The 69,212-nt window shown below is 52.5% G+C and overlaps 3 protein-coding genes and 1 non-coding gene across 6 annotated transcripts; 2 read left to right on the forward strand and 2 right to left on the reverse strand.

The window, feature by feature from the left end:
• Nucleotides 1-4,883: 4,883 nt before the first annotated feature.
• On the reverse strand, nt 4,884-12,516 carry RPL3 (ribosomal protein L3). Its single transcript, XM_050915543.1, is given in 9 exon segments — nt 4,884-5,000; nt 5,742-5,861; nt 6,329-6,424; nt 6,925-7,026; nt 7,320-7,480; nt 8,509-8,695; nt 10,471-10,606; nt 11,501-11,669; nt 12,288-12,516. Coding segments are annotated over 9 exon segments (1,230 nt in total). The 5' UTR covers nt 12,502-12,516; the 3' UTR covers nt 4,884-4,955.
• LOC127029823 (small nucleolar RNA U83B) lies at nt 8,299-8,391 on the reverse strand. The gene has a single exon (XR_007768254.1). It is a non-coding gene; the product is annotated as a small nucleolar RNA U83B (small nucleolar RNA).
• Nucleotides 12,517-18,707: 6,191 nt separating the features above from the next.
• SYNGR1 (synaptogyrin 1) lies at nt 18,708-36,019 on the forward strand. Of its 2 annotated transcripts, none has more exons than XM_050915100.1 (4): nt 18,708-18,849; nt 30,371-30,608; nt 32,681-32,826; nt 35,265-36,019. In XM_050915100.1, the coding sequence occupies exons 1-4, from the start codon at nt 18,751-18,753 to the stop codon at nt 35,481-35,483; spliced, it is 702 nt and encodes a 233-aa protein (XP_050771057.1). In that variant the 5' UTR covers nt 18,708-18,750; the 3' UTR covers nt 35,484-36,019. The 2 variants fall into 2 exon arrangements, with proteins under 2 accessions (XP_050771057.1, XP_050771066.1); XM_050915109.1 differs by lacking the exon at nt 35,265-36,019 and adding an exon at nt 34,009-34,216.
• An 8,928-nt stretch (nt 36,020-44,947) lies between these two features.
• On the forward strand, nt 44,948-53,953 carry TAB1 (TGF-beta activated kinase 1 (MAP3K7) binding protein 1). 2 transcript variants are annotated; one of them, XM_050915081.1, is made up of 11 exons: nt 44,948-44,997; nt 45,879-46,015; nt 46,208-46,361; nt 46,994-47,080; nt 47,647-47,785; nt 48,257-48,370; nt 50,715-50,826; nt 50,935-51,079; nt 51,468-51,690; nt 51,988-52,144; nt 53,194-53,953. In XM_050915081.1, exons 1-11 carry the CDS (start codon nt 44,965-44,967, stop codon nt 53,399-53,401), a joined length of 1,509 nt encoding a protein of 502 aa, XP_050771038.1. In that variant the 5' UTR covers nt 44,948-44,964; the 3' UTR covers nt 53,402-53,953. The 2 variants fall into 2 exon arrangements, with proteins under 2 accessions (XP_050771038.1, XP_050771046.1); XM_050915089.1 differs by having other exon boundaries at nt 51,468-51,682; nt 51,974-52,144.
• The last annotated feature ends 15,259 nt before the right edge of the window (nt 53,954-69,212 follow it).

The following is a 69,212-nucleotide window of genomic DNA, read 5'->3' on the forward strand; positions in this document are numbered from 1 at the left end:
AGGGCCGGGCACCAAGGAAGAGGAGGGAGGTATGGGACAGAGAAATAAACTCCTTTTTGGGCATCTTCCTATCATCCCCTTGCCAGGAGCAGGCATACTCCTGCTTTCTCGCCCCGGCTGCATTGACATCCATGGGCACAGCCTGCATGCCCTGCACGGGAGCCATCAGATGTGGCATGTGTCCTCACCGAGGTCCCTTGGAAGTGGGAGAGGGGATGAAGCCAAGGCGGGGAAGGTGCCACAGTCCTGGTCCCCCTGCACCCCTCACCCATGAGCTTCGAAAATGGAGGAGGGTGGGAAAAATGAGGAAATCCCCCATTTCAGGGCAGAAGAAACAGCAGCAGCAACCCCCCAGGTCTTCAAGCGAAGGAAGAGGCTGCAGCCCCGGGCAGGGCGGAGTGGGGCGGCAGATGCAGGGATTTCATCTGCGAGGAGCGAGGAAATGTCCCAGAGCTGTTTGATCTTATTGTATGGAGGGAAGCGGGAGTGGGCGTCCAGCCTTGCTGGAACCAAACAAAGATTATAAATACCTCCCGCCATCAACAGCTCCTCGCCGACCCAGCCTGCCAGGGCCCCGGTTACTGGCTGATTCCCAAGGGGAAAAATGAACTTTGGTTTCCATCCAGCCCTCGACCGCAGTGGCGGATAGGAGCAGAGTGCACGGCAGACAGCTCCGGCCATAAAGCTGGGGGGCGATTCGTCTCTGCAGGAGGATGCGCGCAGGGGGAGCCTCTCCCACCAGCCATACACACAGCCGCGCACAGCGGGAATGGCCATTGTTGGCTTAATTCAGTCTCTACCACCACTGGTGTCAATAAAGGAGTTAAAAAATATAAGCCCTGTGACATGGCAGCTGGGTGTGAAGTGATGCCTGAGCCTGGTGACAGCCTCTGAGAGGTGTCCCCGTGTCCCTTAGGGCACCAGGCTGGATCTGGGCATACGTCTTTTCCCGCTTCAATCCTTGAGTTTGAATTCTGTGCCGCGCCTGCTACCAAGAGTGCTGCCTGGCATCGCGTTGCTTTGGGGCTGGCAGGGGGCTGAGCCCCGGTGCTGCCTCTTGAGTGGCACCTGGGGGCCCCGGGGACCCCGGCACAGCGGCTGTCCCCTCCGGGAAGGGAGGGCAGCCCCGCACTGTGTTTTGGGGAAGTTGGGAGGCAGTAGGAGATAAATTTAGTCTTCCCCGTTGTGCCCGGCGGCCGCCGCACAAACATGTGATTCCCCAGCGCCGCGCTGCAGGGGGGGATGAGAAGACTTCCCAAAACTCACGTGGGCTTCCGTAAGCCCTCTGCCTGGCTGGGGAGCAGCACTGCACCGGGACCGCTGACACCCAATGGCGGGGAGGCCGTGGTGGCCATGGGGATGGGGGAGCTTTGGCTTTGGCTTTGCCTTGGCATGGGGAGTGCCCACAGGGCTGTGGTCCCGGAGCAGGGCTGCCCACCACCCCCTCGCCCCACGCAGGGAGGGCCTGACCTCTGCGTGGACCCATATCCCCACCGCATCCTTTCTCCCTGGGGTCCTGCAGGCACTTCTAAGGGTTGATGAGAAGCCAGAGAGTTGTCAGGTACGAAAGCAGTCCTCAGGCCGGGGAGGCTGCAAATCAAACACACGCCGCGCTTGGAAAAGCCCAGCGGAGCTGCTCCGGCAGAAAAGCCGCCGCACAGCGTGTGAACCCGGCCACAGCTCCCCCGGGGCGCCTTCGTCAGCCCCTCTCCCCCATCAAGCATATTTGAAGCTCCCTGCCTGTCACTGGGATCAAAGGCAGGGGCTGGGGCGGGAGGCAGGGGTGTCAGCTGGGCTACTTGTGAAGCTGATTGCGGGAGCCAAGACCTCCGACTTGAACCTGCTTTTTTTTTCCCCCCACAGGCATCCTCACACGCTTCTAAAGTCTCTGCTCCAGCGTTGCAGCTGCATCTCGTTTCATCTCCGATGAGGGAAAGAGGGTGCGCCGAAGCCAGATGCACCCCGGGAAGGCTGGAAAAGCGGCGTCCCACACCCTGGGAGCGCCAGGTCCCAGCCCCTGCGCCACTGGCAGCTGGGGAGCACCGGGTGCTGGGGGTGAAACCCAGCCCCGCTTCCCAGCCGCGGCCGTCCCAGCACCAGCTGGGACGGGACACGTTCCCACGGTGCCCGGTGCTATTTCGGTGGGGTCAGGGCTGTGCCTGTCCTCCCGCGGCTCTCGGTTTGGTCTGAGCATCACCGGGGTGCGGGATCTTTTCTGAGCGGACAGGGATGCCGTTGGCCATTTTGGAGCGGGGAAGATGCACTCAAGCAGCGCCACCACAGCACTCGGGGAGCTGCGAGGGGCAAGATGACCACGCTGAAGAGAAAAAGCTCAATGTTAAGACAAGGTGGTTTAAAAAAAAAACATAAGCCAGCCTAAAACCTGCTTCTGGGCTTTCAGGAGCTGCTGGACTGATGTGTGACCTGCACTGATTGCTGCCTATTGCACTGGGGACTGTCCCCAAAACAGAGGATGGATGCTCTGCAGGAGTGGGAAGGCTGAGGGGATGAGGGCTGCCGGGCAGACCCAGGCGTTGGGAGCGGGAAGCTTTGCTGAAGCCAGCTCGGTGTCCCCCAGCTTCACCCCCCCACCTGCACGGCTTGGCGGGGACCTCCCAAGCCTGGATCCCAGGAGCTCCCCAGCAAAGTGCCCGGGCGGCATCGCGGGGCTTCAGGGAGCCCTCAGAGGGGCCGAGAGGGACCACATAGCCCGGGTGACCTGGCCTCAGCTAAGCAGGGCTTTTTCTCCAGGCCAGCCCCACCAGCAAGCCCTTGGGGACAATTGTCCCGCACACCATCTGCAGAGGGAGGAGCGCCACCTCCTGACGTTGGGTGTCCTCTTGCCCCCAGGATTTCAGGATGGAAAAGGATTAAAAACCACTTCTGTGTGGTTTTTTCCCCCCATCCAGTGGTGTTTTATCAGTCAGCAACCATAGCTTCAAGAATAAACAAACCCAAGCCTGGCACTGAGTCCCAAGCTGAAGCAGCTCCTCCTGCTAGACACGTGCCGAGCATCTTCAACAAGGACAGCGTTTCTTCAGGACTGCTTCCTTCTACCTAGGTGCTAATTTGACAAAAAATTCCCTCTGCTACCATTGCCACTTCAAAATACATTCACTAGCTCCCCACCCTCCAATGGAGCTCCCAACACAAGGTGTGGTTTGGTAAAATGAGGTGCTTTTACAGATTTTCATCAGGGCAGTGCATAGCTTGTCATGGATGCACATCCCCACCACATCCCAGTTTATCCTGATAATCCCAGTTCCCTTGGATGCATCTGACTGGTTTGATCGAAGCAGCAGTAGCAGACAGGGCTGGCTTCGAGCCACGCGCTTGCTAGCCAGCTCACACGCACATGCTTTCAAAAGGCCAGCTCACCGCCAAGTGAAAAGACCACCTAAGGCTTACTAACAGGCAGGAAAACCTTGCTCTTCAGAGCTGCTCGTAAAACTGCAGCCTCGAGAGGGACAGAGGTTGGAAATTCCACTTTCCTGCATCAGGGGAATACTAATTTAAGGCTCTTCTCTGCCTACCTGCTGATTGGAGACTTGGGGGAGGGGGGGGAAGGGAGAAAATTAGTGGGTGAGACCTCTCTTGTTACACTTGGCTGAAATCAGCCAGCAGGTTCATGTGTTAAATGAGGCTGACAGGGAGCCAGCCAGCTTGTGCAGTCATGGAGTCTGGTTTCTAGGGAAACAAGGTAAATGTTTTTCCTCCTTCTTGCCACCTTTTAACTCTTGGAAGGTTCTTACCCATCACCACAGGAAATACTCTCTACCTCCACCTTTCCCCATTCCAGTTAGAGCGAACAGCATCAAATTGGGTCTGTCTCAGAGCAGCGCTACACTTCAGCGTGTAGATCTGGAGTGTTACTGCCTCAATCACTGCCACGTCTCCAATTATGGTCAGCGAAGGATACGCCAGCGCAGTTATCTAAATTTACACGAGCCTTCAGTCAGGCTATGGCCCAAAGTGCGAGTGATCTCATTATTGCGGCTGGAGGGAGACAAGGGCTCGGGGCTGCCGCTGCCTTTCTTGGTATAACGCCTCAGCTCCCGTAACTGCAATGCTTCGGTCGGGACTGGTGCTATACACGGAGCCCGTCCCTGCACGCAGGCGCTACGTCTCCTCTGCCCTTCACCATCGGAACACCGGCCCAGCCATCTCCCCAGGAGCTGACGGGAGTATTTTGAGCCATGCAGTAACGCAACCCTTGCAGCTCTCCCTCCTCCTTGGGGGGTGGGATGCAGAAGAGTCCCCCTCCTCCCCTCCCAGGCAGGCCGGTTTCTGGTCACCAGGCAGAGCCTTTCAGCAGGGATGGGAAACGGATTCAGGAATACCGAGCTGCTGCGAGGCAGGAATTTGTCACCTTACCTGCCGCCTTCTGCTGCTCTCAAGAACAGCAACGAACTGCATTTGCAACCAGCATGCAGGTTACATCCCCTCTGTCATATGGAAACTGGAGGGTTTCCATGGCAACAGCCAGCATCAGCCACCTACCTAAATTTTAAAGTGATGTTTCAACTGTCTGAAACAGTTTCATTGATTTCAAAACCTGTTTGATTCAAAGGAGCTCTCTAGCCACCCAGCAGAGGATTAACATGTGGAATTATACCTCAGTAACTGCAAACACGTTTAGGGCTCCTGCTGCTTTAGTATTTCACACAATTAACCAACCAACCAGAGAAGCCTTGCTCTGCCCCCAAAATCTTTGCGCTCCGAAAACAGCAATGGCAGCTTCTTTCTCATTACAGTAACCCTGCTATGAGTTGGATGCTCATGAATTTGAGCTTTACTTGCTTCTTTGGTTTGGCTGGTCCCACACAGGGCCTGCAGTGAGAGTACTGCACTTGACACAGCTACATATAAACCAAAAGGCAAAGTTAATTTCTTTAAAATGTTTATTTTTTGGTCTGAGAGCACACAGGCCACAGGACACAAGACCGTTCCACACATTAAGCGGTCTCCTCTTTTGCAATACGATCTTTCTTGAGTGGTCCCTGAAAAAAAATAAAAAGAAACTATGTAAACAGCAGTCTGCACCAAAGACCACATCACATCCCAATTACGATGCTGTAATTTCTTCTCCTCTTGCTGCAAAGAAGTTAAGGCAAAGAAAGCCCTCGATGTTGCAGCCCGTTGGAAATCCCAAGCCCCATCCCCACAGCTACCGGTTTCGGGGGAAAGCTGAACTTGGCGCAGCCACGCTGCACCAAATCGATGACTTCATATGTAACAGAGAAGAAACATTGGTGCCACCTTGTGGGGAAGCTCCTGTGCAGCCCCCAAGCAGCTGAACCGCTCTCCAACCTGGCAAAGGCCTCGCACCCAGGACTCCCGACTTGGTTTCTCCAGCAAGTGACAAATCAAGAAGGGCACCCACCGCCCTCTGTGAGCAGCACCATCCGGAGCAGAAGAAACGCAGGGCAGAGCCACTCCCCACGGGTGTCAGATACTGCTCAGTGCTTGTTCCACACTTCATCACTGAGCAACCTGTGCCCAAACATGGCAACAGCCCTCAGGCAGCGAGCGCTGTCATGGGGGAAGCGAGACCCCAGCCCCACCCCCCCCGTGGTTATAACCAAGCTGGCAGGATGAATCCTCTTGACGGAAGCTACACTTCGTTTCACAGAAATTTTGGCCCTGTGGCAGCCCAAAGGTCAAGCTGCCAACTGCCATTAGCTGAAAGACAATAGAGAGAGATGCAACACAAAGCTGCCAGCTTCAGAAAGAGTCCTCACCATGAAAGCCTTCTTCTCCTCAGCTGTCTGGAAGCGGCCATGACCAAATTTGGAGGTTGTGTCAATGAACTTCAAGTCAATCTTCTCCAGGGCACGGCGCTTGGTCTGCACAAGCAGGGACTACAAGAGAGATGCCAAGTAAGTACGCAGCAGCACCCTTTCAGCCTGCCAGTATCCTTGCTACTTCTTACCACCTCCACAGCTAACACCTCCTAAGTCACTCTGACCTCACACTTCAGAGCTGCTACTATGTGCAAGGAGCACTTGCCAGTAAGCCAGCCCGTGCCTTCGGCCTTCAAGGCTGAAGACTGGTCAGCTCAAGTCTGCCTGCCAGCGTCCTTACGGTCCACGAGAATTCTCAACCATAAAGCGCGCCCTTCACTACAAACAGCCCTGCCCTGAATTCACTGGGGGAAGGACCTCATGCTACTCCCGATGGCATTAATATGAGGTGGGCTTCTGTGCATGGGGATTGTCTTTCTAGCTGGCTATGTGAATCCCCACAGCAGCAAGCAACACCTGTACCAGAGGCGGTGCAGCTAACTTAAGCTGTTCCAGCCCATTTGACAGCAGGTTGTACCACTCACCTTGCGCAGGGTTAGTACCCTCTTCTTGGTCCCAACAACACAGCCTTTCAACATGATGAAGTCATTGGTCACCTCACCGTAGTGGACGAAGCCTCCCTGAGCACGGAGAGAACAGTTAGCGCTCTGTGTAAAGCAGGACCAGTGATCATATCTGCCTACAGCTTGATGTTCTCACACCGCTTCTGGGTCTCAGCCATTCCCACGTGCACTGAAATCCCGTTTCCAGTATTACCTTTTGCTGGCCAAGTTTCTCGATACAGCAATTTACTCGCTGCTGTAAGGCTTTTGCTAAGAACAGCAGCAACAAGAAGAGGCCAACAAAACAGCAAAAGCTGCTCTCCCTGCTAAGGTATTCCTTATTTACAAGTATGATTTCTAGGTTTGTAACATCTCTATGCTATTGCCACATATCAAATGCAATTAGCAAGTTACACAAGTCAATACTGAGAATGACTAAGCAACACCACCTCCCACAGCAGCCGAGTTTTACCTCAAGAGCTCTTCATTCAATCATTCTGCAACTGATACCAGGCCCATTTGCCTCTTAAGATTGCAGCTCACAAGCAGACTCTCACCATAGAGCTGCAACAACTCACCAGAGGGTTAATGCTCTTGTCAGACAAGTCATAATCAGTTGATGCATTGTTTTTGATCAGCTTTCCATCCTTGATTTGGTAACCCTGGCCGATCTTGTAGATCTAAAAACATCAAGAATTTCTACTTAGCAAAAGGTAGGAGAAAGGGCCCGTCATCAGCCAAAATGCAAAGAATTCTACATAGGGTTGGAGAAAAATGTCTGTTGCACTTTGGAAACACGTGGCCATACAAGAATTTTATGGTTATCCAACATAACAGACTATGGTTACTGCCCCCGAGATGACATTCAAACAGAGTGAAACATCCAAAGCAAAACTCTCCACTCTATTCACTGTCATGCAGCAAGTGACCATAGCCAGCTCTCATTTCTTCCCAGCAGTTCAGAGACACAAACCTTCTTATTGATTTCAGTCCGATGGTGGTACCCCTTCTGACCAGCCCGCGCCACAGAGAAAGCCACACGAGCAGGGTGCCATGCACCAATGCAGGCCACTTTGCGCAGACCCCTGTGAGTCTTGCGGGGCAGCTTTTTGGTGTGCCAACGGCTGGTAACACCTGAAAGAAACCAAAGCAGTGTTGCCAACTATTATCAAGCTGAGATGTCACTAAATTGTTCAACTAGAGTTTAAGCCACCTTTCAAGCTGCTGTCCCCAGGCAACAAAAGGGAAGCCCAGACCCAGCATCCCAGGAATTAACTGCATTTCCCGGTTGTCCTGGTTTCGGCTGGGACAGAGTGAACTCTCTTCTTAGTAGCTGGTACAGTGCTGTGTTTTGGATTTAGTGTGAGAATAATGTTGATAACACTCTGATGTTTTAGTTGTTGCTAAGTAGTGCTTATCTTAAGCCAAGGACTTTTCAGTTTCCCATGCTCTGCCAGCAAGCAGGTGTGCAAGAAGCTGGGAGGGAGCACAGCCGGGGCAGCTGACCTGAACTAGCCAAAGGGGTATTCCATACCATGGAACGTCATGCCCAGTATATAAACAGGGGGGAGTTGGCCGGGAGGCATGGATCGTGGCTCGGGAATGAACTGGGCATTGGTCAGCGGGTGGTGAGCAATTGCATTGTGCATCACTGGTTTTTTTTTTTCTTTTCCCCCCTTCCTTTTTTTGTTATATTCCTTTTCATTACTATTATTATTATATTTCATTATCACTATTGTTAGTATTATATTTTACTTTAGTTACTAAACTGTTCTTATCTCAACCCACGAGTTTTACTTTTTTTTTTTTCCTTTCCTCCTCCTCACCCCACTGGGAGCAGGGAGGGGGAACTGGCTGCATGGTGCTTAGTTGCTGACTGGGGTTAAACCATGACACCGGTGAAGCACCCTGCCCCTGAACTGCCCATGCTCCCTCCCTGGCTGTCCCTGGGTCATGTTCTCAGAAGGAAGGCAGCATGGAATGACTCCTCACGGATGTCAGGCGCTGTGCCCAGCGCTCATTCCATGGTCTCATCATTGAACCGTGACAGCAGTATGGATTTACCTCCTCAGCTCTCAGCCCACACACTTGTGAAAACTCAAGGCTAGGATTTCATTAAAAACTGTATCCGATCACAAAGAGGAGAACTTCCATGCGATTACCTTTATATCCCTTGCCCTTGGTGACTCCAATGACATCTATCATCTCATCCTGGCCAAAGACAGTTGACACAGGCACCTGCTGCTCCAGCTTCTCCCGGGCCCAATCCACTTTCTCAGCGACAGTGCCACCATTCACCTGGATCTCCATCAGGTGAGACTTCTTCTGCCTCAGGGGAAGCAAACGCATCTAGGAAACAGAGAGGATGAAATTCAGCTCCTGCTCTTCCAAGATGGACCTTATATCCAAGATGTATACAACTTCAACATACTGAAGTAAAAGGCTCTACACTAAGGTAAAAGGCTGCATTGTGGCTTAAATGACAAGTCACAGTAGCTGGGTTATACGCCACCCACAGGAACACAGAATGCTCAAACCCCACAGCCACCAGCCAAACTCCATCCAGGAAGGACAGGAGGTAACAAGGGGCAACGGTTTTAAACTGAAAGAGGGTAGATTTAGATTGGACATAAGAAGTTTTCTATGGTGAGGGTGGTGAGACACTGGCATGGGTTGCCCAAGGAAGTTGTGGATGCTTTATCATTGGAAGTGTTCAAGGTCAGGTTGGACGGGGCTTTGAGCAACCTGATCTAGTGAAAGATGTCCCTGCCCATGGCAAGGGGGCTGGACTAGATCATCTTTAAAGGTCCCTTCCAACCGAAATCATTCTATCATTCTTAGATAAAGCCTGCCACACTGCAGGACACTTTGGGTGGGGTCACATTTACAGTTACCTCTACTATATTTAGCACAGAGGGACTGATACGAGTATCAACAGCAGCTGCAATACTACCTTTGCTGTCTAGTATGGAAACTTAATTCTAGTAAAATTAACAATGTCGTAACTAGGCATCTTATTGCACTTACAGCCAACTCAGATTTAACTGCATCTCCCAAGAAAGTCTGGCAGAGCACTGATGGCCAGGGAGACACCTCCACACCACTTAGCGGTACACCTCCTCCAGCTGAGCAACAGAAGCCACCAAAAGCCTCTGAGTGTTTGCAGTGCCTATAGAATGCAGCCTGAAATGATGCTGACCACACAAACCCGAGTTAAGTGTTCAGCCTGTTTTTCTTTGTAGTGGGAATTAAGAGAGACCAGGTCTACACGGTATCAGCAAAGGACTGATTCCAAGAAGTTCCTACTATGGTTCAGTCTCTTTTGGACACTGCTTCAGACAATTGCCAGCAGTTGCCGTCAAAGCTCCTCAAGCATCCTGTGAGCACATGCTTTGCACAGAATGAAGAGTGCTAGTATTTGTAATGTGCTTAACAGTCAGCATCAGGCTGCAGGGGAGAGCAGAAATCTCCCTACAGAGATGGATCAAATTTTATGCTTGCTCTCTTAGCTGTTTCCAGTGTACATCTGTCCTGGTTTCGGCTGGGGTAGAGTTAATTTTCTTCCTAGTAGCTAGTATAGTGCTGTGTTTTGGATTTAGTAGGAAAATGTTGGTAGCAACAACTAAAAACATCAGTGTGTTAAGTAGTGTTTATACTAAGTCAAGGACTTCTTAGCTTCTCATGCCCTGCCAGTGAGAAGGCTGGAGGGGCACAAGAAGTTGGGAGGGAACACAGCCAGGACAGCTGACCCAAACTGGCCAAAGGAATATTCCATACCAAATGATGTCATGCCCAGTATATAAACTGGGGGGAAAGCCGGCCAGGGACTGCTGCTCACGAAACGACTAGGCATCAGTTGGCAAGCAGTGAGCAACTGCATTGTGCATCACTTGTTTTGTAGATTCTAATTCTTTTATTATCATTTACATTATTATTACCGTTATTATTATTTTCTTCCTTTTCTGTCCTATTAAACTGTCTTTATCTCAACCCATGAGTTTTACTTCCCCCCCCCCCAATTCTCCCCCCATCCCACTGGGTGAGGGGAGTGAGTGAGCGGCTGTGTGGTGCTTAGTTGCCAGCTGGGGTTAAACCACAACAACATCTGAGTCCCACAGACTTACCTGAGTGTGAGCCATGACTCTAATAACCTGGCAGTATTTCTTCATGCTATTGAAATCTTTCTCCAACTGCTTTTTGCCCTCCTCATCTTGCCATTTCTTGCAATATTTGGTGAAGGCCTTCTTCTTGGACTTGTGCCTTCAGGAGCAGAGCAGAGACAAGGTTTGGCTAAGCCCTTCATCAGTCCCCCAGGGAAGCGGGGATGAGCGGAAGGAGCTGCCACCTCAGCTGGTTTCGGCTCATTGCCAGCTTCTAAGGACTCTTTTCCACTGGCAAGCGGAGCCTGGAGCTCATCAGACAGCGGCAAAGTTGCCAGAGCTGAGCGGAGCTGCCATGAATTCCAAAGCACATTAACATTCACAGTACAGAAGACAAAAGACTGTAGAGAGATGTCGAACAATAACAGAAAAAACAGATCTTTAAAGCAATTGTCAGATGATCTGCTTCAAAATACCTTAATTTCCCCCCCTTGTAAGGCCGAGCTATGCCTGACAGTAAGGTCGTTACTGTAACACCCTTGAGATCATTATTGCTCTACTCTGACGTCTTTTCAGCCTGCAAAGTTCATAAACAGGCTGTAAGCTCTAGACATGCTGGAGCCACACTCGGGCAAATGTGCATACTTTGAATCACAACAACAGTGCCTGGAACAGTAATCAGAAGTGACACTTCTCTTCCCCTTTCCTGAGAAAACAGGGCTACAGTCAGGACTCGACACTCAACAACAAGCGCCAGAGGCGATTTCCTTATGTCCGCCCGTCGAAGTATCATCACGTGTAGCCTGTTAAGGAGATCTCAGGCAAAAACCAACACTGTCACCCCCACGCCAAGAAGGGCGCTAACCAACATTATGCTGTCGCTCTCCCAGAGCCATTCCTACAGCCTATTCCATTATTAGGCCAGTTCATCAAGGCCAAACACTAATTGCTGAAAAGCCTCTTCAAAAAGCTGTAAGAGCATAATCTGCAATCCAGCAGAAAAAAATAAACCATGGCATGATTAAGGCAACAAGCAAAAGCCCTGCTCTCTTACCAGTTCTTGTAGAAGCGACGCTTACACTCATCGCTGATGTGCTCAGCAAAGATGGTCTTGAAGCTACGGAGACCACGAGGAGTCTGCACGTATCCCACGATGCCCACAATGACCATGGGAGGAGTCTCTACTATAGTGACTGCCTCGACCACCTCCTTCTTGTTCACCTCTAGATGAAGGCAGAAATACAGCACAACAATTAACACCAGCATCAGCTATTAAACATCATCTGTTCTTTCTCACTCACAAATCCTTCACATGAAAGGTTAAATGGCTCAAGTTCTTTTCACAAAGGCAAAGAGGATGCATGGTAAAGTGACCAACTCTAAGTTATAATTTAATGCCTTGCAAAAATTTGAGGCTGGCTCAGTAGGAAGCACAGCCAAGTCCAACAGGCAAAATGGATGGCAGCGAATAACAGAACCACATTCAGGACTGGACAATCAGCAAAAAACCACCAAAGGCAATTTCCTTATGTCCACCCATCAAGGAGAGGTCATCCTAAGTAGCCTGTTACAGTACAGCTAAGCCAAACCATCAGGTCACTGTGCATCTCAGAAACAAGACCATTAACAAGACAGACACTGCTAGACATGAAGTCTTGCTGCTGGGACATCACTCACACTGAAGTGGGAGGGGTTTGGGTGCTTTATACCCCACCCACTCAAGGACTTTGAACAGGGTGAAGTCAAGCTAGGACTAAAATCCAGAGCTACAACAAACAGGTCATCTTTTGTCATTCATAAAGAAAACTGCCTCCCCCATTAAGAGGAACATTAATACATACTGGATCCAGGTCTGTCGACTTCACGGACAATGTGGGTCATGCCAGCTTTGTACCCCAAGAAGGCAGTGAGATGGACAGGCTTGCTGGGGTCATCTTTGGGAAAGCTCTTCACCTTGCCCCTGTGCCTGCTACTGCGCTTGCGGGGCAGGAAGCCCAGAGACCCATGCCTCGGAGCTGAGAACTTGCGGTGAGACTAGAGAGAAAAAATAAACATTTAGTGCTTGCTATAGAGACTCACTTATACCCACTCAAGGGCCAAGGCCAATTCTCTTCTTGCCTTGAAACATGAATATACAAGACATTTTACATTCCAGGAATTATTCTCATTATCAGCTGTTTAACTTCTGAATTCCATTATAAGAATGTAATCCTCATGCCCCAACTATGTCCTTCCTAGATTTCCTCAACATCTCCTCCCTTTCAAGCTTAGTTTAAGACATCACCAAGTCCCACTCTAGTTAGGGAACCACACAAGCTGTAGTTACTACCAGCCCTGCAGCCTCCCTCTGCAACCTGAGCGCCAAGTAAGACTGGGTTCTATCCAAAGAATTATCAGTCCAAACAATTACCCATCCAATCTCATATCCAAATTTAAGAAAATATTGTACAGCTAAACATGGAGCTAACAACCCATAGCTAAGAAATGTCTTACTTTTAAAAAAATACTCGACACAAGTTAAGCAGACATAGTTTACCAGCCTCAAAAAGGGCTTTTTGTTAGCATTACGAATCTTGTGGCAAGGCCCAGCAGAACTAAATTTTGACACCTACGCAAGACTGAAGGCTGCCGGCACAATACCACTGTGTACGAGTGACATAATCAAACACGAAATTTGATCCCACAGATGAAAGGCAGTGAACTACATTATTAGACCGACTACTCCGCATGCTCGCACCCCCCACCACAGCCTCACTGCACTTGCGGGAGCGTACGAGGAAGCCTCACTCTGACCGCGCTCCCGGCCCTCAAACGCACTGTGACCTGACGGCCTGGTCAAGCAGACATCACTGCCGGGAGCCCTCTAAAGAACGCGCACCCCCCCACCCCCTCCTAAAAAAAACCCGACAGTGAAGACAGCAAACCCCGCCACGGGCAAAGCGCCCTCCTGACAGCCCCCACAGCCGCCCCGCCACCCGCGCCACCGAGATCCCGGGCGCCACCGAGATCCCGGGCGCCCCCGGGCACCAAGCAGGCCCGGTCGGCCTCCCCAAGGCAAAGCCTCGCCCGCCCACGGCGCCTGCCGCGGCCGAGCCCCGAAATAAGCCCCACGTCGCCTTCCGCAGGGCCCCGGCGCGGCGGGAGCGGAGCCGGGCAGCCGCCGGGGGCGGGATGGCGCCGATACCCGAGGGATGGCGCGGCCGGGCCCGGGCGGCGCCACCGCCCGCAGCACCCACCATCTTGTCCCCGCGCCGGGCCGGAAGGGCCGACAACGGCTGCGCGCGCGGTTTTTATAGGTGCCCCGCCCCCGGTGACGCGTTGCGCAGGTGCGTGCCGCGCGCCGGTCTCGCGAGAGGTCGGTGGGGCGGGGCGCTACGGGTGGGGAGCCGGGCCAGAAGAGTGCGCAGGCGGACATCCGCGGGGGCTGCGTTGATGCTGCTGGGCCATGGAGGGAAAAAAAATACGTACAAAATATCTGGCGGTGTTTCTTGAACATTTAAGTGCCTACACCTACAGTTCATAACAGATAATGTTACATTGTAGTTCAAAAAGGCAAAAGGGGAGGAACGTAATAAAATACATGCAACTCCTTACATAAATGTTTAGCTGTGGTTCTTTACCACATTATGCAAAACCATGACATGCCTGTGTCATCGTTCAGATGTATATAACGTCAGAAAGCGTGTCCCACTGCAGTCGTCCTCCTTGAATAGGCTAGATGTTTCCTTTCCATGAAAACAATGTGCTTGTTCCAAGCTGGGAGGGAGTACCTGCCTGGACAGAGCATCCCAATGTAGTGCTTAACTGGTTTTATTAAATAGCTCTGGAGTCACAGGAAGCTGTAATGGCCCCTGAGTCAAAAGGTTCTAGACAAACCATGACAGTTTGCAAAAGATGTTAAGCAATGTGAAGAAACGCAGTAACAAGAAAGGAAAAAAAATTTAAAAATTAATAAGATAAAATAGGTTTCACTGCTAACATTGGCACCTGTTACTTTTGCATATATCTCAAAATAGAAAAAGACATCAAATAACTCCTTTCATGCAGGGACACGTTCTTGGGCCGATCGTGTGTTCTTCAGGGGCTGCGTCCTGCTGTGTATTCCCACGGCGCTTGGCACAGCGCAGCTCCAAACTCAATCAGGGCCTCTGTGTGCTACTGCTGAATTAATAATAAACAATAAAACCAATGTAGATGCTAAAGTTGTGCTGTGAAAGAGCAACTGAAAAGAAGACTTTCTGTGGAACCTGTCTGGAGCTGTTGTTACTCACGCTATTATTTCTCTTGCTCCATTTACTGCTGTTCTGGCCCACGGATAGGCACTGCCAGGACCAGCCGTGTCCCTGGGAGATGTTGGCTAGCTCGGCCCACGTTGGCAACTCGCCAACACGGGAGCTGGCACTGGAGCATCCCTTCAGGGTAGGGGCGAAGCAGAGCTGAGGTGGAACCTGAGCAGGGAGGGAGCTGGGGGACAGGAGATAAATTACTCGCTCTCCCCCCATCGACGCCGGGAAATCGGATAGGACCCGGCTGAAGAAGCTCCCTCCGACTTCCCTGGATTGGGAACTGCAGGAGCACCCTCGCGGGATGACTGATGTGGCGCACGGCTCTGGCTGAAACATCCCCTGAAGCGGCTCTGGTCCTCAGCCAGAAATCCCGCACCTCCTGGCCGAGGAGGGGGAAGGAGGACCACCCTAAAGGATCTGGAGTGGACCCACGTCTGAGGGGCAGGAGAGGGTAACGGGGCCGGGCAGAGCTGCCCGCTTTGCCCAGCCGCCTGCCCGGTTGGGCTGGGCTGGCTAAAGACCAGGTGAGGAGGTATGAAGGAAGCGATGCTGCGAGACGTGGTCCCTCCAAGGACCACCACGGGTTAGTGCAGGGACAGATGCCCTCCCGGCCTCGCGAGCTGCATACCCGATTTTTCACATCGCTGGAGACACAGGACATGCACCCCGCGGCTGGGAGAGCCGAGGGCTTCATCCAGCCCGCGATCCAGCTGCCGAAGGCCGGTCCCTTTGGAGGAACGACTCCTGGCTGCTCACTCAAAATGTCGGGGTGTGACGTTGCCTCGGCGTCAGCCTGAGAGCCTCAGCTGAAGTAACACGGGCTGAACCCAGGCTTCAGATAACTGGCACGGCATCAGGCATCCAGGTGGCTGGTAAACCTAAGAGCCCAGCCAGCTCAGCTGATGGCCACGTCCTGCTACCTACAGGCCCTCTCTGGTGTGAGGATGCAGGATGCGAGCAAAGCGAGGAAGCCGATGAAGCTGCCGGGTGGTTGAGAAGGTACTAGATAGATCCACGAGGTTATCTGTGGAAAATAACCAAACTGCTGAATAATAAGATCCACCCCCACCACATCCAGAGGCTGAATAAATCGGGAATAAGTAGATAATTTTGTGTTATAAGGAATATAGGCCTTAATCCACCGCTGCCTGTGGTACAAAAGGGGATGCAAACCCAAGGCCATGCAGATGATGGTACCCAGAACTGGGTGGGCTGGAGCTTCCCACACACAGGGCACCCGGAGTTTGCCCTCAGGATCTCCTGGGCCTTACAGAGAAGGATGTGTTTGACAAACACAACACCATGGAGAGATTGGTGCCCCCGGGGATGGCTCCTGCCCTGCCTCCTCCCTCCCTGCCAGAGACCACGGCACCATGCAGAAGCCATCTGAATTTCCACCGCAAGGATGATGACCTGTAACATGCGATGTAAGAGCTGCACATTACGGTTATATCAAGTTATGGCAAACATTAATTTAACAGTTCAAGCAAACACCTACCTATAGAGCCAAATCCCGCCGCCGGCTGTGCAGGTGTAACACAGCTAAGCCATTCAGCGCAGGGATGCTGGTTATCCAGCTAGCGTGAAATAATTAAGGAGGGAATATCCACGTGTTAAACACACTTAATCAACTCCCAGAGACCTTCCACCTCCCCTCCCCAACTCTGGTCCCTGCAGGTTAAGTAAAACCCAAGCCTGGAGGCTTTGCTGGAGGGACTGTGCATGCAAACCTTTGTGAAAAAGCCCGTACAGACTGAGAGGTGCTTCGTTTGGAGGACGTTTCATTGCCTACCCTAACCTGGCAGACAGTGGGAATGGAACCAGTATGAACTGGAGGGCTGAGGGTGCAGCCGTGCTGGCACTGCAGCTCATCTTCCCAAAACAGAGCTGTCCCATCCCTGGAAACATTCAAGGTCAGGCTGGACAGGCCTCTGAGCAACTTGACCTAGTTGAAGATGTCCCTGCTCATTGCAGGGGGAGGGTTGGACTAGATGACCTTTAAATGTCCCTTCCAACCCAAACCATTCTGTGATTCTATGGCTGGATGTGATGGGGGAGTGTCCATCCCCGACCTCCAACCTGCCCCTCAGAAAGTGCCCCACAAAGGATGAGGGATGGCTGCTCACATTTTAGGGTGCTAGTCCTACCGGGCGACCAAGGGCGGGCTTTAAATGCTCTTTTATCTCCCCCATCCATTTGCCTCTAGCTCCTGCACTGAGGTCTTGAGTCGCGGAGCCAGTTTGTAGACTCTGCCACGAAAATGGATTCGGACTCGGGCAGAACGAAATGGTGCTGGAGGGGGGGTCAAGCACGTGCCCCATCCCACTGCTCTGCCCTTTGCTCCCTTGCTGCTAACCTGACTCTCTGCATAGGTGTGACCCAGAGGCGAGCGGGACGTAAGCCATCCAGCGGGTCATTCTGCTTCGTCAGCCTCCGTGCTGATGGTCGGGTGCAGCACCATCACTCTGCCCGGGTCCGGCGTGGAAGCAGCTGGTTTCGCTGTGTACCTGGCTTGTTTGGCCAGGTCCAAACCCTGTTCATCCAGAACACCGGAGCATTTTGGACACCTGTTTAGCAAAACCAAACCTCTCCCCTCTTCATTTATCTCCCCTCTTTCATTCACCTCCCCCAACTCATGGGGATTTAGCTTTCAAGGTGGGGACTTCTGTATTTCTGGGCCCTTCGAAGATGTCCTGGCGCTGTAAGACCTTTGAGTATCTCCGTAATGAAGAGCTAGAGATGTCCCGTGGCATGCCCGGTGGAAACGCGGTGCAGAGCATCTCTGCTCAGCTGAAGCATTTGAGCAGCTGGGCTTCGGTTGTGTTCAGGCTGAAGCGGACAAGCAGACTCAAAACCGTTTTGGCTCCCGCTGCCGAGCTTAGGGAACCACGTTACAACCCAAGGGCTTGCTTTTCATTTCAGTCCTGCTAATATAGATTATCGGGGACTCTGCAGAAGCCAGCGGACTGCCGGTACGCAGCTACTCTGCGCAAAAGGCACAGGCCAAGGAGCTTGAGCCACCCCCTAAGGCTGGATGGCTTCTCCCCAGGCATCCCTTCCTGGCTGTGCCGGTGGCCACGGTGGTACTGTGGATGCCGGGGAAGCCCAGGTGACTCCCAAGGCCGCAGCAGTCTCTGCCTCCCAGAGTCAGGGGTTGTCCCCAAAATCTGGACTCCCCAAATTCACAAAGGGCCTTTTTCCTGCTGCCCCCTCCCAGGGACGCGGTGTCTGTAGGGTGAGGGATGTTAGAAACGAGAGCCCGAGGCACTGCTGCAGCGCAATTTTGAGGGTCACCAGGCACCTCTGCCTGGGAGCAGGCACCTGGCTGCACCCCAGGGAGCACCACCCTTGGACACCCAGGTCTCACCCGAGGGGGCCAGCCTTACCCCTCTCTGGGGGCTGCAAGTGGCGAAATACTGGTGCTGGGCTGCGTGGCAGAGGGGTGACGGGGGTAGAGAGTGTGAGCGGGTGGGGGGGCTGGCCCTGCACTTCTGCTAGGCCCTACCAAAACACAGCGGGGCAGCACCCCTGCCTCCCTCTTCCTGTGGTGGTGGGGTGGGCTGCCTTTGTACCGGGGAGGTGTTCACCCCCCTCCCCCCCAGCACACACCCCCCTCCCCCCATGCTGCACCTGCCGTGCCCTCACCCTCCCACACCCCACAGACGCTCCCCAAGCACCCCCTACTCACACTCCTGCCCCACGGACACCCCACGCCTCCCCCTTCAGAGATGCCCACTCCCCCCCCTCCCCCCCCCCGCGATGTGGCGTGGGAGGCGGCGGCGGGGGGAAGGGAGTGGGTGCGCGCTCCCGGCGCGGCGCGTCCCCGGGGGCGGGAGCGCGCGGCTCGTCGCCGCCGCCGCCGCCGGGCTGCCAGGCACGGCTCGGCGCGGCTCGGCTAGGCTCGGCTCGGCTCGGCTCGGCTCAGCTCGGCCCGGCTCGGCGCAGCCCGGCACGGCTCGGCGCAGCCCGGCACCGCCCGCCGAGCCCCCGCCCGCCTCCCGCCCACCCCCGCGCCGCCATGGACGGGGGCGCCTTCGGAGCGGGGAAAGCCGGCGGCGCCTTCGACCCGCACGCCTTCATCCGGCAGCCGCACACCCTCCTGCGGCTCCTCTCCTGGGTAAGGCCCCGCCGGCACCGGGGGCTGCCGCCGGCACCGGCACCGGGGCGGGGGGCGTCCCGCCGGGCTGCGGGGGGCTGCGGGGGGCGCGGGCGTGGGGCTCCCCCCGGGGCGGGCAGCCGCCACCGGCCCCAATCCCGACCTCTTTACATACCTGCGTACATATATATAGAATCATTATGTTATATATCATTAAATGTTATTATATATTATTATTATAATTATATGCTATTATGTACTATATATTTATTATTATATATTTTATATGTGCTTGTGCATGCATATGTATCCACATATATAGATATGCATATGTCCATTGATATGTGTCCACACCTCTAGATCCATACACACACAGATATATATGTATATGCCTCCATAAGCATTTATGGCTATATCTCTGTATATATATTCATGTATGATTGGATACATGGATCTATCTCTGGGTTTATATATCTCCATATGTATATATCTCCATATATATATCCACATATATGTGTGCACACACAGATGTACAGCCATATGTACATATATATCTGCATGTATGAATATAGGGCCATATGGGGTGAGAGCACTCTGGTTTGGGGTTTCTTCCCTGGGGAGGGAAGGGGTGAGCCAGGTTGGACCGTGGTCCCGTCTCCATTTCTGCTGTTTGGAGGGTGGCGGTGGTGTCTTCTCCTCCCCGCCCCCCCCCCCCAATGCTCATGGGTTTATGGCGGGGAGGCAGCGGGATGTGGGGTGACGGGAGGGAGCTGGGGGTGCTGCTGCGGTCCTGGCGCGGCTCCCCAGCAGGTTGGGGCTCGGGGGTCACTGGGCTCTGGCCATGCTGGGGCGAGTTGAGGGGGGCTATGGGGGCTGGACGTCGCTCTGTGTTTTATCCTCATCCTCTCACCCCCTCAACCTCCTTTCCCTGTAATGCTTTCCTCTCCATAATTTGTGGGGAAGGGGGCAGGGGGAAAGGGGAGCCTTAACGGGTGCGGTGGGGAGGGAGTGGGGTGCGAGGGGGAAGGTCTCTCCCTCTTCCCGTGACGCCGATCCCATGGCTGCCCGCGGGGCCGGCGCGTATGTGCAAGAAGGTCATTGGGATTAAGGCAGCGAGAGCTGCAGCACCGAGCCGGCGGGGGAGAGATTGAGGTCTCGGCCGGGAGCGGAGAAGGGAGGGCAGGGAGAGAGGGCGGAGGAGACACATGCGCACCGGAGCTGGGAGGAGAGGTGTCAGGCTGGCTTTGGGAAAATAAAATAAAAGCAGTGCCAGGCGGGGGAAACGAGGAGGGAAAGGGAAGGTGGCCCGGCTTGCTGGCGGCAGTGGGGAGGCAGCTCTTGTGCTCCGGGTCGGGTGGGTGGGTGATGTCCCCTCTGGGTGACGTGACTCAGAGGGTGACCGGAGAGCCCCAAGACAGCTGAGGACATGATTAATGCGGGCATGTCCATCCATCCGTCCATCCGCCCGAGCTTGTTTATGGTACAGCACATCATGCTGGGAGTGGGCTGGCCATACTGGGGCTGCCGCTGGGCGCCGGGCGAGGGGGTATGCGTGCCCCCAGCTCCTGGGCGGGTGGAGTGGAGCCAGCCTGCGTGCCTGGGGATGATGGACGTGATGTGACCTACAAAGGCTCTCCCGTTGCTAATCTCTGTGGCAGAATTTCCTCTTTCTCCCTCTTGGTCTGGTGGGTTTTTTTTCCCCTTCATCTGAGCACTGCGGGATTTTGGCTTCCCAGAGGCACCAGGTGAGGGAGAGAGAACAGGAAATACGTTTATTTTTTAATTAGGCACCTACTCGGCTCAGAGTATCTCAGACACTGTCGGCTCGCTTGCCAAGCTCAGCTCCGCACCCCGCAAGGTCTCCCCAGGCAAGGAGCGCTTCCCAGGGACTGGCATCTCCTTGGGACCCTGTGTTGTTTCCCCCTGCACATCTGACCTTGACAGAGGACAGGATGGGATTTACCCCAGGCACTTCACTTGGCTGTGGAAATTAAAGTCATTTTGCAGGAGCTGGAGGTGCTCCAGGTCAGCGGTCCAAGGGAGGCTGCCTTGGCCGTTGTGGTGCAAGGCTATGCATGCACCTCTTCTCTCCCGAAATATGAGTTCCTTCTCCTGCTTTTCCACCGGCCTGGTCTTGTCTGTCCTCCCGCAAAGCCAGGGAGACACATGCTCACCCCAGATATTTAGTTGTGGTTTTGGTCTTTTTTTTAACTAGAGACCAAGAGGGGTCCTCATGTGCATTGAAATCCTATCTCAGGCTGTCACAAGCATCAGACGCTTTATGGCCCCTTCCGTAAATTGGTTGAACTTTGCTGAAAAAAGACTAGTTCATGGGTTTTTTGCCCTTCTCACTCCCTCTGGGAGAGGGTTCAGCAGTTCCAGCAGTCGGGGCCTTCCACCATAAATCTATTCGTGGCTGAGTTTTTATCTGTTTGCTTTTGTGCTCTTGTACCCTTCAGTTTAAACGGTGCTTTTCCCTCCCTGGTGTTTTCCCCTGGGTGTATTTATAGACTGCAATCGCATCCGCACTTAGCCTTCCTATCGCCAGGCTCTATGAGCCAAACTCTTCTGGTGGTGAAGGGCTATCCCTCCCTGTGGTCTCTGTGAGAGTCTTTCATTTCACCTGCTCTTGCACGCACTGGAAGCACCTTGCCTGCCATCTCCTGAGATCCCATTTGCCTTTATCCTGCTCGTGGCATGGGTGGTCCCTTGTCTCCCCAGGGCAACCTGGAGACTCCTTTTGGCCCGTTTCACATGATGAGCTTTCATGGAGAGAAATCCTCGTGATCGCTTCCCCTGGCAGTGACCTTGTGCTCAGGTCACGCTGCCTTTTAGCAGACTTTATGATGGCACAGAGGTGCATATAGCTTTTTACCAACAGGCAGCAAAACTGGCTCCTGCCCAGGGAGTTTGCAGCCCAATCGAGATGGCGGCAAATCTCCAGGGAGAGCTGCAGGATTAGGAGCAGATGGGGTGGCCAAAGATTATTTATGTTGCTCCTTCCTGAGGAGGAGATGGCATAGGTTTGACAAGGAGGATGCTAAACTATGGAAAGAGGTTTGCAATTCTGGAGCATCTGTCCACCGTGACAGTGTTGTGAGGCAGCTCAGGTTTCTTGGGTGCTTTGGAGGTCAGGCACAGCAGAATAAGTATGCATCTCCCTACAGGAAGGTTGCCTGGCGTGGGTGCTGGCAAGTGGTGGTGGTCCTGCAGAGCGCCCGTGTCAGGTTTGGGTGTTCAGCCTCGGCATGAGCCATTTCTCTGCTGCTGCCTGCCCCAGATACACTTGCCTGGATGAAACAGCACCTTGTAGTGCAGGGAGGCAGCCCTATGGAGCAGTCCCTCCTGAGCATCTCTGCTGGGGATGCCTCCAAGGGCATCTGGATCTTGCAATGAGGGGACTTGTCCAGTCTGGCTGGACTGAGGCTTGCACAACGAAAGCAATGTGCTGCTGGAGGATCCCGGAGGCTTCCCCACCTCTCTGTGGGGAAGGGCAGAAAAACTCCCTCCCTATTCCCAGCGGTGGTGAAGAGAAGACAAGCAACTTGCCCTGTTGCGATGGGTGGCTGGAGTTTATTCCGAGTCTGGGTCTTTCAAGGCATTGCTCCATGCTGTGCCACTTCGCTTGCCGCTGGCTGCAACACGGAGGCGTGCTCTGAGCTGAGCTGCATGGCACAGCTGGTGCCCTACAGTAGATGGGACATGGGTGCATGGGTGGGTTTTTTACCACCCTGCCATATAAACCTGCTTTCAGCCTGCTTAGATGACCCAACAGCTGGAGCTAGTGGTGCTACAGCTGGAGCTAGTGGAGCTAGGTGACCCACACCAAGCTGGAGCTGTGCTACGGTACGTGGCTCCAGGATCATTCTTGAAATAAAGCAGGTGAGCGTCGGCACATCCCTGCGTAGTCCCGTCGCGCCCTAACCCACAGTGCTCTCCGCAGCCAGCGCAGGGGAGCTGGGAGGCTCCTTTGCAACCCACAGTCACTGGATGTAGCGCTGGCTCCATAAATAAGTAAAATGCTAATTGAAACAGGTTGTTCCAGGCGCTCCTGACTGCTTGGAAACCTGCTCACTGGAGAAACTGAAGCGCTGCTCGGTGTAAAAGGCTAACAAGGCAAAAGTAACTCACTTTTTGGAGGCAGGCCCAGCTAGGTGGCTTGAGTCAGAGTATCTCCAACCGCAGCAGCGCAGGCAAAGCAACCCATTAAAACTTGCCACACGGATTGAGACACCAAATCTCTCTCTGACGCCAAGGGCATTACCCCTCTGGAGGGAGGTTCAGTGAGGAGAGGCACTGCCTGCCCTCCATCTCCTCCTCCATCACCTGCTGCCGTTGCCACCATGTCCCCTGGCTGGTGGGAGCACGCAGACGTTTTGAGCCAGGACGGGAAGCACTGTCCCCTGTCTCTGCAGGCACAGCATGTCCCAGGCAGCTCCGGCTGAGCAGGCAAGGCAGGGGAAGGACGGGAACTATGTCCCCGGCCTCGCTACGACAGGCTGGCGCCTGCAAGCTGGAGGACAGGGGCAAGCCCCGGCATGGCAGGGAGCCCCATCTCCTGCCTTGCCAGCGGGTCCTGGCTCACGGCGCTGACGCCCTGCTTACGACACCCTTTGCCTCTTCCCCCCATGCTGCCCTTTGCCGTATGGAAAGGACACCTGGCGTGGGCTTGCAGTGGCAGTTACACCGAGCCTTAGAGCCCAGGGGCCACGTTAGTCTCAAACCAGCTGCAACCTCCACCTTCTTTCTGTCCCGGCTAAATTTAGCTAAGAAGTTCTCCGTGTTTGTGGACCATAGCCCACGCTCTCTGCCTCTGCTCCTCCACGTGATTTTTGCCCCAGCCACCATGCTCACTGTCTGCGTGCTTGTGAGATACGTTGGCACACGATGAAAGAAACACAGCGGTTCAAAGCACGTGCTTTGAGTCAAGCCCTAGGTACGGTTCTTCATAGGATCCCCTTCTTGGGTCAGGTTTTGGGGGGATTGCTGTCACTGGGATTGGGTGAGAGGCCACGTCAGAAGATGTGCAGAGCCACAGGGTGATTCACGGTTGGATACAGCAGGTCGTGTTGTTTCCAGGATAGCATTTCCAGGAAAGATCTTGGAGCGGGAACAAATCTCTCATTAATGGCATCTGCAGATAAAAATCTGAGAAATAGCACATAGGGACCAAAGGCAGTCAGAAATATGAGCAAAAAAATAAGATAATCGTATGTAGTCTGCTATTTCAAAACATGAGAGGCACACAGGTGAGGAGCATAGAAACTGCATGGAGATGAGACATGGCTACAGCAAACATTTGTGGCAAGACAAGGCAGCAGAGAGGACTAGTGTGGCTGTGAGAGGAGCAGAGACAGGTGGCAGTGGATGCAGTCCTCCACCTAGGCTGGCACAGCCAAGCCAAGCAGCGTTGTTAGAAAGAAAACTGAACTCTTCCTCATGGAAAAAGATGCAACTTTTGGGCGGTCACTTTGCTGAGCAGCGACCTGGCGATATAGGGGCCATCTGGAAGGCACAGAAGGACCTGGATACCACCACGGAGGTGTGGCCATGGGGAGTTGTCACTAGTCACTCTGGTGGGACAGAAGATGCTGTTTGGCCACGAGAAGAGCGTGAGACCCGTGGGACTGGATGGACCTTCCTGAAGTCGCACTCTCTGACACAGCTCCCTGTTACACCAGTGGGCATCTTCCCACGGCGAAGCTCTTCCTCCCTCCCCAGGGTGGCACGCATGGCTGCTCAGCCTGGGCCTGGCTGTCATCAGAGGCTTCCCGGCTGCTGGCTCCCCGAGTGCCCCAGCATCGCCCGGGGCTTGGGCTGCTGTGGGGGGGAAGATTGACCCAGGCATGGGTCTGGCGGGAGGCGGAAGGGTTAATGGCCAGCCTGTCAGCTGCCAAGCCATGTGTGATTTTTTCCCGGCTGGCCAGGAAAGCCTGTCCCAGATCCCGTGGCAGGAATTAGGGATGCAGAGCCTTTCCATCACCTGCTCCGGCTCAGCCCGGGCTGGGGAGCTGGTGCCACGTGGCTGCTGGCCAGGGAGGGTGAGCTGGGAGGGAGGTGCTGGTGTATCCATGCTCTTCCCCCATCCCATGCTCAGGGGAATCAGGTACAAATGGGTATGGGGAGGCTGGCCCCCTCCAGCACCTGCACAGGGCTCAGACATGCCATCGAGACCGTGGGCAGGAATCGTTTGCTGCCTGCATGGTGCCGGCTGGAGGCAATAAATAGAGGCCGCCTGTTTCCAAGCTGCCAGTCCCATGTGTATCAAAAGCTGCATATGTTTTCTTCAAAATGAACTAAATACAAGTAGATTTAATGATGATGGTAATAATAATAACCCATGTCTGTGCAGGGCTCTCCAAAGCTTTCCAGAGACTCCATTTGCAAGTGGCTGAATGAAAATGAAAGCCAGATCATCTCTGCCAGTTTATTGTTTACACTCTCCCCCACTCTTGCTTTCTTTTTAAACAGATTTATTCCTGGTCATTAGCAGATCAGACACAGAAGAGGTTATTGCTTCATTCTGCCTGAGGTGGATTTGATTTGAAGGCCCATGAGGAATATTATGCCACCAAACTATTTCCTCTCTGTAATAGAATAAAAAGAGGGTGAGGGAGAGGCAACACCCCGTGTGACAGAGCCTGTGACCAGAGGGCACCGCAGCGAGCCCAAGCAGGTGGCTTGACAGAAACCCTCTTCAGCCTCATCGCCGCTACAACCATCGTGGGGATCTTGGGGATGAAGTCAGGAAGCAGCGTGACAAACTCCTGGGATGAGATGCAGGAAAATCCTAGTGCGCCGCCGGAGGCTGACCATGCTGTGCATCCATCACATGATGCTCAGGAGCGTCTGATGCACGGCTGGGGATGGGCAGCATGGTGGAAAGCCTCACATGATGCTCAGAAGGTTTCGCCTGGCTTTCTGCCAGGCTGGGCCTGCAGCGAGGAGGTGGGGAGGGACCGGAGAGCCTCTCTTCTGAGGGCTCATCTCTCGCTTTTGCCTCTGGCAAAATCAGATCACGCGGTTCAGTGAAAGAAAAAAAAAACAGGTCTTTTATGGTGGGATGCAGCCTTTTGCCTGTTGTGAGCCCTTACACGTCTGTAATGGCCAGCACGAGCTCCTTGAGAAACGGGGACAGGGAAACTCTCAGCCTCTCCTCGTCTCCTCCCCGCAGTGCTTAGCATTACATTCATTTTGCTGCGTCTTTCAGCAAGTTGCTCTGTCTCTGTCAGCTTTGCAAAGTGCGTGGCTCTGGGCTTCGCTTGGTGTCTTGGAGCTCTTTGATGAAAACAGAAGTCTAGGAAAATCACTGCAACAACCTGTGTGGATGCAATGTTTGAGGAGCGGTGAAGTCGAGAAAAGCCAGGTCCCAGCAGCAACGCTGAGTTGGTCAGATCTTCTCCATGCGCTGTTTTCTGTCCCTTTTTTTGAGCGTAGCCGAATATATTACTGCATATTAAATGTGCACCTCCAGACAGGCTGCACACCTGCCCAATTAACGTTGCTCTTGGAGGCTTAAGGAAACCCTCTCAACCTGAAAATCTAGTTACTTCAAGTCCTGTTAACTGACTTAAGCAGCCTCGCTGAAGAAATGAGGCCGCTCAAGTGCACCAAGCTGGGAATGGCTGGCTCGTTTTTGTCGCTGAGTGTAGGAAAGCAGCTAATGATCTCCCTCTGCGGAGCAGAAGGATGGGCTGCGTTTAGGAGCGTCGGGATGCAGTGCTTTGCGCCTGCCTCCTGTCAGCCTTGGGAAAAGTCACTTCCCTGCGTCTCGGTGCTCAGTCAGGAGAAGACTCCCGCCATCTTCTCCTCGCCTCCACTTTGCAGCCGGATGTGTATTTTGGACCATTTTATTAGTGGCTGTAGGCAAGACTTTGTGCAGCGAGGATTCACTATGCCAAACAGGGGTAGAAAGAACGAGCAGCGGTAACACAGAGGGGCAAGAGGCTTGTGCCAGTGCTGCTGGTAGCTGGCATTTCTTCAGAGGTCCTGCAGATGTAATGGGAACCGGAACATAAATGCTTCATCCTTGCAAACTTGATGCTTTGTTTATAATCCAGGCAGACATTCATACTGCACCTGCTGCCTGGATCATCTTTGCATGGGCACGGATTGTGAAATCAAGGAAATGAAAAATACTTGCTCTTTCTAAGATGACTTGCTACGTCAGTGAGCTTCCACCCACCCACCCCATTACCAGCAAGAAGTAGCTGCCATGGATTAAGCGTGCAACAGTTTCTCCTGAGGGCTGCAAGATCTGGGCTCTTACAATTATAATTTTTTCTAGGAAATTGTCTGTGCATCCGTTGCAATGGTTTCTGGGTACAGAAACTGGCATAAAATGGGAGATGCTGCCTGTCTGCAGCAGCAGCAATTGCCTCTGCTGCCCAGCTCTGCCTGTCGGTCTGAAACCTCTGGTTTGAGCCTGCCTGTCCTTGCCCAGTCGGTGTTATCCAGTCCAGCTCAAGGCTTCTGTGCACAGTGGATCCTCACAGCGTTTTGCTGTGCCATGAGGGTGGTGGTAGCCTGGCAAAGGGAGCAAGCCCTCTCCACTGCCGCTGACTGCCCTCTCTGCAGCGCTGGGGAGTGGAGCATGGACCAGAGCTGATACCAGTGGTGAGGAAAACACGGAGAGAAGGAGACGTCCCTTAAGATACTGTGCTTTGGTCCGTAGAAAGCTTTCCTAAGGACAAAGAGTACTTTGGGGTGGCTGTTTCAGGAAACAGAAGATAAGCATCTGCCGTGACTGCTCACAAGTGAGAATACCCTTAGTGGAATCTCCCCAGAAAACTCCTAAGGTCATCTTAAATCAGGTGCTTGCCAGTAAACCATACCTTGGGCACCTCCAGGCTGCAAAACAGGTTTCTCTTCATAGAAGAGAAGTTGTGGCATCTTGGCTGACCGAAGATGGAGAAAGGAAGTTAGGAATGCCACCTCTGCTTGAAAATTAGGGAGAGGGACATGTCCCTCTGGTCTCTTGACTCTGAGCTGTGTCTTTACGACGTGCCAGCATAAAAAGGTATGAAAGAGCAAATGCAAAAAGGAATTATTCTGCTTCTTTCGCTCGCAGATGAGAGCTTTTCCAGGCCAGCAGCAACACCAAAGATAAGAACAGATGAAAGACGTGTATCAGGATATGAGCAGAGTAAACAGAGGTGTCTCTGGGGAGAGGCCGTTACAGAAGTTCATTCATCCCAAATGAGTAAGCAGAGACTCGCAATACAGCTCGTTGCAAGGGTTGACCTGACTCAGGGAATTGACGTTTTACCAGTTTTGAGCTCTAAACCAAAACTGAACACCAGACTATGCCACTTTTGAGGCTGTTTCTCATCTTCCAAAGAGAAGATACACTTTCTGTCTAATGCTGTGGAAAATGGGGCACCCACTTTGTAATCCCAATATGTGGAGGTTGGTACTTCAGGTGGCAGCATCAGTACTGGTCACAGCCTCACATTGGGATGTCACTTCAGGAGTCTGTCAGCTCCCCCTCAGGTTAGAGGAACATGGCGTTACTGCCAATGGTCCTAGGCAAGACTGTCAGCCCAGCCGGTTGTGAAGGTGTGCGAGACTTCCCGCTGAAAGAGCCTGGCTGTACTTGTGTGCAATTTTGCTGCTTTCCAAACCATTCAGGCTGAAATTTTGAAGACCAGACCTTTGCTTCAGGCAGAGGAGATTTTTATTTAATTTTCATGGGCAATTTCTGCAAAGTATGATCAATCTTGACTTTCAAGAAGGAGGAGGAGGAGGAGAAATCAGTTGTTTTTTCTTCTAAGCTTAGAACGCTCTTGTGAACTTTCAGAGAACCCATACAGTCTCCACGCTTAGGAGCACCGGCTTCCAGCTTTTTTAGTTTGCTCTAGTGTGTCAAAAATACGCCCAATCTCAGCAACCCAAGTGTGACCCAATTATGAGCCTTGGGGTGAAAAAATAATATTGGTGTCAGTGGATACTTGTTCGAGTTTGGCAGCTGAAACACGGTCAGCGTTGAGTATCTGCCCAGGGGCTGTTGGGGACCGTGGGTAAGGTTTTTCCGCTGGTTCTTGATGCCACAGGTCAAACAACAGAGGTCTGTGCTGTGGATCTCAGGCATCCAACCCCACCGATGACAGATGGTGTATTGGGTTGGCATTAATCAACAGTTAATTTTCCCTGCACTCACAAAGCTGCTTCTCTGCTTTCTGGGTTGTCTGCCGTGTCCTCTTCTGGTGCTTGGCTGGGTTAAGTGGTACTGGGGTCCTTCTGACCTAGCAAACCCTCAGACCTACCTCCACTCCCTGCAGGAGACTTGGCCACCTCATCTTCTTGTGTGCTGCTTCTCCTTGGGGACTGGGTGGTGGTTCCAAGGGTGCCGGGCTCCTGTTGCGCAGACAACTCCCAGGCTAGCAGAGTGCCCCGGTGACGTCCTAGTGCATGTCATATGTATGTTCACCCCATGCTTGAGGTCCCATTTCCCATCTGCCTGGGACCCTCGCAGGCAGCCTGCAGGCGGGTTGTTCCTACTGAGGGTCTCAAGATGCCCTGCAAAGAAAAATCTGTACATGCTGCCTTAATCTTCCCCTCTTTCTTCTGTGGCTGTGAGGGGAAGCTGTTTATTTGAGATGCAGGACTGGGGCTGCTGTAAATAGCTCTCTGCTTTGGTAAACCTGCTGCGTCAAAGAGGGACAGCCTTGTGGCAGGTGACGAAGGCTAAGCCCGTGAGCGAAGATCAGACCAGCAACTGCGGATTATGGCATTTCTACCTGGACTCATCCTTAATTCTACCTGATTTAAAATAACATGCAGCGGCAGTGGCGGTGATGGGTAGGGAGGAGTCATGGTGGCCCAGCCACGTGGACCTGGAGGGGGGATGTTTGGCCTGTGAAATCTGTGGGGAAGGTTGGAGCGTGTCGGCGTATGGGTGAGTGGGCAGAAGGATAGGCAGTGTCATGGGCTGGGCTGATGGAAAACTGTTCGAGAGAGGTGTGTGACGTGAGGGGAGATGGGCAGAGCGGGAGCCCGGCAGAATGGAGCTGCAGAGCAACCAGGGCTGTGGATTGTGGGAGGGTGGATGGGGAAAAGAGCGTAGTAGCTGGATAGATAAAATTAGTGAACAAATGCGTGGTAGAAACAATGAATTCCTAGAAGGGAAAGGAGTGGGTGGGAGAAGTGCAGACTAAGAGGATTTCCACTACTTGGAGCCCTTGTATGCGGGCACCCGCACCAAAACCATATCCCAATTTACACTCCATGTCGCCTCCCTGTGTGTCTGTGGGAAGCCACCCTTACTCCAGACTGCGACTGCTTTACATCGCTTTAGATCAGATGGATAAAAATGCTCAATCTAAAAGTGTCCTATTTTAAGTTAATCCTCAGAAATAAAATGAGACCATCTCCCCAATAAATTCCCCCTGGCTATAGCCCAGGCAAGGCAGCGGGACAGGAGCTCAGCAGAGCAGAGAGGTGCCTGCGAAGGGTGTCAGTCCCCTGCAGAGCTCTGCTCCTTTGTGCTGGTCCAGAGAGATGGGGCTTGCCCTGATGTGTCTCCTGCCTCCCTCCCTGCCAGGTGTTCTCCATCGTGGTGTTCGGCTCCATTGTCAATGAAGGGTACGTGAACCGCTTGCACGAGACAGAGGAGCACTGCATTTTCAACCGCAATCGCAATGCCTGCAACTATGGCATTACCGTGGGTGTCCTCGCCTTCCTCAGCTGCCTTCTTTACCTGGCTCTGGATGCCTACTTCCCGCAGATCAGCAGCGTCAAGGACCGCAAGAAGGCAGTGCTCTCGGACATCGGAGTCTCGGGTGAGCTTCCTGGCCGATTGGCCATAGTGCCCCTCTCCTCCGCCGGCAAGGGAGAGGGAGGGAGCTTCTGCCGCCTTGCAGGCCAGGTCCCTGCTAGCAGGGAGGTCTTTGGGTTCCTTACTCTCTCAGACCTTCTCTCTCTCTCTTTTTCTTTCCCTTTCTCTTCTTAGCCAGTCTGGCTGATGCCTCTCTGCTGTTCTCCATAGGCATAGCTCAGGGAGCCCTTTAGGATCAGCAGGTCTTGCCTCCCTACATGCTTGTGCTTGCTAAGGGCAAGTGTTGATGCCTCTGGAGATGGTACTTCCTTCTTTTTCCAGCTCCAGGTGATTGAACCCTATATATTTTAACATAAAAAAATGTTGAGGGTTTCATGCAGACTGACTAAACCAGTCCTCCTAGGTTACCTGGCATTCCCCATGTGAATAGCTGTGCAGGACGTCATCCAGCCCTGAGGCTTATTCTAACTTATAGTCAGATCTCTCCATCCCCAGTATTGTGTTGAAGTGACAGAGTGATGGTGCATGCGTATGTGCATGTGTAATGCCAGTCAGCAGCATCATGAGGAGGCCCTTTGCTCTCGTCCTGTGATCCCGAGTCACTCTCCTGGCTTATTCTGGCCATACAGGCAAACTTCTCCACGTCAGGTTCCCCCCACAGTTTGTCAAAGGGGCCACAAGTGGAGCAAGGGCAGGATCGGGTGCAGCATGTTGAACTTGTTTAGGTCTTCTGGCCTGCAAGTTTGTTCACGGTTCGCCCTTTGCCTAGCAGTCCTGTGTACAGCTAACAAGAGAAGGGGAAGGGCTGAGCCTTGTTTTGCTGCCACTTAGGAACGCTTATTTCCCTCGCTGCTGGGTATCTGGCTGCGCCTGGTAAAGAGGGTGAGTCCCACTCCTCCCCACCAGCTGCCAGTCTGGACTCGGGGCTCCCCCCTACCTTCACCCCTTTCCCGGGGGTGCAGCATGTTAGTGATCCTTCAGCACCTTTCCTCGGTGTGAGCCCCTGAGCCTGTGCTGTCCTGAGCAAAAGCTGGTCTCTGTGCAGCTGCAAGCCGGCTGCTTCCCACTCTTCTGCAGCTCCCTGGGAAGGAATTGCTCTTTGCTTGTCCTTGCAGGACAGGGTTGCAAAGCAGTGGCTGTTTCAGAGAGCCCAGGTGATCGCTCCTGTACTGGACGCCCTTCAGGCTCCCTCCCAAGGCCAAATGCAAGTCCTATGATCAATCCAAACACAAGCAAATGAACTCTCCTGAGGTACTTTCTGCAGACACCTATCGTCACCTTGACAATTTAGCCATCAGCGAGCCTGCCAGCTTGCTTGGGCTTAGACAGGTGTCGTGGTTTAACCCCAGCCGGCAGCTAAGCACCACGCAGCCGCTCGCTCACTGCCCCCCCACCCCTGGGATGGGGGAGAGAATCAGGAAAAAAAAACTCGTGAGTTGAGATAAAGACAGTTTAATAGGACAGAAAGGAATGAAAAACAATGATAATGATAATAATAATAATATGACAATAGCAATACTAAAAGAATTAAACTATACAAAGCAAGTGGTGCACAATGGAATTGCTCACCACTCGTTGACCGATGCCCAGTTAGTTCCTGAGCCGCGATCCCCCCTCCCAGTTAACTCCCCCCAGTTTATATACTGGGCATGATGTCATATGGTATGGAATAGCTCTTTGGCCAGTTTGGGTCAGCTGTCCTGATGGTGTCCCCTCCCAGCTTCTTGTGCCCCTCCAGCCTTCTTGCTGGCTGGGCACGAGAAGCTGAAAAATCCTTGACTTAGTATAAACACTACTTAGCAACAACTAAAAACATCATTGTGTTATCAACATTCTTTTCCTACTAAATCCAAAACACAGCACTATACCAGCTATTAGGAAGAAAATTAACTCTGTCCTAGCCGAAACCAGGACAACAGGCTGCTCAGTCAGAGTTTGGCCCAGTCTGCAACACACTGGTGGGTCTCGTAGGGTTGAAGTTTCCAGAGAAAAGTGATGTGTTTATGTTCTGTTAACACGTACCTTCTTGATGTCTCTCCCCTTCCCCTTTGGCATGCTGGTGGTGGTCCATCCCAGCCTTTTGGGCATTCCTCTGGTTCGTTGGCTTCTGCTTTCTGACCAACCAGTGGCAAGCTTCAAAAGAAGAGGACAACCCATTGAATGAGGGAGGGGATGCAGCCCGAGCAGCCATCACGTTCTCGTTCTTCTCCATCTTCACCTGGGTGAGTACAGCAGCCATGATGCTGGATCACGTGTCCTCTGCACTGTATTAGCTTGTGGGGAATGGAAGGTGACTGGCTAAGAGTGATTCCTTCTGAGATCTCAGTTCACGTGGCTTCTGAGAAGGAAAAGCAGGAGGGAAGGTGGTTAGGAGGTAAACTTGGGAAGCAAGGACTCAAAAACTTACATGGAAGAAGGTGCTAGAGCATTAATAAGCACAATGGGAAAGACGGTCCCATATCGCGGAAAGGAGTGTCCTTGACAAACCTCTAATATGACCTTGGACAAGCCAGATCCCCAAGCATCATTTTCCCTGTGCGTCAGAGGACTTGAACAGCATTTTCCCCTCACAGAAGCTAAGCAGAGAAGGGAGCTCCAGGTCGGGGGTTGCGCCCATCTCCCTCCCTGCTTTGCTCCCATCACATGAAATGTCATCAGTTGCCACAAGAGGCTGCGATCGGCGTCCCTCTGGGCTCTCTGTTTGCGCCCAGGACTGCAGCGCTGCCTCACTGGGTTGCCTCTTAGGAAGGTGATCGTGCTGTCTCTTAAGACTGCCCTTTCCCCAGCAATTCTTTATTGCTAGTTTCCTGGAAAAACTGTGGTGTGCAATATAAATATCCCCCATGATTTCTTCCCGTCTCTGAAAGCACCAAGCCCAAGTGATTTTTGTCTGAAGTGACAGGATAGTGCCAAGCAGGAAGGCATTTTAGTCCAGTCTTCATGCGTAAGTCCTTGTGGCTTTATCTTCTCCTCTCCCTACAGGCCTTAAAGTTGGGCGGGGGCCAGGTAGGAAGGGTGCCGTAAGACCACGAAGCTGTCAGAGAGGAAGGGGGGCTGCAAAGGGTTGTGTGGTCAGCACCCTCGCCAAGGTGACACCAAGCAGGGGCAAGGGACAGCGGCGTGTCTGTCCCCTCCACGAGCTGCGTCCTGCACTCGAGTGCTGCTGAAAGCCCCTTGCAAGCTCCAGCAGAAAGTGTGACAAGGAGCAAGGCTTTTGCAGGGGGTCCCTCAGGACCCTTTTTGAGGTGCCACCACCTGCAGTGGTCCTCCCCGATGCACGGGCTTGCGAATGGCTAAATAGGCATCCTCTTCCCCTGGTTCCTTGGGGTTTTTATTGCAATCAAATTCTCTGGTTTGCTCTTCCTTACTGATTCTCCTCCCCACACCCCTCTCTCTCCTCACAGGGCTTCCTCACGTTTCTGGCTTTCCGGAGACTGAGAGACATTACTTTTCAGGAAGAATACAACACCCTGTTCCCTAACTCCCCGTCCTTGCTGCCTTAGTGCCCCTCGCTGATGGGGGAATTTGGGAGAAGGGGTGGAGGGATGCAGCTGGAGGAGGTTACTGAGCAGAGACGGTTCCAACGCCCCAACCATGGGTGTGTGGTCACTGCAGGGCATGGGGTGGGAAGACGTGGGCCATTGAACTGGAGTGGGGTTGTCCACTGAACAGGGGATCTCCCTCTGGGGAGTTGGAACTGGCAATTTCTTCTCCTCCTCTGCTCCCTTCTCTCCCTCACCTGTACCCTAACTAATGCTGCGTAACACCGCTGTGCCTTTCTTTTGATGACTGCTCAGACCTAATACTTCAGCCAGGAGATGCCCTCTGCCCCCACCATTTCCTCCCAGGCCTCATTCTCCAAAAACCTCTCCCCCCATCACCTGCTAGACTGCTCAACTCTATCAGGGATGCTCTGGGACAACAAGCCATGCCTGCTGGGGTCTGCGATGCTGAACCCTGTGCTCGGGGTTCCCTCAGTCCACCAAAGGGTGTCCTGCCTGCAGTGCCTGGGGCAGGAGGCAGCAGTAAGCTTGCTAACCATCCCCTGGTCTGGGAAGCAGCTGCCTTGCCCCCTGCTGCTCCTTCCCAAGGTCTGTGCTGCACTGTGTGGATGTTGGCCGGTGAAGGGGTTACAAGGAGTGACCACTACCTCGCTACTCCAGGTCAAATCCTGCTCTCCTTCCTGGCCTCTGCAGGCAAAACGGCTGCGTACATCCAGCCTGGCAGCCAAACCTCCTGCGGTGTTGCTGAGGCAGATCGCCTTCCCAGGGGCAGGAGGGGCTGAATGGGATAACCACATGCCTACTGAGCCTCTGCAACCTGTGCCACGTCGGTGAAACCCCACCACCAGGCAGGAGGTGCCCAGCACACCCCAGAGACAGCGGGGAGCCCCGGCAGGCTGCATGCAGCCAGCTGGGCTCGCAGCCATCCCTGCCCAGCCCTCCTCTCTCCCGGCAGGCTCGTGCTTTCTGTGGGGCAGCCTGAACCTCCATGCTCTCGGGGGTGTTTCACCGGCGGTCTGCCAGGCGGGCCTCACACACTAATCCATAACCACTACTAACCCCACTTTTGTTTGTTTGTCTTTCTCGGTACGTTCCCCCTCTCTTTCTCCCCTCCCCTCTCTGCTTCCCATCTCTTCCCTCCACCTCCTCCCTTAAAGGTGGGCCAGGCATTCCTGGCGTATCAGCGGTTCCGGCTGGGTGCCGATTCGGCCCTCTTCTCCCAGGACTACATGGACCCAAGCCAGGACTCCGGCATGCCTTATGCTCCCTACACGAATGAGGAGGATGCTACAGATGCAGTGGGGACGTACCAGCAGCCCCCTCCGGCAGATGCTTTCGACACTGAGACACAGGGGTACCAAACGCAGAACTACTGAGTCACCAATGCCCCTTTCCCTTCCCCTTTCCCTTCTGTCCCCTTTCCCACTGCCGGCAGAAAGCCGAGGCACAAACCAGAGACGTGCGTAGTGGCACAAGAGGTGGCTCTCAGCTATGCTCCAGCCTTCTGGGTCATCTGTTTTTATTTATCGTTTTTAAAAAAGGAAGAAAAAAGAAAAAAAGGTTTCCCCATCACCTCTTCCTTCTCCTCCCCGCCAAAAGTACCTGCCAGAACCAAATTCTTCCAAAATCTGTCACTGCATTGTGACAGGAACGTCCCCCCTTCCCTCCTCTCCCTCCTGCCTTGCTGCGGAGGGCAGAGTCTAGCCAGTGGGCAGGAGAGGGGCTACAGCACCAGCAGGGCAGGGGAGAGGGTGTTGGAGGCAGAAGGGAAGGAGTGAGAGGGACCAGGGACCTTCCTAGAAGAGATGGTGTCGCTAAAGGCTGGAGTAGATGTGGGAGCATCTGAATTGGGCTGGATGGCCCGGTGGCTCAGGGAGGGGGACGGTGTTGGAGTCAGCATGCAGGAGTGCAAGGGTGGAGGGGAGGCTGGAGGGGAGTGGGAACAGCATCCCCCGTGCAAAGACAGGGCGGCTTTTCTCTGCCACACGGTAGTGAGGGAGGAGTGCTTTATTTTTAGAGGATTTGGGGAGAAGGTATTGGGGGTGGGGAGCACAAAGAGATAAAATGGGAAGGGAAGGAGGAAGATTTGCAGGTACAATCAAAAACCACAGGCACGTCTGTAGGTTACAGCAAGAGACTCAGCAGAGCACAGGGGCAGTGCCACGAGAGTCACTCCTTCCCCAGCCCCCTTGGATTGAGGTGGAGGAGGTTCCCCTCACCTGTACGTCCTGCTCGCCACTCTTCTCAGACCAGTGTTTGGTGAGGCAGGAGGGGAGGCATGCCCAGTCCCTGGCCCCCAGACGCAGTGCCTGTGGGAGGAGGGATGGAGGAGGTGGGCTTCTAGGGGGCCCTGAGAGCCCTTGTCCCCAGCTGCGGCTGGTTCGAGGGGGAGAGGAGAGCTTTGCCATTTCACCGTGGGCAGGAGGAGAAGAAAGCCAGTTTCACTCCTCAGGTCCTGCTGAACCCTCCTCTGTTCCTCTGCCACCACAGTGCAAAGCCTCTTGCTGACACCATCTTTGTAGCACACAGGAATGGAGCAGGACTCCCCCTGGAAACAAATACTGCTGCTGGGATGGCCAGCGTGCATCTGGCTCTTGCACAGCGGTGCAACCAAGCAAGGAAGGGTCCTGCCGTGCACGGCTGCGCTTCGCCTCCCACTCAGATGGGGAGGAGGTCTTGGTGTGCAGAGAATTGCTTGGGCCCAGACTGAGCTCTCTGAAAACTGGTCTTAGTGTACTTTACATAGACTATACCTTAGTGCATCTTCTGCAGCATCTCAGATCCTGGCTGTCTTTAAAGCTTCACCTAGGTGGCAGTAGTGACTCTCAGACAGAGCTGGTATGGACATCATTCCACACTCCTCATTATTTTGCTTCAAGTAAAGACACAGCTGTGGAAGCACACTCTTTATTCCAGGATAGAAGTAAGGGCTATGTGTGAAGATGGTCCCTAAAGGGAAATAATTCAGCAATAGCCACCTGGACAATTATCCCCAGCACAGACATCTCTCAGAGCACAAGAAGCGGGGTATGCCTTACAGCAGTGAGGAGCTCCATCCCCCAGGCAGCCACTCCACTCCACGCAACACTAGCCCCAGTAGCAGAGATCAGGAGCAGATCCAAAATCCATAGGTGCTCCCCCTGAGCATCCAGCCTATTCCCCATAGCATCCTTAGGAGTCGGGAGGAGGGGACACAGGTCTGGCCTGTGGTCATGTGAACATCTCATCTGAAGGACACTGAGGTTATCAGTCCTTCCCCTCCTCCCAGCACGGCTCCGCTCCAGCTGCCCCACAACACTAGGAAAGGGGCAGAAACCGTAGAGCTGCAGGCCTCAAGAGGGAAGGGGGGCAGTTGTTCTCCGCTGTATATAGGCACCGTTTCTACCTGCTCCTACCAGCAGACTTGTGCTGCCGGTGGCTGTCCCTATGGCTTGTCCTCCCCATGGCTTGCCCCCACTTGCTGGTAGTTAACCACTGGGGAGGACAGGAGAGGGGGACCAGCTAGCCCCGTGGACGCACCAGGAGGGACTGGGCACACATCCCTTGCTCTGTGGCTGCAAGTGAAAGCAATACTGTAAATAGGAGGGGTATTTTTTGGAGGAAGCCCCTTGGGCTTCTTTTTCTGTGGGCTCAGCCTAATATTTAGGCTTGAGAGGGGGTTACTTTATTGAGAGAGGTTCGTTATGACTGTGGCTGTGGGGAGAGCTCCCTCCAGTCCGTCTCTCCCGCCGGGGGAGAGGAAAGAACGAATGACGAGGTGGAGGAGGAGAAAAACTAGTTGTACTCACCCAGACTCATCTGTGTCATCCTTCGTGCTTTGGGGGGGGTGGTAGAACCAAGAGGAGGAGGCGGCTATAAATAACCAGCCCTCAGCACAAAAATGTGTTGTACTTTTTGGGAGGAACTGCCCATCACCTGTCCCCTCTCCTTGGTGAGGGGGTGAGGGACCAGGCGCACGAGAAGAGGTACGGACCATACCTGGGGGGTCTACCTGGGGCTCTGTTTTGGGGTGTAGCGCAGGAGCATCTTACATGCCCCTTCTCCCATCAGGGTTACGTAGATGGCTAAACACCATTTGGGGCTGACTGATGAGCAAGCTTTTCTTTATCCTCGTTGGCTTGCTTCCCTCATGTAACCAGCTGATGGCCTCCGGTGGGCTTGAGGTAGGAATGAGCCTCCCCCTCAGAGCCAGCACTTCAGTGAGACACGAGCCAGGTGGCTTCATCCTGGGTTACTGCCCATCTCTGTCCCTTTCCTCCTTGCTTTGTGTGGTAGGAAAGGCATTGGTGTGGCAGGGCAACAGTAGCTACTCGGGCAACTTCTTGCTTTTGCTCATGGGAGAAGACATACTCTCCTTGGGTTGACATGCTTTCAGCTTTTGCAGTGGAGGGTTGGTGGTGGCAGACCTGGGGGTGGGACTCCCCTTGTTAGCACGTAGCTCTTTAAAATGCAATTTCCAGTGGCATTTGGCTGGTTCTGCAGCTGATGAGAGATACGGACCTACTCAAAGGGTTGGTTATCTTATCTTAGGCGCTTCTGATAAGGTGCTGCCTGTTTCTGGTGATCATAGGCAAGACCTGAGCAGCTGGCTGGAACATGTCCCTTTTAGATCCTAAACGTGGGTGAGATCAGCCCCACTCTAGGGATTAGGAGATCAGAGGGAAGGCAGTATAAGCAAAACGGTAAGGCAGCTTTCTTCCCCCTCTGCCATTTGTCCGGATTACAGAGGATTACGCATCCCCTGTTGGGAGCAATGGCCCCTTGATGTCTTCTTATCTTACGAAGCCCCCAAGTAAGGGACTGTTTTGTGGAAGTAGGGGCTGTGAAGGGCAAAGGGATGATGAAACTTTGCCCCAGTTCTACCCGTGGCTTCAGTCTCCTGACGTGTCCCCATCCCCAGCTCACCCGCATCCCCACCACACCGTTCATCGCCTCATCACGCACCCTTCCCCTCCGCGTTATTCCTGGCAGTTCCCTCAGGGGAGGAGGCGTCTTTGTCCCTGCACCCTCGCAAGCACTTGGGAGGACCCGGGAAGGCAGCGTTGCAGGGTGGTTCCCACAGGAGTCTTGGCTCCGGTCCCCAGAGCAGGTACAAGGCAAGGAGCCCGGCGAGGCCACCTCATGCAGCAAGTCCAAACCATCCATCCAGGCAACTCCCTGCTGCCTGTGTGGCATCTGTAACACCATCTGGGCTGCCCTGCCCCTTCCCCTGCCACATTACTGCCTGTGTATAGTATATATATTATATATATATATTTAAAAAGATGTATAATATAAAGCTATACATATATACGTATATACAATGACTCATAGATGGCCTGCCGCATACAGGATCCCCTGAGTGGTCTTGTCTCAGCCCGAGTGTCCCTTCAGCCCTCCTCCCCCTCCACCCCTCGCCCCCATCCGTTCCGAAATCCAACTACAGCGAACCCCGCCACCTCGGCACCTGTGTTTACAATGTCCTATATATTTGTGGTTAACAAAGTGAAGGTGGTAACTACTGGTGTCTCAATAAAGTTATGACGTTCAAAATAACCAAACTATATGGAAAAAAATGGTCTGGATTTTCTTCTTTGGGGAGGGATGGCTTTTTTAGCTCGGTTTACTATGAGAGCACAGCTCCTGCGCTCCTGCACGGCCCGCCGGCAAGTTTAGTGACAATCGGTGGCTTGAATGGAGGAAAGAGACCTAAAGAACTGCCCTTATTGAGAGATACATTTCAGGGGGAGCTAATGATTGCTTGTTTTGCTTGGTCTAAGTTTCAAATCACACACACCGTCAAGTGTCTCTTACCTAATCAGTGAGAAAACATGAGCAGGAGCTTGACATGCCATATTAGAAGTGGACTCTCATTGTGAAACGGATAAGGCTATAGGAGGTGTGGATGGGGGACATACAGGAATACAGGATACAAACCTATATGAAAATAAACATCTGTTTTTCCACACCCGGGGAAGCAGATGTGTTTATTCCTTTGATGTGTCTTTACCTCTGTTCATCTATGTGTGACCATTGCTCGGGTGTCTAGCATAGTACACGTTTTCAAAACATAATCAAGTACGGGGAAACAAGAGCTCTCAGGGCGCTGCCAACAGTGGGTGTCAGTAATTGATAGCCCACCATTAAAAAGGATCTCATTTCAACAGGCTCCGCAATAAAAATAAAATTCAAAATCCCATCCCGTGCCAGGATAAAGCTTCCTTCTCATCCCCTTTTAATGAGCCTGTCACCCGAGTACGTGAGTGTCGCATTTCCCAACCCTTGTGCAGCTTGAGGAGGGTAAGGAGAGGCACGTGATGGCGAACAGGCTCTATCCGGTCCTCCAGACTGTCTCCCCTCTTGGGGGCACAACTGAGCACAAACATGGCGTAGCTTCACATCAGATTATATGCAAAAGTGTTGACAGACCCATCTGTTTTTTGATTTATCTTTGTTTGGACAAAGACCCTTCCTACAGCCCCAGCTTTTGGAGATACCATGCGCACAGAAAGGCAAATGTACATGTTGGCAACAGGTGGAGTTAAAAACTGGTGAGACAAGACGTTGCCAAAAGCAAGCATTTAAGATGAATAAGACTCCAACATTACTAGTTTGTTTGTGTCTTCTAATAATTTGAAATCTCTTTAATTTTGCTTTCTGGTATTTCAAGCTCTTATGAGTCATGTTTTGAAGCTTCTCCCTGCAGCCATGACATCTAGAAACATCATTCTATTATAAAGTTGTTTTTTTAAAAAAAGTTCACATAATCCCAGGACTCAAGGAGATGAAACTTTGTTTAGTGTATCAAGGAATTCAATAAAATCATATGTTTTGGCACAACTGAAACAACCCCGTTTCCCTCCCTCAAAAATCCAGCTGGCCTAAAGCTCTGTACAAACTCTGTTTTGCAGTGATATTTGGCTCTCAGGGGGATCAGCACTCCCTCACCATTCCCCCTTCCCCTGGCAGTAGCTCTCCACACTGGCTCTCCAACTCTCTGGAGGGTGCTGGGGGAAGGAAGCTGCTGTTTCCAGCTCTCCTTCCCTAATGCTTGTTCTCTCTATTGCTCCATCTCTCTTTTTTTGCTGTTCCAGCCTGCCTGGAAATAGTGGCCTGCACAGGAGTGAGGAGCATTAGGGCATCTGCACCTGTGGGAAGCATCAGGCTGCAGTTGGCAGAGGTGGCTGGGGAGACCTTGGGGTGGAGCTGCGTGAGGGCTTGCAATGCCACCCCCTCCACATCCCTTTCTGTAATGGTCTGCTGTAGAAGCAGAGTGAGTGTGGCAAGCTGGCTCTGTCAGAGAGACCCTTCTTTTTTTCCATATTGCCTCCTGCAAGCCTTGCCAAAAATCATGACTTTTGTTTCCAGCCTCAGCCTCTGTTATCATCAAAACAAGGCAGGAAAAAATCTCCCTAAACATATCTCACACATGATCAGTAGAGAGGAACTAAATGATGTGATGGCTTCTGCCAGCTATCCTGTATTTGCTTCCCATTGTGTATGGTTTCCGAGCACCTACAAGAGCACTGCGTTGGGGCTGCCCTATGCTCCCTGCTCCCCACGGCATGTTGTTCAATCACGTTGTTCATCTTTTATCCAGCAGCCCAGCAGTGACCATGCTTCTTCCTTTTCTACAGAGAAAACATTAGTAAAAACAGGAAGGTAGCAGTACAGCTTGGCACCAGAAATACCATGTGTATAATCCCTAGCGTTGGGGACAGAGAAGCAATGAGAAAAAATAATTATAAAAAAAGGGGGGGGGGGCGACACACAGAGAGAGGGAGGAATGAGAAATGTGGGAGTTTAACATGAGAGAGGGAGCTGTGGATCTGGTAGTCACTGAATCATATAATTAATTAATTGGTGCATGGATGATGAGGTTCAGCGACTGATATCCTGCATTCTTGGTGAGAGTTTGGCTGCATGAGAATACAGCATGGTAATTTCTGAGAGGATTTACAGAAGGTAAGAAGCATAAATAAAACAAAGGATAAAATACACTTGATCAATACAGCCAACAAAAACTCTTGTTGGTGCAGTATTTCATCTTGCAAGTGCTGCATAAAGCTATTGGTCTCTGTGAGCAGATACTCACGAAGCACCACACCAGCTTCGGTGGCCTTTGGAGGAGTGTGAAATGCTGGACAAATATGCATTTAGCACTGCAAGTAGCCTCGTTTGGTAAATCTTACTATTCACTTTTTCCAGGCCAAGTAGTTAATTGCCTCACTCAAGGTTAGGACAGAAGCTCAGTGACAGAACCACAGGAATATCCAGACAGAATCTGGCACAAGTATTTTCACCAAGAAAAAAATGTTTTGCACCAGGTCTGTGTTCCAGCCCAAACGGGCAGGAAAAAAATAAACCAGAATGACAAAGATTAGCGACTATGAGCTGAAGCCAGACATTTAAATTAGGAACAGAGCACATTTTTAACTGCAAGAGGTGACTAGTCATTGTACAAACAAGGAAAGCGGCAGCTTTTCTCTCTCGTAGCTTTAGGAAAGTTGTTTTGCTCTCATTGAGATCACATTCTGCCCTATCGCACCCACACACAGGCTCTGCTCTTGTTAGTCTCAAAAGGACTCACTTATGGATATAAGATGACAGAAATTACTCCGAAATTCCCAGTCCTGCAATGCGATACACACTGGCAGTCTCTGAGCGCACCCGAAGCCTTGCTGATTTCAGTGGCGCTCTGAGCAAGGACAGGGTCTGCCTGTGCTCATCAAGGTGCATGACTGCAACCTTGAATGTCATTAAATAAGCATAAGCTTCTGCTGCAATGCTGAAAAAGTGACATCGTGTTTTAAAGCAGAGAAACTCACCCGTGACTTTTTAATGACACGGACAATGCTGTTCTACACATATTTCTGCAGCACCAGGAATTCTTCTTGATACTGGTAAGAAAACAAATCTTTATCAGTACTAAATCTGTCCATTCTACTTTTAATTTTAATGCAGACTCAAGACCTATTCCTATAATTATTTGTACCCACTCACAGCTTTACCCACAGGAATACTCCAAATGACATCGGTGAGACCAAGCTTATACAGAAAGCTAAACGTGCAGAAACTTGTTTGTAGACTGAGGTTCTAAATTTAGCATTTTCTTCTATCTTTGGCCAATATAACCTTTAAAAAAGTAATTCTGCCTGTGTACCTAAGTCTGCTTGAATGGCTGAATATTTGTGGGTCTTGTGTGAAGCGGAAGGATTTGTAATCTTTGTGTATTTGGAAGAAAACAATGTAACAAAACAGTAGGCAAAGGATTTACAGGAAAAGGCGCTGGAATCCTCTGGCAGGATCCCCTGCAGCAAAAACCATCGTTCCATAGAATGATGTTTATTAACTGGCAATTATTTCTGAAGTGCATCTGACGCCACAAAGATGTCATTAAAAGAGTATCAAGCCACTGCTGGAAGTCAAGACTACTTAACACTCCCACCCTCACCACAATTGCACTGCTACACATGACTGAAACTGCATGTCTCTTATGTTGGAGCCCCTTCAGCCTCGATTCACACAGGGAAACGTGCTCTTCCCCAAGCCCCCTACTGCCGCAGCCAGCCTGCATACATCACTCACTTCAAGACACATCACTCGCACACCTCGAGGTCTCTTCAGCTGACTTATAATGTTAAGAAAGGTGTGGGAGTGATTCTTGTGTCTTCCCTCCTGCTCCAGCTGAGCTGATTCAATGGAAGCTGTCCCTCCTGAAACAGCCTACCTCAGCCTAGAAAGGATCTTAAAGAGCAAAATCAGCAATCTCTGGTTTTGTCTGTATCGTTCAGGCAGGCACACAAGTGATTTTACTGTTGTGCCTGACTCAAGACTACCAAGGACTGCTCCAAACTGCAGTGGGTACTGAGAACCACCTGTCAGCTGTTCTCATCTTCCCATCGCTGGGCTGAGGGCATGGTCCCGCTATGTCCTTGTTATGGCCTGCAAAAGAGGGTGCAAAAGAGGTGGGAAGCAGGAGACGGACTCCAAGCTGAGACAAATGGACGCCTCTTGTGGTGTCCATGGAGCAGCAGTGCAGCTGAGAGCTGGTATCTTGGGCTTACCTGAACTTGGTCTTCCCTAGAGGTTGCACAGAACATGACGTGGTGCTGAGAAAAACATTTTAACACCCAGCTCCCTCAGGGCTCTCTGGCGCCCAAGGTGACCCCATTTCACAGGATCCTCACAACCCTGCCCCTCTTCCCTCCCCCTCCACACACGTTCGCAGTGGTGGCCAAAAGGTGCTTCCTTCTCACACAACCGAAGGCCTCAAGGTAAGAAATGGAGATGTCTTCATTCCCCCTAGGCAAAAGGAAGGGGTAACGACAGGGCAATTCTAAAATATTTCACTGCCGTGGGATTTCTGTCCTCAGGGAGGTGAGCTGAGCACGCTCTCTCCTCCAGCCACGCAGGCAAGCATCACGCTGGGGCACCACCGCAGGCTCCCCGATACCACGGCGCCCGCAGGGGGGTGCACGCTTCACCGGGGTATCACTTCGGGAGCCCCAGAGAGTTCCACAGCATCGCTCAGGCCACCTTTTCAAGTGCCCTGAGAGCCGGCACGGCAGTGCGGCCTCACGGCTTGGGAACCACGCTGTGGGAACAGACGCCGCCTCAGCGGGGGAGGGGGGGCGGAGCCTGAGGAGGTGCACGCGCGCGCCTGCGCTCGAGCGCACCCCGCCGCTCTCGCCCATTGGGCGGGGGGGGGAGGCAGGGGCGTGGCCACCCCCCGCGCGGGTGGGCGGAGCCGGTCGCCGCCGGGGCGGGATGGGGGGGGAGGCGGGTTCCTGAGGAGCGGCCGCTCTATCCGGCGGACTCGTCTGCTCTGGAGGAGAAGCGGGCGGGGAGGGGGGAGGAGGTCGCTCCTGCTCCAAGATGGCGGCGCAGAGGAGGAGTCTGCTGCAGAGTGTGAGTGGCACCTTCCCCCCTCCATGCACACGCACCCCCCCAGGTGGGTGCGAGGGGGTACCCGGGCCTCCTCCTCGTCCGCCCCCCCCCCCCCCCCCCCGCCGTGCCGTGTGGGAAGGGGGAGGCCCGGCGAAGGCGGGGAGCGTCCCCCTTCAGTGGGGAGGTGGGTTGCTGCCCTCCCGCCCCCTGTGCCGCCTGAAGGCGGGGAGGGGCCCCCCAACCTGCAGGGGGGCCCTGCGTGGTCATCGATCCCCACGCTGGGCTGGCCTGCCGCTCTGCAGCGCTGTGGGACTGGCGGCGGCGGGTGGCAGGTGGCTGGGGGGGCCGTGCCTGTGCTGCGGGCTTCGGGGTGCTCCGCCGTGTTGAGGGGGCAGCTGGCGTTTGCAGGCCGTGTGTGCGTGTTCTGGCAGCGTGCACCAGGGAGATGGCGGCCCCAGGGATGCCCCTCTAATTGCTGGCAGCAGCAGCAGCAGCGCCCCAGTCCCCTTGTCCTGGGTGAGCGTACTCCAGCGGGGACCAGAGCCTTCCCTGTACTCCCGTGCCACGGATGCGTGAGGGTCTGATTCACCAAATGAGTAGCTAAGCTAGCGCTGTGCTGTATCGAGTGTAAAAACTCGGGTGCAAATTTCACTTCTGGTTTCTTGTTAGCAAGAGCCGGAGGTGCAGCCAGACCTCAGCTTCAGAGGGAAAGGAAGTGGTAAGTGATCCAGTTCTGCAGCAGGGAATATGAAGTTATTGGCGGGGGTGGTGTGCTACCCTGTTAGCAAAGGGAGAAGGGTTGAGAAGAGGGTGGGGATGGACTTGTAACCTGTACTGGACCAGGATCGTCACTTTAGGCTGTGTGGGGTTTACATGGTCTCTTTCCTCTTTCTGTCTCCCAGGAACAGCAGCCCAGTTGGACAGACGACTTGCCATCCTGCCATCTCTCCGGGGTGGGCTCAGCTCCAAACCGCTCCTACAGTGCAGATGGCAAGGGGACAGAGGGTCACCCCTTGGAAGATAACTGGTTAAAATTCAGGTAAGTGGGTTGCACCTGGGACACAGACTCCTGCAGACACAAGGGCAGATAAAAGTGGTATTTAGTTTGTCACACACGACTCAGAAGAAGAGGGTGGGGCCCGAGCATGCAGGAGGTGTCTGGAGGAACTTGTTATGTGTGTCTGTGTCTCACAGACATCTGTGACCTCTTTGCTTCTGCCCTCTTTGACAGGAGTGAGAACAACTGCTACCTCTATGGTGTCTTCAATGGCTATGATGGCAACCGAGTCACCAACTTCGTGGGTCAGAGACTCTCTGCAGAATTGCTGCTGGGCCAGCTACATGCAGATCACAGCGATGCTGATGTGCGTCGAGTTCTGCTGCAGGTAAAGAAGCTTTGGCTGGGAACGGCTCCTGCTTCTCACACTACCCACCTCCTCTTTTTGCCACCAGGGGAGCAGCATCTGGTTTCTGTGGGGGTTGGAAACATCTGCCAATGATTACAAGTGCACTCATCCTGAGCAGCTGTAGTGCTTTGTTTCACTCCCGCCTCATACCCATCTGTCCCCCTGGTTCTGTCAGCAGAGCTGAGAGCTCTCCAGGAAGCTGCAGCTAGTCTTCACTGGACATGTAGGAACAAGTCAGCCTGTGAAGGAGATGACAGTGAGTGAGAGGGGGAAGTTAATGTGTGGGGAGATGGATTTGTGAGTGCGCTTTCTTGAGTGGTAGGCAAGTTCTTACAATCAACACACAAAATCAGATAGGTCTTTGACATGGCTGTGAATGTAATTCTTATGTTTTTGTCTCCTGTTTTGAGTTGTTGCAGATTGTTTTTACAAGCTGTTAACTAGTTGTGCTGAAATAATTGTGTTTCAGTGTGATGTAGTGATCCTTGAATGTCTGTATGTACAGTGATCATCCACTCTTATGAACCAGTCTTAGGGAGGTGGGGATGAGTAGCCTCAAAGGTCTGTAGGCATTGGATAAGAGCTTAGTTTCTCTTTATGGCCTTTTTTAGGCTTTTGATGTGGTGGAAAGAAGTTTCCTGGAGTCCATTGATGATGCCTTGGCAGAGAAGGCCAGTCTGCAGTCCCAGCTACCAGAGGTAATGTAGCCTTAAGAACAGAGATTGCTGGAGGTCCCACCTTCCAGATTGCTGGATGAGGTTTGGGCATATTAGTCAGTCTGGTCCAAGGGAGGCTGTAATTGAAAATTATTTCTCTGTGGCTGTCTTCTGGGAGCTTGCGTGAAGTGAAGCAAGCATCTTGGTCCATTTCCCACAGTTCCCACTGTTCATACGGGCACTACTTAGACCCATCATTGGTTATCTTAGTAAGGAACGGAACATATAATGGAGAGGAGTTCAACCTGTATGCCTGGCTCTTCCAGGACAAAGCCATGTGACGCAGATGAGAGGCAAGTCCTCAAATTTGCATGGCATCTGGGCAGATGTGGATTCTGTTCTTCAGGTGAACTGGACTGTCATCTCCAGAACCTTATCAGAGCCATGTCATTTGTTAGGATTGAACAAATAATTGTATGTCTTGCACAGTCTTGTCATGAGGCTAAGACATGCCAAGACGAGTCCCCTCCCTACAGAATTTTGATTCCAGCTGTGGTTTCTGTGTTGTGGACTGTGTGTTTAAGCTTCCCCTTCATTTTGGGTTCCAGGGTGTCCCTCACCACCAGCTGCCTCCTCAGTACCAGAAGATTGTGGAGAGATTGAAGGTTGTAGAGCAGGAGATCTCTGGAGGAGCCATGGCTATTGTGGCTGTTGTTCTCAACAACAAGCTCTATATCGCCAATGTGGGTGAGTTGTTTTTTGTCAGCAGCTCAGTCTAGGCGTTTCTGAGGATGGCTGCGGTTCTAGGAAGTGAAAGAAATTTTAATGTGGGGGACAGTTTCTTTGGTCTGTGGCCAAGGAGTGATACGCTTGTTACTTATAGGAGCACTTGAAATCAGCCTGGCTCTTTATCTCTGCAGATGTTGGCTGATGCAGTGTGTATGACCAAAGAACAGAGGGAAAATGGGTTGAGAGGCGGTAGTGCAGGTTCATGGAGAAATGGAGAGCTTTCTTGTGAGGTACCGGCTCAGGCCTAGATGAAGAGCCAGGCCTAATATGCTGCTAGCAGGGCTACTTTTTGGAGATCATGTTGAGACAGTACATGAGCCTTTCTCTTTTCTGTCTTTATTCCCCTCTCCTGTTGTTTTTCCATTTGGATATGTTCTCCCTCTTAACGGCAGAGCTATCTGGTGCCTCATCTTGCTGCTCCCACTGCAGGTACCAATCGGGCACTGTTATGCAAGTCCACGGTGGATGGGCTGCAGGTGACTCAGCTCAACGTGGACCATACGACAGAGAATGAGGATGAACTTTTTCGCTTCTCCCAGCTGGGTGAGTGTTGGGTTTCATGTTCTTATCTGAGAACATCGCATGCCTCTGTTTATCTGGGGCACTAGGAATGACTCAAGCCACTGGAAACAATAAATGACCACAAAAAGAAGCTTACTGTGGTTTCAAATGACAAGTTCAGTGCCTTCTTTTTTTGCATATCTAGCCATTGTGAGGCTACAGAGTAAGTTCAGCTCACTGAACGAGCAGAAAACTATCCTTTTTTTTTTCAAGTTTTGAGTGTTAGTTTTGTGTCCGACTGCCAAACTGACATTGATTTGCCCTCCAGCTGTGTGATTGCTGGAGTCGATAGGAAGGCAGGAGTGGAAGCACGCAGCAGAGGGTAGAAGCGGGATGGACAGTATATGACTGCTCCTTTGGAGGTAAACCACAGTTATGCTGGGTTAAGTTCTGTGTGATGCCACACCCTCGGGATGGTGCGTTTCAATATGCCGTTGTACAAGCTGCTGCAAAAAAAGCAGCTACGCTTCAGACAGAGCCAGGCCAAGCACTGGCATTTACTGTTCTCACATCAGTAACTATTGAACTCTTAATGCTGACATTTTGCTTTAGGCAATTTCCCTTTTCCTTTACAGTGTTTGACATGTTTTCTTTCTCGGTTTAGAACTAGCCCAGACCATTTGTGTGATTGTTAGTACCAAATTCTTCTTATTGAGATACTTATGTCCTGTACCTTTCTTTAGGTAGATCTAATTTGATGTTCTTCATTAGCTTCACCTGGTAGATATAGTCTTATCTGGTGAGGCTGTTGATGTGGTAATTTTCTGCTGCTGGGTCTTGTTTTATTCTATTTCTCTTCCATTTCCTCTTACTCATAGTCCTGCAGTAGGGGTATGTGCTATGAAACAGAAGACTGAATACAAGAATCCAGGGAAAGAGACCCTTTGACTGCCTTTCTGCTGCCAAAAATGCAGAATTTAGCTGCAGTCCATAGCAGAACAGGGACCTGCTAGAAATACCAACCTTTAAGTTGGCACAGCAGTGGCTCTCCTGCTGGCAGTCCCAGCAGAAGGGAGAGCCTGTGGAACAAGCCAGAGTGCACAGGCTGTTTTGGGGGCCCAGAGGAGGTTGTTGTAGGGCTAGGTTGAAGCACAGTAATAAGAGGTGGTGGGGATAGCATTTGTCATGATGGTGCCTGTGTCGCACCTCTCCTGGGGGAAGGGAGGGAGAGGTCTTGTGCCTTTGTGGCTCTTCACCCAGCACATTGCAGCTTGTTCAGTGCTCCCGGAGAGTTGCTGTGATTTAGACACAACCTCTCTGGCGTGCTGCGAGCCTCCCTGTGTTTGTGTCTGTCGATAGCGTGTATCCCCCTGCCGGGAGCTGGCAAATGAGCCAGGCCATGTTGATGAGTCAGCTTTGGTCCGCAGCAGATGGCAGAGTTGTGTCTTACTGCTGGGGTAGGTGTGGAGCCATCTGTGCAGTGAGGCTTGGTTTGACTCAGAGGGAGAGTTTCAGTTGGACCCCTGCCTTCACCTTGTACTGAGGACAGTCATCCCTAGATAAAATCTCAAAATAACATTTTCTGCCTGTTAGCTCTAGGTATAACCAGGAAAGGGGAATTGCCAGAACAGACCAGGTAAGTGGCTTGTCTGCTCTGAGCCCTGCCTCAAATAGTAGCTGCACCCAGATGATCCCTGTTAGAACCTTTTTCAAGGTGGGATTCCTTCCTAGCCCCTGCTGGAGGTATATCCCCTTAAATTTATTTAAATAAATACTTGTTTGGTCATTGTCCGTATTTTAGGAGTAGCCCACATCAGTTTGAGCACTTGGGCAAATTCAGTGCCTCTTGTAGATAGTTCTCCTTTTCTCCCTCTGCAATCTAGTGTATTAGTGAAATTGTCATGTGGAGTTTAGGAGCAGGGTTCAATAATAGGCGAAAGAAAAAGCAGAATCCTTCACATACGTTTTCCTCCTTCCTGCCTTCTCTTCCCATCGCACAGTCCAGAGCTGACAGGCGCAGATGTTCCCCTGCCTTTTCAGCGAATGCCTGCGCACCCAGGCCAGCTGCCGCCGGTGGCTTTGGACCAGGATGTGGGCTTTGTCTCAGGGCCAACCGTTGCATTCAGAGTGCGCGTGTCGGGCTGTGTGCATCTCTCTCCTTCTCTCTCCTTCCCAGATTGCAACTAATGAAAATGTCCCTTGGAACACAGCAAACTGCTCTTCCTTTTCTCCCGGTTGGGCTCCTGATGATTCTTTGGCATCTTGTTTTGTCTTACAATTCTCTTTAGCTGTGAATATTTCTTTTCTCATTCCTGACAGTGTAACCAGAGGAAGTCCTGTAAGTTTCCCAAAGTAAATTAAACTTTCTTGGTTTTCAATCTGGCAGGCTTGGATGCAGGGAAAATAAAACAAGTGGGAACTATTCGTGGGCAGGAAAGCACTCGGCGCATTGGAGATTACAAAGTCAAATACGGCTATACTGATATTGAACTGCTCAGGTCAGAAAAACTCAACTTTGTGGTTTCAAGCCCTCCTTTTCTTCATGACCCCTCCATTCTCACCTACTGTGTCACCATTAAATACCAAATAACACTCTCTCTTTCCAGTGCTGCTAAATCTAAGCCCATCATAGCAGAGCCTGAAATCCACGGAGGGCACTCGCTGGATGGGGTGACTGGCTTCTTGGTGCTCATGTCTGAAGGGCTCTACAAAGCACTGGAGGCAGCTCATGGGCCTGGGCAGGCCAACCAGGTGAGCCTGCTCACATGGGAAACGTTCCCTTGGCTATTGACTCACTCCGACAGTGTTAGCTGCTGTCATACAGACCTTTCCTCTCATCTGTCCTGTGAGTGCTGGCCAGGTTGAATGCCTGTGCCACCCCATTCCAGTCTGTAATAATAGGGGAGCTGCTTTGCGGAGCCAGTTCTTCTAGGCAGCTGCCTTTCCCTTAGGAGTAGCCCATTAAAAGGAATGGGATGATTCAAGGCACAAGGGCTCATATCAGCAGGTGAGACTGGCAAGCATCACAGTTGGATGAGTTGCCATAAAAACTCTTAGATCAGATGGCAGGAAAAGGTTTCCTCCAAAATCTCTAAACATCCTTCCTCTCCTCCCCCCCCCCCCCCCCTTCTCTGCTCAGGAAATCGCAGCCATGATAGCCACAGAGTTTGCCAAGCAGACGTCGCTGGATGCTGTGGCACAAGCAGTAGTGGACCGGGTTAAGCGGATCCACTGTGACACTTTTGCCAGTGGGGGGGAACGCTCCAAGTTCTGTCCCCGGCATGAAGACATGACGCTGCTTGTGAGGAATTTTGGGTACCCCCTGGGTGAGATGAGCCAGCCCACGCTGACACCCACGCAAGGTATGTTGGAGAGAGAATGAAACAAAATGGAGGGTGGAAGATAAGATCTTGTGTTTGATCCAGCACTGACCTAACATCGGGAGAGGAGATACTCAGTGTGGAAGGAATTTTCTTATTAAAGGGATTATTGGCTTCTGAGACGTAGACTCTGTGACAATTTGACAGAATACAGGACAGCATTTAAGAACGGCAGTTTAATATAAATTCTTGGGTTCTTTGGCCTTTCTTTGCCGCTGTGCACCCCCAGTCACTCATGTCTCAGCTGCATTTTATAACTCTTGTTTTCTCCCTTCTCAGGAGGCCGTGTCTACCCAGTCTCTGTGCCATATTCCAGTTCCCAAAGCACAAGCAAGACGAGTGTCACGCTGTCTCTTGTCATGCCTTCCCAAGGCCAGATGGTCAACGGTGCCCACAGCAGCTCAACTCTGGATGAAGCCACCCCCACACTCACTAAGTAAAAGTCCTGCTCTCTTGCTACCCGCAGTTTTTCCCTGCACCTCACACTGTGTAAAGTGGTTGAAAAGCAGAGACACCTGTCAGTTACCTGTCAATCATTCCCTTATCTGGAGTGTGGCCCTCGTGACTGCAGCACTGACAGCCAGCATAACGTGTTAGCTGGAAAGTGATTGTGTGAGGAGTGGGAATGAGTAACGCGAGCAGCTCTGAAGCCAGCTCTGGGAACATGCCTTGGGAGTAGCATCTGCTGCTGTTCGCAGAGGGCACTCTGGCAGCGAGCAGCCCTTCTCTTTGGATCTTGTGTGCCAAGTGTGTTGGGTGCTGTGCATGGAGGGAGTGTGGGTGCCCTTCATTTTAATAAGGCAGTGGGGCTATGCAGGTCACCTGTAAGGCTGCTGGAGAGGCTGCGCTGCACCAGTTGGCTTGCTCAGAGGCAGAGGCCAGGGTAGAAAAAAAGGATAAAGGTTAGAACTGGATCCTGGTTGGATCCACTTTGCAGGATCATACTAGTTAGTGGCTCTGGTTTAGGTTCAGCCTTTGGCACAGGGTGGTGTGTGTGCACGCTGCAAAGTGAAGAAGCTCTCTGGTTATTGTGTTCTGGTAGCTCCAGAAACAATGAGGCTGACGCACTAGAGCTGCTTTGGCAGCAATGCAGGTCACACAAGAATAGCTTTCCTTGCTGCCAGACTCTTCCCGTAAAGCTCATACCGTATGGGTATGGGGAGGCCAGCAGAGTGCATGCCTTCCCCCCCAGGTTGTTTTTCCTGCTTCCTCTCCTCTGTTCCTCAGACGCCTGGTTGTACTTAAGGCCTTCCAGTTAAATGTGAATTGGATATCTTTGGCGTTCATCAATTCCAAGCAGTTCTCAACGCTTCTAGTGCTCTGATAGAGCAAGAGACTGCAACTTTCTACCTGTTTGCTAAGGATAGCTTGATCTGTGAAGAAGCTGGCACTTGTTCTGGTGCTTTTCTTGCCCAAAGCATCAGATGGGGCAAAATAAAGATGCTTGTGTTCTCTCTCCCTCTCTCTCTCTCTTTCTCTCTATAGCCAAAGCCCAACTGTGACGCTCCAGTCGACTAATACTCACACGCAGAGTAGCAGCTCAAGTTCAGATGGGGGTCTCTTCCGCTCCCGACCCACCCACTCGCTCCAGCCAGATGAAGATGGGCGTGTGGAGCCCTACGTGGATTTTGCAGAGTTTTACCGGCTTTGGAACATGGACCATGGCGAGCAGGGAGCACTGACTGTGTCCTAACATGGAAATCTGCCTCTTCCAGACACCCTGCGCTCGGCTGCGTGAGCAAAGACTGAGGCAAGAATGAGAGCGCTCCACCGAGGGCTGCGTGCTGCCGAGAGTTAACTCCTATCCAGGATGTGCTGAACACTGGGCTGGGGAGCGTGCACAGCGCGCTCTACACACGTGTTGCCTGTGCCATGCACCCAATCCTGACCAGCCTCGTTCCCTCGGAAGCCTTGTGAATAGGGGAAGGGGTCTTGAATGCAACCCTCGCTGCAGGTTTTTGCAAATAAAGATGCAGAGAGGACTCCCTCTGGATAATGCAAGAGTAGGGGCCTGTACAAAGGCTGTGTGTGTGTGTGCGCGTGTGTAGGTGTACGCGTGTGTGCCTGCGTGTGTGTGTGTGCTGTCATAATGTTTCCACAACTCAGTTCATAATGCTGTGATTCCAGTGTTCAACTCCATAGAAGATACCTCTATTTTGCAGAATAAATAACTTATAGCTACACTCATTGGCACCTATGTGGCTTGCTCTCTTCCTTACGATGTTGTGTGTGGGTGTGACAGCTCTTCCTGGTGAAACCCTCTGTTCCTCCAGAACAGGGAGTTGCACCTTGCAGCAGGCAAGCTTCTGTTGTAAAGGTGGCCTGAGCACTTGCAGGTGACTTAAAAGCATAAGGTCTTTGTCCCATGCTTACTTATTTGCTGAGTTTTGGCACTGGATTATGGCTTGGAGTTAAACTATAAATTCAGATTATTGGTTTTTGTAGGCAAAATGCATATCGTTTCCCTTAATGCAGGTCATCTGGAAAGTTGTAGAGGGCAGGTGGAGTTTGTAACAGTTTTCCTCTACAGGCTTCTGGTAGTCCACAGCAGGAAGTCACATGTGGATAGAACCAAAGCTATGTCATGATGCGGCTGCCTTGAAGATGCAGGTGTGCACCCCTCGTGTCAGAGCAGAGAGGTGGGCAGCGAGGAGAGGAGGGGTCCTGTTGGTCTGCTGGCTACGCACTGGGTCAGCCGAGGCCTGGACTAGCTGGCAGAGGCATCGGGATCACGGCAATCTTCCTCTTCAGTTCAGGCTTCTGACGGCAGGCGGCAAGCAAGCCTCTTCCCTCCCTGCTCCAGCTTTCCCCTTCAGCCTGCCTCACTGGCTCCCTGGGGAAGGAGCCTTTCCCCAGCAAACACGGGGAGGCCTCGGGGGTGACTGCTATGCCGCATCACCTTGTGCCTCTGTGGGGAGTTGTGATAAGGCACCAGGCAAAGCCACGAGAGGGCTAGAGGAGATTACAGGAGAAATGGCAAGTGAGGGAACCGGCCTGAGTTCCTTCCCGGATGTATTTTTGCTTCCAGGCTGGTCACCTTAGGAAGGAGAAGGGGAATGGGAAGGGATCAGGATGAAGTAGCAGAGGATGTACAGTCAAAGACCCATGTGTAGCCAAGCCCTGGTGCGTGCAGGTTCAAGGCACTTGTGACGTGCCAGCTTAGAAAGGAGCTGAGGGGGATTTATCCCTTTGGATAAATCAAATAGCACTGAGTGCCCTGAGGCAAGATCTGAGCTTACTGAGAAATACGTGGGCAGGATCAGAGCGGTGAGAAACACCCATTTCCTCGGAAGGCACAACAGGGATCCCTTGCACATAGATGGGTGGCTCTCCGCCACTGCCCCCTCCAGGTCCCGCTGGCACGGCTTTGCCCTGCAGGGTTTCATGTGAATTGTGTGGGGGGCTCTGCTGCTGGGCTGCCTGCAGAACCTCACGTTTCCCTGCCCTCCTGTAGTTCCCAGGAAGGCTGGGTGTGCTGAACGTGCCGGCACAGGTGCCTACCGTCGAGACTCTTCCAACCCTGCCAGGGAAGTGGCGTTCAGTGGCATGGAGGGAAAGGCAGCAGAGTTCTGTGAGGTTTGGTGCCTTGTCCCCAAGGCTGACCAAGGCAGGGGCTGGCAGTCCCTCACCCGTGTCCTCTGCCCTGCGAGGAGCAGGGAGTTCAGGTATCTGAGCCCAGCTTTGCCTTGTTGTCTAGGACCGCTCCGAAATGCTGTTTGACCTGGGGATCCTATCCTTTCCTCCAGGTTGTTGTGTGGCTATTTAATAGGATGGTGCGATCCTGGTACGGACTAAAATGGAGTTGAAGAGGTTTTATCCTATTCTGCGTTCCCTAACCTGGCACGGATTTCGATAGCTGTATAAACAAGTCTTTCTTGCTTATTCCCCCATCCCATTTATCTATGGTATTTGCTAACTTATACCGAGAACAGTTCCAATGGGAAATATTCCAGCATGTGGATGCTCCAGATAAAAGTTTAAGAATTGCCAAACACACTTATATAAAGCAGATCACACAAACCAAACTTATCCTTTGGCATAATTACCAGTTTATGAAGTATGAAAAAATAAAGTGGGTAGGAGTGGGTGGATCACACTAAGCTGTGTCTGTACAGCCACTGGAAAAAAGATGAGGAAAATAGGTTTTCTGTACTTGCTATGTAAACCATGGCTTAGGAGTCCAGGTCAAAGAAACAGACTGAACATTGTGTATGGGGGAAGGAGGCTCGTGCACGAATGTAGGTATTTAATAGTGTCCTTAGGGAGCGATGGGAAGATGCAGGCTGTAACAACAGTGGAAAAACCTCCTCTCCCCTGCCCCTTTAAAATGAAGGAGTGGATGGAAGAGGACAGAACCAGAGCGATCTGGAGAAACAAGAGCAGGGGCCTTTTTGCAGTGTAGTGAAATTCAAAACCACTAGAAACTTAAAGTCCTAGGCAGAAAGAGAGAAAACAGTGCAGCTATGCACAAGATTGCTGGAGAGGAGCTGGCAAACTAAGATCTGAATATGCAGAATAAGTCTGCCATAAAGGCAGCTAATCTTATTTTTGAAGAGGTGTTCCCCTGCGAGACAAGGGTAGAAATGAGAAGCCCTGTCCCTGGAATGGAAGCAGCGGGGATGCTCTGCATGTCCCCAATCCCTGGGTGCTGGCTGAGGGTCGTTAGAGGTGCTCAGGCTGTGGCTGGTGAGACAGGCTGGGAGAAGGTCCTCGTCCCAATGCTCACGGGCATGCAGCGAGGTGAGCAGGCAGCCGAGCTGAAGTGGCGTGCTGAGGATTCGGCAGGGCCAAAGATGATACAAAGACTTTAGATGCTCTTGGGGAGGACTGAAGCCACGTGCACCTCGCTGCATGCCAGGGGCATGGAGAAAACCCAGCAAAGACTGGAAAGGGCTTTGTAGACTCCCTGCTGCCTTTGAGGACCTGCAGAAAGAGCTGACTGAAAGAGGAGGCCATGTCAGGGCTGGTTTCAGTATGGAGTTGGGGCTTGCGTTGCTCTGGAGTCAAAGCGGTGCCTCTGTCCCGAGCCATCCCCAAAAGCCTTCTCTTGGCGTGCACTCTTGCTTCTCCCCAAACCACTGTTATCACCTCACCGAGTGGAGGTGCCTGGGTGGGAGACAGGAGGTGCCCCATCATTCCTCCCATCCCTAATCTTCTGTCCCTCCTTGCTCTTCTTCCCCTGAGAAACCTTTCCAGCAGCCCGGTGGGGAGCACCCAGCACCGGTGGAGTGGGCTCAGTGGGTGTTGGTGAGACACCCTTGCTGGCAGCTGTCTGCACCTTCTGCCCCCACCTGAGACAGCAGCGGCAGCAGCAGAGAGAGCAATGGCGGCCATCAGGAAGAAGCTGGTGATCGTGGGAGATGGTTCTTGCGGAAGGACGTGTCTGCTGATTCTGTTCAGCAAGGACCAGTTCCCCGAGGTCTACGTGCCCACCGTGTTCGAGTGGTCTACGTGCCCACCCCATCTCACAGTCCCAGGACAAGCAGGGAGGCCTCTGCAGTGCTGGGAAAGGGCGGTTTCCAAAAAACACTTGGCTGGGTTGTGTCCACTCCAGCATGGGGTGGAAATAAGCCATCAGAGGGGGACCTGGAAACTCCCGGGCTGCCTTGGGGTATGGGGGTCTGCAGCCACAGGGGGCCCTTCGATGCCACCTAAAACTGAGATCCTCACCATCTCTGCCGCTGAAGGATCACCGGAAACTTTTTTATTTTAAGGTCTCCATTAGCTGAGCAGCACACCCATTTATAACAAAATCTTTAAATAGCGGAAGGATAGCCAGGCAGGGTCACGGCTGGCAGTTAGTGCTCAGCTCTGGTACACTGTCTGTGGGCAAGTCACGCAGGGCTTGGGTTTTCTTTGGCGGCCGAGGCATCAGCTGAAGCTCACATGGGCTGGTTTGTTCCCACTCACCTCTTACTTTGCACTCGGTTGCTTTTGACACACCTGGACTTTCCAATAGTGAAGAGGCACACGGTGAGTGAGTGCCACTCGGTGCCACCAATGCTCCCTGGACCATGCAAGGGAAACGCAGCATCCTCGACCAGAGTATCTGCTCCCTCAGCTGCCATGCTCTGAAGAGGAAGGAATGTGTTCCTCTCCCCTCTCCCCTTTTTTTTTTCCACCACATTAAGGTTTTGAGGGTGTTAGGAGATAGCAGAAGGGTTTGTGGCACCACTGAAAAAAATGCCGCAATTGGTCTCCTGTCGTCAGGGGGCAGAGATAGCCATAGCTGAAGGGTGAAGCTGCCTAAAATATATAAATATTTTTTAATTTGATAGCTAATAGATAGTCGTTTATGTATAATAGTCTGATTTTTCCTTCCCTAGAAATTCTAAGGAAGGGCTTTAGAGTAATCCTGTATAGTTCATTACTCAAGTGATTCGCCTTTCTCTGGTTAAGAGCGTCGCTGGCATCCTAAAACGTCAGTGCCATTAACGTGAGTTGTAAATAAACCACCAGGGATGGGTTAGGTATTTTAAATCCTATAGCTCTTTCTGTAAGCATAAGAATGCTATTTGGAGTATTCTGGCTAAAATTCAGCACGAGTACTTACATTCTGCCAACTCCAATCCCCTCCTGGAGTTTCAAATGGATACAATATTTATCTTCACTTGCTGTCTTAACTATTGTATGTTGTCGCTGTAGGTTGCTAAACAACTGCTGTCTCATCGGTGGCTGTATTTTGCTGGCGAATAAAGTGAGCCCCATGTGCATATGAACCATAAAGCTATTTGGAGTCCTTGCATAAGAACCCCAAGATACATGTAAGCTGTTAATATTTATTATGTGGAGCTGAGAACATCACTGAAGATGGGGGGATTAGAGTAACCGAGTTCAGGCCGTTGAACAGCCAGACAGAATGGAAGAGAAAACAGATGCCCTGGAGGAATAAGAGCAAAAAGCATGAGGAATTTTCTGCATGCAGGATTAGACTCCAGCGGAGCATGGAAAGAAAAAGCCTGGGAATGCTCTGGAGAGCCACGGCAGATAGGACGGATGCAGCTTTAACGGCGTCTTGCTTGGAGGTGAATCTTCCCCTCTCCACTTCCCCCACACAAGCAGCAGCTTAACCACGGGCTCACTGGGCTGCAAACAGCAAGAGCCCTGTGAGAAGGGACCTGGCCACAGCAGAAGGCAGGTCAGATGAGGTGTTTCCAAGGCACATGAGGACTCCATCTCTGGGCTGTGCAATGCTTGGGCCTGGCCCTCTCTCTGCTAGGTGTTTCGAGAGTCTCCTAACCTGTTTTTTCTTTTTGCCTCATCTCTCAAGAACAGTGTGACCTAGAAACTCCGCATTTCTTCTGCTGGTTTTGCCTGAGCTGGGCAAAGAGCTTTTCTCTGTCTTACAAAAGACATGTGACAGCGGGGAGCAACACCAGCCCCTTTCTGCGGAGCAAGGTCCTCAGCAAACCAGCTGCTTTGATTTCCAAAGGACTGGTAGCAAGGAAAGGCAAGGCTCAGAGAGCCAGAGGCTCTGGAAGGGTGGCCAACCCTATACCTCTCCATTCAGGAGCTATGGAAACGCTTCTGCACAAAGCCCTTCTGGTTACCGTGGCACTAAGGAGGCCAACAGCCACCAAAACATCTCAGGAAGCCACTGTGGTTTGTTTCCAAAAGCAGCCACAAGCCCAATCATCCAAAACTGAGGTTCCTAGAGGTAGTTGGACATTTCCGAACATGCAGCGCAGAGCTCCCAACCAAAGCGAAATCGGGCAAACACAACCGCCTCTGACCTCTGATGAGAGCTGGTTGCTTTGGAAAATTCAGGACTCCTTTCAAAGTACAGGGATCAAAGCCGAGCTGTTAGTGGTTTCATGCATCAGCGATTCGGAAAGTCCCTTGCTCCAGCCAACGGCAACTGGCAGGCGAAGCAAAACAGGTAGCCTCTCTCATTTGCCTGTGCGCTGCCGGCTCCTCCTGCCCTCATTGGTGCCCGAGCCACTCAACCTCTGTCCTGGCTGCAAGCCTGCTCAGCGAAACAGCCAAAAACCTGGTGCATCCACCACCGCCGAGGCAGCTGGGCAGGGTCCCCCTCCCATAGCTGGGGAGAGGGTGATTTCACATCGCCGTCATGCAGATGGGGACCATACAAGGGAGGGGGAGAGCCCCGCTGCTTTGTCTTGACCAAATCTCCACCCCAGACCCGCTGTGCAATCTCTGTGCAAGGGGCACCAGCCGCCCATGTCCAGAAAGGGATGCCTCTGTGCCTAGTTCTAGGCAAAGTGGAGCAAACCGGCCAGGTCACCCAGTTTAGCCTTGGTTAAAGGTTTGCTGTGGGTGCCCACCATGGTGCAAGTGTGAGGGCGGAAACGAAAACTCATCTCTGAACGGGCTCACCAGGCGCTGCTCGTCAGTTTGGCATGGAGGCTGGCCCCAGCCAGCCCTCCCGTGACCCACAGCATTTTTTACCTGCAGCCATGTGCTGTATGAAAAGGGAAGAGGCTCTTCCCTCTGTTTGAAGCAAGAAATATGCAGAGAAGCAGCTTCAGAGCTCATCCCTAAAACACTTACAGCTCTTAAATGTAAATGAGAGTCAGGCACTAAGGCGAAATAGCTTTTGGATATGAATTCTTCATCCAGGTAGTTCAATAATTTACTAATCTCCCTCCCTAATCCCAGCATATTCTGGAGCCAGCTCTGCTTTTCCTTATTGCTCCTGTCATTAGCTCTTCCAGTTCTTAGCTGCTGCAGTGAGAAACATCCAAAATAGCTCCACAAGGGACTTCCTGGAGATCTGAAGCCTTGAAACAACAACAGAAAAAAAAAAAAAAAAAAGGCTAGATTGGAAATGGAAAAGGTGAGGAGACAAAACCAACATGCAGTCAATAAAAGCTTTCAGAGAAGAGATAAGAGCAACAAAACACAGAATGGCTTACTGCTTGCTGAAAGTGTGATGGGAATGAAAAGAGCTTTTGCAAATGTCTGGAGGGGGAAAGAAATTAGAGGAGAAGTGTATCCATTAGTAAATGAGTGTGTGAGTGTATTATTCATGGCTGCAAAAGTGCGACATTTTTATTTCTATCTGCCTTTAGTGGCAAATTTAAGAATTTTGGATAGCAAGGAAGTAATTAAGACCTAATAAAGCAGCTTGTGCCTGCCACTGCAAGCGAGGAACGTGGCAACATCCCTCCCGAACTCCACAGAGCTGTTCACCTGGAAAAAGTTACTCTGTGTTTGTAGAACTGCAGCCTGAGTCAGCATGAAAAAACCCAAACAGATACAGCACCTTGACAGAAATAAGGTACAATATTCAATGATTTAGCTGAGATGCGTATCAGCTGGTGCCCTGCACCATGGGACTTCGTTTTCGGTAAGTCACCGGGGTCCTGCAGCCATTTGGCACCAAGGGACCCTCACTGCCATCTCCTTGACCCCCGGCAGTGCCCCTTGGAGGGGTGCAAGAGGACTATGCTGCCCCTGGAAGCAAGGTGGGCGGCCGAACGTGCCTGCGATTTGCAGCTGCCATTGCCAATCCCACCACAAAGCGGCTGTTAATTGTTATGCTTGGCACCTCCAGACAGCCTGGCTACATCTGGTCGGCCGCCTGCCAAGCGTGCGAGCAAATGCGTAGTTCTGGGGAGACACATTGTCGCGCTAATGGTCTTATGCGGAGCTTTAAGTAGGCTGGGGACCTGTGGCTCTCCAAGCAGGAGAAGCATTTCACTCTCCTCTAATTAGACCAATTTCTCAAACCGAGGCACAGGAGCGGGGCTGCAATTCCTAGAGAAAGGGATGGATGGCTCCGCAGGCTGTTTGCCAAACCCGCTGCAGGCGAGGGAGGGGTGTGACTTAGCAGGACCCCCCATGCAGGGGAGCTGGGAGGCACGCTGCCACACCGAGCCTTTTGCCACAGCCTCTCCCACACCCCATGGCCTGACGCGTGCCGGTTTTGTGGTTCTCAGGGCAGCCAATACCCTGTGACACAAACCAAGACATGGGACAGGGGAGAGGTGTGAGGTCCAAGTGTTAGCCAGGCTCCGCATCCACTGGGAAAGCCAACTTCGTGCTGGTAGCGGAGAAATGAGGGTAGCTTCCAGAAGAAGAGCAGCCACAGCTAGCGGAGATCAAGGGATGAGAGAAGAATATGTTGTGACAAACTTCGTTTGAGAGGTGGCTGATGTTTATTGAACCACAGGAGCGTGGCAGCTTCGATACAGGAAATTTCAGCAGAGAGTATAAGTATTTCTGTATTTCTGAAAAAAAATGAAAATTGGCATGGCTATAAATACAGCCATGCGAAAGCACGCTGCCTGGAGGACCCAGACTGCAATGATAAATGACTGCTGAGTGCTATTTAGGGCACGGAGGCCTAAGGAAGTGCCAGCGAACTAAATATCTAGTCAAGTCTTGGCATCTTCACTAATGAGTTCAAAGGAGGATGGCAAAGGGACCTGCTCCAGGCTCCCTCCTTACCCGGGGCTGGTGAAGTCCCCATGCTGGAAAATAGCTCTGAGAGGCATGAGCTGCAGCAGTGTCGCTGCAGAAACTCCCCCAGGCAGCAACGCCGGGGTCGTGATGGCCTCATTAGAAGGCACATTCACTAAACTGCATTAAGCACATCGTCTAGGGTAGGGACATGGCCAGGAGGTAGTACAAAAGCAGGCTATGGCATGTAGACTTGGTGGGGACAACCCACCAAAACAGGAACATACAATGGGCATCAAAACCAAAACGGTTTGGTGGGATGCACCACGTCGAACAGCCTCCAGTGAGAAAGCCCTTCGGAGCTGGGCTGTCCAAGCAGCCTGATCTGCTGATCGCTCCACGCCCGTTTCAGTCCCTCCATTTATTTCTGCTAGCACAACCAAAAAACCAAGTCACAGTGTTGCCAAACACCAACGAAATTCTGACTTTTTATTCCCGTCTGGTATGTAAACACATTTTGAAGGGCTGCAGTGGCGGAGGAGAAGGAATCTCCGCTCCAAGCCAGCTCCTGCTAGCCGGGAGCAGCGGCCGCGTTCCTCGGGCACCGGCCCTTCTGCGGAAAGGTGCTGCGCCTGGTCTGCGGGGAAGAGGGGAAGGAAGCAGCTCTGGAGTTTGGTGTTTGAACTCGCCTTGGACTGCTGATGTTGCAGCTTTATTGCCAGTGGGCTGAACTCTGTAGCGTTCCCGTCCTCCCGCCTGCCCCGAGGCTGCCCTTCAGCTCTTTTGGAGGAACCAGAGGAAACCAGGTCGAGGAGCTGAGCTGGATTAAAAAATAACCCAAGGGAAAAAAGAAATTAAAGAAAAAAGGGATTTTTTCAGCCAGATCAGTTCCCCAGCTGGGCTCGGTGAATGGACTCACGTGCAGCCGAGCTGCTTGCAGCGCTTGGTTTTGGAGCCATTCCCACTGCGGGGTTTGTACTGTGGACGGCAGGCTGGAGAGGTGCAAGGGGGCCTGGGAAACACGAGCAAGACACAGCAAACTCTGCTCGGCCATGCCAAGCTGGTAGCTCACAAGGACCGCTCACAGGAGGAGGCAGAGTGAGATACACATCTCTGAGGACTGGGGAAACTGGAGAGGAGCCAGAGCGGGTGATGGCAGGGTGGTGATGTGGGCAAAACTGGATTTTGCTACCCTGAGGGTAGGAAAAGGCTGAAGAGAGGAGGGTAGAGAGGGATAGTGCAGGCACAGAAAGCAGAGGAGGGCCCAAGTGACTGCCTGCGCTGGTTGCCCTGGTCCTGGCCACTCGTGGTGGTGGCCAAGGTGCCCAGAGCTTCCTGCCATCAAATGGCTCTGAGAGCTGGTGCTTGCCCAGCAGCTGGCAGCTGGGGAGGGCTGTGGTGTGCTAGCACAAGCTTGGCAGGTCAAAGACTATAAAATGGATTCAGTCCCCTTCTAACAGCTGAGATCTGAGGAAAGATGTGCATACCACCCCATCAGTGGTGTCCCTGTTTCTGCAGAGCCAAGGGCAGGGCTGCCCGGTCTCCTGAACTCAGCTGCCATGCACTGGCTGTGTCTGTTCGCAGAGATGTACAGCAACGTCTTGCTCATCCCCAGCTCCCTCGCTCTCCTCTCGAATCCCCAAATACCTCTAGTTTATCACTCCAGCAGCAGTGGCATTCCCACGAGGGAGCAAGCACCATCGTTCGCTAACCGAGGCATGTCAGAGAGATGCTTTTGCTCCCCCTTGCTCCAGCTATGCTGAGTGCGCGGAGTGGCTGGAAATGAGAGAGACGAGGGGAGATCCGCCCCGTGGGGAGTGTATCCTCCCCACGGCATTGACCTGTCGCTCCTGGGGAGGATCGGCAATGGGGATAGAGTCAGTTCTCCATTATCCGCAGCACAGGGAAGGCAGCCGGGGCTCATGGGGAGCTGGCAGGAAGATGGAGGAGCTGAAGGGATGCAGCAGAGTTTGCACTACGTTTACTAAACATGTCTAAAACATGAGGCCAAATCATTTATTTATAGTCTGGCTGATGTGCAAAATTTTGACCGTGGTAACTGCTGCTAGAGAGAGACCAGATGTCCTTAGAAAGGCCACCAGCGCAAACCCTCTGCTTGCTACATTCCTCCTACACCAGTGCAAAAGGCCGCTACAGCCTTACAAGAGCAGCACTGCTGCACAGAAAAGCGTGGTACAAAAGCACGAGGATGCAAGCGCCAGCAAAGGGAAACTGCGCTCGGAGGACTGCTCTCAGCTATTTCGCAGAGGCCTGAGCCTGTGTGCGTGTCCTGCCCTGAAACATCACTGCTTATTCCCAAATACCTGCAAAACACCATACCTGGCCACTGCATTAAGCAGATACCTGAAGGCAGGAGAGGATGATCTATGTACGGGGGTATGTGGGTGGAATGAGGTAGCCGTAAAACCACCACCACCACCACCATGAATCTTGGTAAATTAACTAAGCCCCTATATTTATTCACTGATCCATAAGGCCTTGATTAGAGTTTGGCTAGGAAGACATTTGTTTTAGATTATATGCAGGGAAAATCTCGTGCTTCTGAGAAGGCTCTGCTGTGTATCACTCCCAGGTGTTCAAACACCATGAATCAGATCTCTTAATATTCTTGTGTTTGGCTTAAAATAAAAAGAAAAAAATACCAGCTCCTTTCCATTTGTGTTCTGCTCTTCCAGCCTCTGAGGTGCCTCGGGTAGCTTCTCCAGGCGGTTCTTTGAAACCCCCATGGCCCAAAGCTCCCAGAAAAGCAAAAGGGGCAGAGCAGGGGGGATGCAGCGGGGGGACGTCGCCTCCTCGCCCTCCTCCCCAGCTCGGTGATTTCCCCCATCCCACTGATGCTAAATGCAACTTCACCAGGCCTCAGCTTGTTCTGTCCTTAAGGCATCTGTGGTATTTTGGACACATGCATGTTCCTCCCACCCTCCAGTTCCCATGACCCATCTAAGGGGCTGGGGAGGGGGCTGCAGCCCCAGCCAGCAGTAGCTTCCATAGCAGCTGCTTGGCCCCAGGTGGGCGAGCACTTCTCCTTGGCACCAGCACATCTGCTCAGCCTTGACTGCGAGCGACGGGCTTTGCGCAAGCGATCCGGCAGCCTGGGGGGACCCAAACTGAAACTGAACCATGGGAACATCCATCTGCATCCCCACCAGCCACAACTGGGGAAGCAGGGGCTGGGGAAGACCTTTTTAAATGGAGTCGACTGATCCCTCTTAAATCTGGAGGAAAGCTCCACCAACATCTAAAATCTGCCTCGGTTCGCCTGCAAGGATTGTTCACTACAGGAAAAGCAGGTTTAAATAAGCAAAAAGAAAAATAAAAGAGCACTCAAAAGGGAAATAGTTCTGCAAATTGAGACCCAAAGAATCCCAGAGGTATCTGATGCTTGAACGGCTGAATGAGATGCCATTCTGCAAGGCGAAGCATTCCGACTCATTTATTTATTTAAATTGGCATCGAGACGCTGCTCAAATTTGCTGCCTGCAGCTATCCAGTGGGCTGACAAGGGTACCGCAGGCATGGGGGGATGCAGAGCCCTCCTCGCTCAGCGCCTTCCTCAGGAGGATTTTCTTCCACGCGGTGGGCACAGCAGCAAGGGTAGGCGAAGCAGGGGACCGCATACCCCCCAGCACCCCAGAAATGCATCGCCCTCTACTCCAGATGTGATTTCCCAAGCTGGATGCCATTGCATGGGCAGCGCTGGGCCGACCCGTGGGGATGGGACCATGCTTCACTCCCCTGGGCTGTGACATGTCTGATATCAGGTCAGATGGTGTTAAAACAGCTCAGCTGCAAGGAAAGCAATAATTCCCTAAGTGGCTTCGCCCTCGGCTGACGGTGTGTAAGCACACCAAGGAAACCCAGCTCTGGGGCGCCCGCGAGATGGGGCAGCCCATGGCAAGTTGCCCCAAATGAATTTGGGAGGGGGAATTAGCAAAAGGCAGGAGTGGCCTGTCAAACCAGTCCCTCCTAAAGGTCTTAGGAGTGCCGGTAACACCTGTACGTGCCCGGACAAGTCATCAGCAGGCTCCAGGATGGGATGTAGACCCCATGCAGTGATGCAGAGCTGGGGCTGGTAGCCCAAACACGCCACTGTCTCCTTACAGGGAGTGCACACAACTTGAATAACTGCTTTTTCCACCCTGTGGCAAGCAGGGATGGAGCAGTTTTGGCCCTGGCACAGGACAACAGCTGAGAGAAGGAGTCAATAGCTCTCCTGAGCATCCTCGCCTCCCAGGCGCAAGACCCCTCGCCGGGCAGGAGGGCTCCCAACACCAACCTGCAGATGGAAAAGGTGCTGGTTTGGAGGGGTGGGTCCTCCAAATACAGGACCCTCCTTGGAGGTACCTACCAGCCCCTCTCCTGCTCTGTGACCCAAACACAACCGCTGCAGCTAGTGGGGACAAATGGCTGTCGGGGCAGGAAGCAGCAGGAAATGGGAATTAATTGCATGAGGTTTGACAGGTCCACATAGGACCAGACCACCTCATTTTTGGCCGCCAGCCTCTTCCTGGCCTCTTGTGGCTCAGGATGTATAAAACAGCCCGTGGGTTACTGCAGCCTGTCAGGACTGACCCACAAAAATCAGGCAGCTGGGAAAGCAAGGAGAATTTTGTTTCCCATCCCCAGCAGGCCCTGAGCTCAACTGCATTCAAAGGAGAGGTTTGTTGGTTCAAGGTGGAAATAAAGGTGAGCTAAACCCAATCCAGGCTTTGTTTAACCATGTTACGCTCCTCTCTCTAGGGCTCTGCTGACATGGTACGTTGTTTTCCAGACTAGCGCCAGACATTTTCTGTGGATACATTCCCAATGGCTTTCCAGACAAAGAGTTGGGATAAAAACCTAACCTGTTATGTTGTAGGGCACTTCCTCTTCACCCTAGCATAATCCAGAAATGGGATTTATTTGGGATATTTACAGCTGCAAAGGAATGGCACCTGGGTAGAACATCTCACCAAACAAAAAGGAAAACCTCACAATTAAAATGCAGCTAAAGAAAACATGTGAAACCCGAGATATGGAACAAATCCCAGCTTGAATCATCTGGTTCCAAGACCTGCATGGAGCCCATTGAGCTTGAGCTAATATCTATTCACAACATGCAAGAAGCAAAGACAAATAGGAATGGCTCGGAGCTAAAGTTACACGGCGCTGCATCCAGACACGATACCAGCCCCCTCTTCTGCTCTGACACCCAGTCAGGGCACCGGCCCCGCTCCCCACATACGTGCCTCTGCGGTGCTGTCACCGCGCCCTCCTCGAACCTCAAAGCCCTTCTCCAGGGAGGGCAGGAACACCACCAACGGGAGCATGCAGCCCTCTGCAAACTCGGGAGCTTTTTGGCGACTAGACCTTGGGCTTGGAAAGCGCCTCGGTGTGCTCCTGGCTCTGTGGCAGCCTGGCAGTGCTGGTGCATGTTGCACCCGGAGGGCCGGCGGTTGCACGGAGCACTTTCTGCTGTCCTGATCCCCAGCTCATCTCCACCAGGGAGCTGGCTGGGGACCTGGCAGATCCTGGCCAGGAATCCCTCCTACGGGAACTAGCTGGAGGGGTAACATGCAGCACCCTCTTAGGTGTTGCTCCCATGGAGGTGCCCCCAAGCACGCCATTTAATTCTGACGCTGCATCTAGGGGGGCGAGATGGAGCGAGCCCTGTGTAGCACTTCGGAGCACGCGTGTACCTACCGAAGCCTCCTTTGCAACCCTAACTGACCTGCAGGACTCGATCTGTTGGCAGCTGCACTCCGACAAAAATCCACCGCTTCCTCCTTCTCCCCTGGCTGGGACGGCGCTGCTCCTGGCCTCCTGCCCCACGCGAAGCCCTGCCTGCACCGGCACAGGCAACGCGAGCTGGGTGAGCAAAGGCTGGCTGATGAAACGGTCACAGTTAACCTGAGTCACTTGAGCAAAACGGGTTATGGAGAGGCTGAGCCAGTAATTTTGAAAGTGCCCAGGAGAAGGCTGAGCCTGCTGGCAGGGAGGCAGGTGGTGACAGCTAGCCGGGCTGGGTTACCTTTTAACCCCACTCAGCTGCAGGCAGCTCAGATGCGATCAGACCTTTAGGTGTCATTTCCTTTCCAGCTCTTGTTTTGCTTTCAGGGTGTTTTCCTAATTTTGCATTTCTAGGCTATCAGGAATCTGTCCTGGCTTGGAAGATGAGTAAATCTCCGTTGAGGGCTCTGTGCCTGCTCGCAGCTCCCCAGTGAGCTGGAGGGGGGAGCAGAGCCCCTGTGCAGGCACAGACCGTAGGTCTCCGCAAGAGCATGCCACGCTGGGCAGAGCGAGCAGCTTGCTGCAGCATAACCACGTTAGCCCTGCAAGCTGTCACCCCGAGCAGGGTTTAATAGTTTAGTTAGATTAATGAGCCTGGGAGAGCCGATCCAGTTCACACCCCAGCCGTGTGGTTCAGTCACTGCAGCCAGAGTGAGCATCACAGTTAAGCCAATGCAGCCAAATTTTGCCAAATAAGAGGCTGCGGGGTCAGGGCATTCCTGCTGACAGTGATCCCGCTGGCCTTCCCGCCTGTGCCCATCACCCCTCCCAAGACAGTCTTAATGGTTCTCTCTGGAATGCTTTGATAAGCCTCTGTATCTCACGGGTACTTCAGAAAAGAGCAATAAAATAAGATGAGGGGCTGACAGGACAGGCACATGAGGGGAGAGCAAATGGCGCATGTGTTGTAGTTGCCGGTTGCCACATGTAGACGACAGCCCCCTCCTTGCGGGGGGGAACAGGGACAGGCAGCTGTTGTCCTTCCGGGATATCTCTCTGCTCCACGTCCCCATCTTCTCCCGGGGTGGAGGAGCCATGGGTGAGTCAATGTGACCCAGGTGCAAAGCAGGGATGAGGCAAGCAGCTCGCCAGCACAGTGTGGGACAGGCTGAGGTCTCCCTCCTTGTCCTGATGGCTGCCCCAGCCCAGCCGCAGGGCACGGGGCTGCCCAGGCTGCTCACTGCTTGCAAGGGATGTTTTTTGGGTGCTGTAAGCACTTGCTGGTACCTGCCTCCAGCTCCCCTCTGCCAGCAGAGAGGGAGCTGTACCCTCAAGACAGCCCTGTGCAACATCGATAACTCCTCTCTGCAACGTTATCAAAGGCCTTATCAACACACGCAGCTGGTGCT

This window comes from Gymnogyps californianus, chromosome 1, assembly GCF_018139145.2.
Source record: "Gymnogyps californianus isolate 813 chromosome 1, ASM1813914v2, whole genome shotgun sequence".
NCBI lineage: Eukaryota > Metazoa > Chordata > Aves > Accipitriformes > Cathartidae > Gymnogyps > Gymnogyps californianus.

Coding starts and splice junctions, on each gene's coding strand:
- TAB1 (XM_050915089.1), top strand. CDS start 44,965: ATGGCGGCGCAGAGGAGGAGTCTGCTGCAGAGT. Junction 46,016..46,207: donor GATAACTGGTTAAAATTCAG/GTAAGTGGGTTG, acceptor CCTCTTTGACAG/GAGTGAGAACAACTGCTACC. Junction 47,081..47,646: donor TGCAGTCCCAGCTACCAGAG/GTAATGTAGCCT, acceptor TTTGGGTTCCAG/GGTGTCCCTCACCACCAGCT.
- SYNGR1 (XM_050915100.1), top strand. CDS start 18,751: ATGGACGGGGGCGCCTTCGGAGCGGGGAAAGCCGGCGGCGCCTTCGAC. Junction 18,850..30,370: donor TCCTGCGGCTCCTCTCCTGG/GTAAGGCCCCGC, acceptor CCTCCCTGCCAG/GTGTTCTCCATCGTGGTGTT. Junction 32,827..35,264: donor TCTTCTCCATCTTCACCTGG/GTGAGTACAGCA, acceptor CCTCCCTTAAAG/GTGGGCCAGGCATTCCTGGC.